General features: G+C 39.2%; 4 protein-coding genes across 4 annotated transcripts; all 4 read right to left on the minus strand.

Annotated features, from left to right (window-relative positions):
* Positions 1-33,812: 33,812 nt before the first annotated feature.
* On the minus strand, positions 33,813-34,739 carry LOC134497319 (olfactory receptor 14A16-like). Its single transcript, XM_063302986.1, has one exon. The coding sequence runs from the start codon at positions 34,737-34,739 to the stop codon at positions 33,813-33,815; it is 927 nt and encodes a 308-aa protein (XP_063159056.1).
* Positions 34,740-40,341: 5,602 nt separating this feature from the next.
* Positions 40,342-41,274, minus strand: LOC134496581 (olfactory receptor 14L1-like). Its single transcript, XM_063302299.1, has one exon. It carries the CDS (start codon positions 41,272-41,274, stop codon positions 40,342-40,344), a length of 933 nt encoding a protein of 310 aa, XP_063158369.1.
* A 5,992-nt stretch (positions 41,275-47,266) lies between these two features.
* LOC134496582 (olfactory receptor 14I1-like) lies at positions 47,267-48,253 on the minus strand. The gene has a single exon (XM_063302301.1). It carries the CDS (start codon positions 48,251-48,253, stop codon positions 47,267-47,269), a length of 987 nt encoding a protein of 328 aa, XP_063158371.1.
* Positions 48,254-57,821: 9,568 nt separating this feature from the next.
* LOC134496583 (olfactory receptor 14I1-like) lies at positions 57,822-58,715 on the minus strand. The gene has a single exon (XM_063302302.1). The coding sequence runs from the start codon at positions 58,713-58,715 to the stop codon at positions 57,822-57,824; it is 894 nt and encodes a 297-aa protein (XP_063158372.1).
* Between the last annotated feature and the right edge of the window lie 13,374 nt (positions 58,716-72,089).

The following is a 72,089-nucleotide window of genomic DNA, read 5'->3' on the forward strand; positions in this document are numbered from 1 at the left end:
CCATCATTTTTATTCAGGGGGAAAAAAAAATGTTATTTGTATTTTTTTTCATGCTTTCTATACAAGAATGGAGCTTGATTCTTTCCCCAGATATTACTCCAGATTACGTCATCAGTTCAGACCTGAGATTTGGTGAGAACTGAACTGGATCAGAACATTCCAAAGATCCAGATTGGGTAATCTCTGCAGATCTTGCTATTTATTAACATGTATTTTTCAAGTAACTAATTCAATATATGGAACATATAGGTAGAACTCAATATGCACAGTAAAGTCTACTTTAGAAGTTGACAAAAATTCCCACCTGTTCTCAGATTAATTGATACAAAATCTTTTTCCCCCAGATACGGAAAAATGCTTCAAATGCCAAGAAGATCAATATCCTGACAAGGATCAAGATCAGTGCATTCCCAAAACTACAATCTTTCTGTCCTGCAATGATCCTTTAGGAATAAGTTCAACTTCAGCTGCAGGTTTTTTTTATCTTGATCACAGTCCTTGTGCTAGGAATTTTTATTAAGAAAAAAGACACTCCCATAGTCAAAGCCAATAACCTGGACATCAGCTACATTCTTCTGATTTCTCTCCTGTTTTGTTTTCTCTGTTCTTTGTTTTTCATTGGACAACCTAAAAAGGTGACCTGCCTTCTCCAGCAACCTGCTTTTGGTATCATCTTCTCAATAGCCATTTCTTCTGTGCTGGCCAAAACCATCACTGTAATTTTAGCTTTCATGGTCACCAAGCCAGGATCCAGAATGAGGAAATGGGTGGGGAAAAAACTGGCTGCCTTTATTGTTCTTTGCTGTCCCCTGATTCAAGCACTGATTTGTGTGGTGTGGCTAGCAAGGTCTCCCCCATTTCCAGACACTGATACTCAATCATTAGCCAAAAATATCATATTAAAATGTAATGAAGGGTCCATCACTATCTTCTACATTGTCATGGGCTATTTGGGCTTTTTGTCCATTATTAGTGTCACTGTAGCTTTTTTAGCCAGAAAGTTGCCAGATTGTTTCAATGAAGCTAAGTTAATTACCTTCAGCATGCTAATCTTTTGCAGTGTCTGGGTTTTATTTGTTCCTACTTACTTAAGCACCAAAGGCAGATATATGGTTGCTGTGGAAATCTTCTCAATTCTAGCTTCAAGTGCTGGCTTACTGGGCTGTATATTTTTCCCTAAATGTTACATTATTTTAATGAAGCCTGAACTGAACATGAGGGAGCAGCTAATAAAGAGAATGGAATGAAGAAATTAAGAAATTAAGAATCTTTTACATGTATCCCTTATTGCAGTCCAGTTCCTTTTATTCATACAACCAAAGCAAATACAACCAACAACATGTACACAGAACAATACATACAACAAAGGATGAAAAATTTGTAATGAATAATAATTATGCTTACTTCCACCAATCTACTATCTTGTGCATGCCTGTGTTGTTATTTTATTACTTTGGGCTGCTTAGATCTTCTCTTATTTTACAAGCTTCAGTTCAGTTAAGTTCAATTCTATTACGGTCACTGACCAGTACAATATACAATTCTATAAAGATATACACATTAGCCTTAGCCTTAAAATATGAGCCATCTGATTTAAAATAATTTTAAATTTGAATTTACAAGTTCCAATTAAATATTAAAATACATTTAGATCACAATGTAAATGAGCCCCTTAATAAAATTTGAAAACAACCTTATTAATTTGCATTATCATGACTAATATTCTATCAAATATAAGTGTCTATAAAAATATGATATGTAAAATATTAGACAGAGGAATAAAAAGAGTAAAATATCATATATAAAATGTGATATATAGACCACAAAGTTATTACAAGGAGTACATTACTACATTTTTCCAATCATAATCTGACTATCTTCATAGCAGCTGCACAGAATCTGGCTACTTGCGCCGTGACAATTGGATGTTCGTCTATAAGTAACATTTGCATATAATCTATATCTTTCCATCTAGGGTATTTATTTGTCAAAGGTAATATTAATTTACTCCTGAGCTTTTTATAAAAAGGACAATGGAGAAGCACATGGTCTGTGGTTTCTATCTCTCCATTGTTACAAGGGCACCACCTTGCAGCTATTGGTATTTTTTTTTTTTTTTTTTTTTTGTATCTGCCTTCCAAGACTGCAGAAGGGAGTACATGGCTTCGAGCTAGGGAGAAGGCTTTCTGCTGGCTAGGAATTTCAAGTTGAGAAAGGTAGTTAGCAGTATTGACAATATATTTATTATGCTCTGAAGATAGGAAATGAGGAGCCTTCTGTTAGTCCATTTGTCTCTCTATGTCCTTTATCCTTTGCTTCAAGGTCAATTTTGCCTGTTCGTAATCCATTCTAAGAATTAAATCTGTGGAAAATCCTAGCTTTGCGAGACTAAATTCAATATCCTTTAACCAAGAGGATTGGGAGTAATCTTGAAAAATGAGTGGCACTAAACCTTGGGGTAATGCTTGAGTTTTAGCCAAAGGTTCAGGGAGGCTAGACACACTCTTGCCTCGATTTTTATCATGCCAACTTCCAACTGAAGATGAGCATTTGACACACATTTGGGCATTTGGTATACTGCTCTAATAAATTTTGACTGCACTCTTTCCAGAGGTGTAATGCTTGAAGTCAGAGCACCAATATAGGACCCATAAAGGAACTGGGCTAATGTCTTTGCCTGGAAGAGCTTAAGAGCTGTTGGAATATAGTGTCCTCCTTTACTCCAAAAAAACTTTAGGGTCCCTGCCTGAATCTGTGCAAAGTGTGTTGGCAGTGAGCATTAAAAGTGAGCAAAAACTTCTTCCAAACTATTTCTATGTGATGATTTGAAATATGTTTATAAACTGGCCACCCCACTTTTTTTTCAACAGAGTCTCTTTCTTTCATCACAATGACCTGTAAATCTATTTAGCACTCATTCCAGTCCAATTCTCTGCTTTTCCAGTTCCACCATGGAAAATATCCTTACAGTTAGCATTCTCTCACACTCTCTTTTACACTGGGCTCTACTTGCATACATTTCCCATAATGTACTTATTTATATAACTAGATCTTACTTAGGTAAGATGTGCAATAAATTCATTCACTTGAAAAGCAGGTGTTGTATGCATAAATTGTTACTTGTTGAAGTCGAGATTCAGGAGATTCATTTTGCTGATACACCCTCCTCTTTCTCTATGTATCTGTTGGACACTGCATTTTACTTTAGTCCATTAAAGGGGTAATGAAAAAAGGTGACTTTCACACTGTTTTGATTCACTGTCTTTTGAAGACTAGATCAATTTATCTACATCAACAGTAGATAGAAGGTAGGTAGAACCCTTTCTCAGACTCCATCTTTTCAACAAAACTTTCCAGAGGCTGCATATCAACTGCATAAATTAAGTAGACCATCAAGAAATACAGAAAACCCAGTTTTCTGCCACCTAGTGGGCTATAAGTCAACTAATGTGTAATGATTGCCCTAGCCCAAATACTCAGACTCACAAGAGGCTGCTTTATGAAATCTGATTTATTAAGGAACTAAAGGCAAATACAGAGAAAGCTGAGAATGAGCAAAAGCGTGCCAAATACAAACTTAAACCCTTGGTGCAAACGTATCCCGCCTCCCTCGTAACAGCCCCGCCCGGCACAGGTACTAGCAATCGTCAGAGTTGCTAGCCTGGGAAAGTAACCTTGAGCGCAGTAAACAATGTAAATACATTCCAAAGCAAAGCCAAAAGATAACTACTCCCATCCTCCCGAGAAAGATGAAACACGCATCCAGCTAATGACATGCGAAATGTTACGATGTATCAAAGACATTGAAACGGCGAACATGACATACCGCCCCCCTAAAAATACCCTTAGGGACCCGGTTTAGTGGGATAAGCTGAGTGGAAATGGGCAACGAGAACAGGAGAAGCCACATCTGGTGCAGCGACCCACTCTGGATGAGGGAAATGTTTCCAGCGAACTAAGTATTGCAGAGTATTGCGAAGGCGTCTAGAGTCCAAAATTTCTTTAACTTCAAAGTGTTGCTGACCGTCAATCATGATGGGGGTTGGAGGTGGAGGTTGGCGGTGCCAGCGGTCAGAAGGAATAGTCGGTTTGAGCAAACTGCAATGAAAAACAGGGTGTAAGCGTTTGAGGTTATGAGGCAAGTCAAGTTTAAAAGTCACAGGGTTAATTTGAGCGGTAATTGGGAAAGGACCCACAAATTTAGGAGCCAGTTTCTTGGAAGGTTGTGAAGACTTTATGAACTTGGTGGAAAGGTAAACCGAGTCCCCTACTTGAAATGCCGGCTGAGGGGCCCGCTTCCGATCAGCGTACTGTTTATAATCCAATTGTGCATCAGCTAGTGCCTTTTGAATCATTGGCCAGGAGTCTGCCAGTTGCGTTGCCCAATTATCCGGAGTGGCCGATCCGCCGGTAGGTTGCGGTAGATCAGGGATAGGGACAAAGTCTCTGCCTTGGGCCACACGAAATGGGGTTTGGCCAGTGCTTTGATGCACTGCATTGTTGTACGCTACTTCAGCAAAAGGGAGGAGGTCTACCCAGTTGTCCTGCTGGTAATTCACAAAAGCTCGGAGGTATTGCTCTAGAGTAGAATTCAAAGCCTCTGTGGCCCCGTCCATTTGGGGATGCCAAGCCGTGGACAGGGCTTGCTTCGTGCCTAACAATTTAAGGAACGCACGCCAAAATTGTGAAGTAAACTGTGTGCCCCTGTCCGAAATCAAACGTGAGGGACATCCGTGTAGCCTGTACACGTGTACAAGAAATAGGCAGGCCAACTGACGTGCCGACGGAATGGACACGCAAGGGATGAAGTGGGCTTGTTTTGAGAAATAGTCTTTGACCACCCAAATGACCGTTTTGCGTTGACTGGGTGGTAGCTCAACAATAAAGTCCATGGAGATTTCATCCCAGGGGCAAGAAGGGGCAGCCACCGGCTGCAGCAGTCCCTGGGGCTTGCCCACCTTGCGTTTAGACATGGCACAAACAGTGCAGGAGGCAATGTAGTCTTTAACATCCTTACGTAATGTGGGCCACCAAAACTGTCTGCGAACCAGGTGCAGGGTTTTTACAAACCCGAAGTGACCTGCCAGTTTGTCATCGTGTGAACGTAGTAACACGTCTTTTCTGAGGCTTTCAGGGACATAGAGGCGATTAGATTTCCAAGCGAAGCCTCGGTCAAAAGTAACATTGTTTTTATTAGCAAGCAACCAAGTATCCGTTTTCAGTTCTTTTAGAAACTTTTGTTGCAACTGGGAGGGAATTGACAAAGCGTTCGGCTGGGCGGCGTCCGCAGTGGGAGGCTGCTGCGCGCGTGTTTGGCTACGCGTCACAGCCTGCATATCCAATTGGGGCACTGTCCACAGGGTGCTGACCACTTCTGGTGCTGCCCCGGAGTCTTGAGGTTGCCTGGACAATGCATCAGCCAAGAAATTCCTTTTCCCCGGAATGAATTTCAACTGAAAATTGAATCGATTGAAAAATTGAGCCCACCGAACCTGTTTGGGGCTCAGTTTTCGAGGGGTACTAAGAGCCTCTAAGTTTTTGTGATCAGTCCATACTTCAAAGGGATGATTCGCCCCCTCCAACAGATGCCGCCAGGCTTCTAACGCGGCTTTTACTGCAAATGCCTCCTTTTCCCATACATGCCAACGTCTCTCAGTCTCGGAGAACTTGCGGGACAAGTAGGCACATGGCTTAAGGCACCCTGTCCCGTCTTGTTGCATCAACAATGCCCCAATGGAATAATCGGAGGCATCCGCCTGCACCACAAAAGGTTTTGAGGGATCAGGATGTTGTAAAATGGGCTCTTTGACAAAAGCTGCTTTTAGCTGCTCAAACGCCGTTTGACAAGCAGGCGTCCAGCACAACAGCACCCCTGGATTCTTTACTCTCCGAGTATCTCCCACACCCTTGGTTCGAAGCAGTTCGGTGAGTGGCAAGGCAATTTCAGCGAACCCCCTTATGAATAATCTGTAGTAGTTGCTGAACCCCAGGAAACTTTGAAGTTGCCTGCGGGTGCGGGGACTTTCCCAGTCCATGATAGCCTGCACCTTGGCAGGGTCCATTTCTATGCCTTTATCTGAAATTCTATACCCCAAGTAGTCAATTTGGGTCTGGTGAAATGCACATTTAGACAGTTTGGCATACAATTCTGCTGATCTGAGTTTACTCAGTACTCTTTTTACCAGAGCCACATGCTCTTCCATGGTTTCAGTATAAATCAATACATCATCCAAATACACCAATACCCCTTTAAACAGATGTTCATGCAGTACTTCATTGATCAATTGCATAAATACCCCAGGGGCCCCAGCCAACCCAAAAGGTAACACTTTATACTGGAAGGCTCCCAACGGGCAATTGAATGCAGTTTTCCACTCATCCCCCTCCTTGATTCGTACACGATAGTATGCTTCTCTTAAATCAAGTTTAGAGAAGATCTTTCCCTTGGCCAGATGTGACAACATGTCTTTGATCAATGGCAAGGGATATTTGTTGGAAATTGAGACGGCATTTAATCCGCGGAAATCGGTACAAAGCCTCAATATCCCATCCTTTTTTGGGCGAAAGAGAACTGGCACCCCCACCGGTGAATTCGCTGGCTCGATGAATCCGCGCGCCAAATTTTTGTCCACAAAGTCTCTCAACAAAGTCAACTCCTTTTGTGTCATGGAATAAATCTTTGGCTTGGGCAATTGGGTGTTGGGAAGCAGTTCGATGGCACAGTCCGTCTTTCTATGGGGAGGCAGCTGGTCGGCTTCCTTTTCGCCGAACACATCAGCAAACATCCTGTAATCCGCTGGCAAGCCTTCCAGAGGAGGGGCCAGGCAATGCGGAGTCGCAGCTGCCGCAACCCCCACCATCTCCTCTGGGGCACCCTTCCCCTCAGTCTCTTGGTAGAACCCATCCCTAAACGTGATAGTCCGGTAAACCCAGTTGATTTGGGGGTTTTGCTGCACCAACCAGGGCACCCCCAACACCACCAAGGGACCCCCTACTGGAGCCACGACGAAGGACAAACCTTCCCGATGGCTGCCCAGCTGCAAGGCTACCCGCCCTGTGAAATGGGTGACCGGTTTGCCCCCTGCCATGGACCCATCCAGCTGTGTAAAGGCGATGGGTCGCTGTAAAGGGAAAGTAGGTAGCTCCAAAGCCGCTACCACATCGGGGTGCATTAGACACCGGGAACACCCCGAATCAATCATGGCCCATACTTCTACAGTCTTGGTTTGGGAGCCCAACTTCAGTTTCACCGTGAGAATGCGGTAACTACCACTCACCGATGAAGGCTCGCGCCCTTCCTCCACCACCTGCCCTGCGGCGCCCTTTAAAGCAGGTGGCTGGCGTTTCCCGCCGGCTGCAGGATTTCGGGCTCACCCTCCTCCTCGTAGAACATCGCATCGTCTCCCTCGGTTTCAGCCACCGCGGCTTTCTGCTTCCTCGGCAAGGCAGGGGACTTCGCCGACGGTTTTCCGAGCCGTTCCTCTCCCTTTGCCTTCGGGCACGCCGCCACGCGATGCCCCTCTTTACCACATCTTAGGCACAGGCCTTTCGCATACCGCTTCTCTCGCTCCTCATCCCAGGGTCGTTGTCCTGGTTTTCCCCCGGTGCTCGATGGGCGGCTGGGCTTCACCTCCCGCCCCGATTTGGCGGTCTTTCGATGGGCGAAGATCTCATGGGCATGTTCAGCCCTCCCCGCCAGCAGGATCCATGCGTACAGCGTATATGGGTCGTCCCTCCCTAAGGACCAGTGCAGCACCTCTGTATTCAGGCCATCCTTGAATAGCTCGATAATGGTGGCTTGGGACCAGTCATCCACCTTCCCAGCCAGCGCTTTAAACTCCAAAGCATAATCCGCCATGGATCTGAACCCCTTCGTAAGTTCCTTCAGGGCTCGCTTTGCCCTCTCTTTCGCCAAAGGATCCTCGAAGTGTTGTTTCAATGCCCAGAGGAACTCATCGAATTTTTCCAGTTCCGGCGCTTCCGACTGGCACATCTGGACATACCAGTCTGCCGCCTTCCCCTTCAGTTTGGTGGCAATGGTAATGATCTTTGCCTTTTCCGACTGGAAAAGCGACCCCCATTCCTCCATGTAGGCTTTAGCATTCGTCAGGAAAAATGAGAGTTTGGTCGGGTCCCCATCAAACTTGACTGGGAAGTCTCTCATCCCACCTCCCGCCGGGCTGCGCCCCGCCGCCGGTGCTGCAGGGGTTTGTGCTTCCCTGGCTCGCGGCAGCATGGGGCCCCGGGGCGGTCGCCCTGGCGATGCCGCGATCTCCATCTGGACCGACTGGTCCCCTTCGCGCCTCCGCACCGGCCGTCGCTGCTCCAGGGACTGCACATGGGACGAAGGGGTTGAATACCGTTGGCTTGATTCTTCCCGGACTTCCTGCAACGAGGTCACATCTAAGCTCAGCTGTTTCAGTATAGCTTCTAACGAGTCCATTTTTGACTCCAGCACTCGGATCCGATCCGGGGTGGGGGAGCCCTCCGTTGGCTGCACCTGCACCACGTTGGGGGATAAGGCGTATCTCTGCTTCCAGGATGGGCCCCCCGCCACCGTGGCATCCCCTTGGGTCTCATCCCAGGTGACCAACTCGCCTGGGGAGTTTACGGTAGTCTCCGGGGCGGTTTTCAGACCCTCGGCTTCACCCTCCGACTCGGAGCTCGCCTCTTCTAGGATGGCGGACAGCTCCCCTCCCTGGGGCGGTCGGTCGGGCCGCCTCACGGTCGAGTCCGGTTCCCCTTCTTCCATCCACACTATGTCGGGTTCGGTCATCGCTGGCGCTCTCCCTCACAGGGTTAGACAACTTGTCTTTTCCTGGACAGGGGCCAGCGGAGTTAGGATCTTAGATTCTCAGCTTTATGTAATGATTGCCCTAGCCCAAATACTCAGACTCACAAGAGGCTGCTTTATGAAATCTGATTTATTAAGGAACTAAAGGCAAATACAGAGAAAGCTGAGAATGAGCAAAAGCGCGCCAAATACAAACTTAAACCCTTGGTGCAAACGTATCCCGCCTCCCTCGTAACAGCCCCGCCCGGCACAGGTCCTAGCAATCGTCAGAGTTGCTAGCCTGGGAAAGTAACCTTGAGCGCAGTAAACAATGTAAATACATTCCAAAGCAAAGCCAAAAGACAACTACTCCCATCCTCCCGAGAAAGATGAAACACGCATCCAGCTAATGACATGCGAAACGTTACGATGTATCAAAGACATTGAAACGGCGAACATGACATAATGTTTAGGAAAACAATCCCTTGGGGTGGGGGAGAAGAAATATGAGAATGTACTTGAGAACACTCTACAGTTTAATCTGCCCACCTCACACACAAACACAAGACCATATCTATGAGTTGCATTTGAATCCATGCAACCTCTGTCTCTCAGTCAAGTGAAACCAGCTGTTTGCTACCATCTAGTGGTAATTAAGTTGATAAGTGAACAGTCCCCTGGGAAGGGATGAAAGGGAAAAAAAAAAGATGACTGAGGCCATACAAGGACCAACTCTGTGTAATGGTTGCCTATTCGAAAACACTATCAGACTCATGAGCAGGAATTCAAAGATATCTGATTTATTAAAGAATAGTATGCAGGATCACAGAGAAAGCTGACAATGATAAAAGCACGCCAAATGCAAACTAAAAACCCTCAGTGCAAATGAGATCCCTCCCCCCATAGAATCTTCCCAAAATCACAATCCCAGGTGCCCCTAACGGTTTCTGATGGTCTGCAGGAAAAGTCCTTCAACAGAGCACATAACCCAAACACATTCCATTGTAATGAACACAGATACAGAGCTTGGTACAAGGTTTCACAGCAGCTACCTCCCAAACAGAAATGCATGTCAGTGCCATGGCATGTTAAACGTTACGATGTATACACTACATTGAAACAGTGAACATGACATACTGCCCCCCCAAAAAGAAAGAAAACACTAAGCAGCAGCCTTCAAAGGGTAAGCAAGGTGGAAACGGCGAACTAAATCAGGAGCATTAACATGGCAGGCAGACACCCATTCAGGATGAGGAAAGTGTTTCCATCGGACCAGTTACTGGAGGGTGCCTCGAAGCTTGCGAGAATCAACAACCTCCTTGACCTCAAAGTGCTGTTGGCCATCAATCATAATTGGAGCAGGAGGAGGAGGTTGAGGGTGCCAATGCGGTGAGTGGTGCACAGGCTTGAGCAAGCTGCAATGGAAAACAGGGTGCAAGCATTTCAAATTGTGAGGCAGGTCCAATTTAACAGTAACTGGATTGATAAGATCAACAATAGGGAAAGGACCAATGAACTTGGGAGCAAGTTTTTTAGAGGGTTGTGGTGACTGGATAAATTTGGTAGATAGATACACCTGATCCCCAATCTTGAAGTTGTGTTGCAAGGAATGATGCTTATCGGCTTGAAACTTGTAAGCAGCCTGGCCATCAGCCAAAGCTTGTTGAATCACCGGCCAGGAATCAGCCAGCTTAACAGCCCAGTCAGAGGCAGAACATGTTTGGGAAGTGGGTTGTGGTAGTTCAGGGATGGGAACAAAGTCGTGACCAGAAACCACACGAAAAGGGGTTTGCCCGATACTTTGATGGACAGCATTGTTGTAAGCCACTTCAGCAAAAGGTATTAACTCCACCCAATCATCCTGATGGTAGTTAATGTATGTTCTAAGAAATTGTTCAAGAGTGGAGTTTAAAATCTCAGTAGAACCGTCAGACTCAGGATGGGAAGATGTGGATAGCGCTTGTTTGGTGCCAATCAATTTTAAAAATGATTTCCAAAACTGGGAAGTAAACTGTGTTCCACGGTCACTGACCAAATGGGAGGGGCTACCGTGGAGGTGGTAGATGTGGATGAGAAATAGGCACACCAATTGCGGGGCTGACGGGATGGATGCACATGGAATGAAATGGGCTTGTTTGGGGAAAAAAAAAATTACAACCCAAATGACAGTTTCCTTCAGACTGGGAGGAAAATCCATAATAAAATCCATAGAAATCTCATCCCAGGAATGGGATGGGCTGGCCACTGGCTATAGAAGCCTGTGTGGTTTCCCCCCGTTACGTTTTGACATGGCACAAACAGGACAGGAAGCCACAGAGTCTTTTACATTGTGTCTCAAGGTAGGCCACCAGAATTGACGACGAACCAAATGTAATGTTTTGACAAAACCAAAGTGGCCAGCAAGTTTATCATCATGGGAACATTGTAAAATCTCAGCTCTTAAAGTTTCGAGTACATAAAGGCAGTGTTCCGCCCATGCCAGGCTGTTTTCAAAAGAAACAGTGTCTTTTTTAGCTAGCAACCAAGTGTCAGATTTCAGTGCCTGGAGAAAGTCCTTCTGTAACTGGCAAGGAACTTGCACTTTCCGCTTCCCAGACTGGGCTGGGGGTGGGGTTGCTTGCACACAGGTCTGGCTCCGAGTGACAGCAACCAAACCCAGTTGTGGTTCAGTGAGAACAGCCCCAACCACATGTGCCCCCTCGTCAAAATCCTGAGGTAAACGCAACAAAGCATCAGCCAGAAACTTTTTCTTTCCTGGGATAAATTTTAACTGGAAGTTGAAACAACTGAAAAACTGAGCCCAGCAAATTTGTTTAGGACTGAGACGCCGGCGGGTGCGGAGGGCTTCCAAATTCCTGTGATTGGTCCAAACCTCAAAAGGGCATTTAGAGCCTTCAAGGAGGTGACACCAGGCTTCCAAAGTGGCTTTTACAGCAAACACCTCCTTTTCCCAAACAAAACTCCCTCTTTGGGGGGAGATGGGCGGTGGCTAAATTTGAGCAATAAATAAATAAATAAAATGTAATGTCTTCCTTGCAGAGCTGTTGGAATAAATAAAATGGGCAACCATTCCATTGTAACAAAATTCCTCCTAATGGGATTTTCAGATGATCATAATATGCAATCTTTACATGTTGTGATGTTTATCTCTGTTTATTTAATGGCTGTAGTGGGAAATGTTTTGATCATCATAGCTGTGGCACTAAACCAGCATCTTCATAGCCCCATGTATTTCTTTTTGGCCAACCTTTCATTTCTAGATGTTTGCTACATCTCTACTACAGTTTCTAAGTCCATATCTGTTTCAGTTACAAAATCCAAAGTGATTTCTTTTGCTGGATGTTTTGCATAGGTCTTCCTAGTTGTCACATTTGTTGGAGGTGAACTTTTTTTGTTCACCACCATGGCTTATGATCTCTGTGTAGCCATCTGCCACCCTCTGCAATACAGATTGATCATGAACCAGAATGCCTGCATTCAGATGCCAGCTGCTGCCTGGATAAGCAGCCTGATCCATGCAGTGTTTGAAACTAGTCTGACCTTCAGGGTGAACTTTTGTGGCTCCAATACGATTGGACAATATTTCTGTGATATGCCTCTATTACAAAAGATTTCTTGCACTGATTCAAATGTTCAAACAATTCTCATTTTCATCCTTGGGGTCATTGTAGTCACATTTTGCACTGGACTCCTGATTGCTTCTTTTGGTTATATATTTTCGACAATGCTGAAGATTCCATCAGTTCAAGCAAGATATAAAGCTTTCTCAACCTGCATTCCTCATCTGACTGATGTTTCCTTGTTTGTTATCACAGCTACATTTTCATATATGATTCCAAAATCACTTTCAACTCGCATTGTGGATATTAATTTGAGAAATTAATATCCCCTTGCTGTCTCAGTAAAGGCAAAGCTATGCCTTTATTTTACTTCAGACTTTGTCCTACTGCCAACGAAACACAGCTACCTTTAGCTTGCCATTCTATGCTGACTATTTTGAGTAACGTGATGCTTCTTGGTCAAGTTTGAAATGATGCAGCTCCCCACCTGTATCTGTATGAAGTGGATTAACTGGGAGCTACAGCCAGTTTGATGTTGTGGTTAAGGCATCAGTTTAGAAACCGGGAGACTGTGAGTTCTAATCCCACCTTAGGCACGAGCACAAGCTGGGTGATCTTGGGCCCATCATTCTCTCTCAGTCCTAGAAAGGAGCCAAGGGCAAATCACTTCTGCCAAACCTTGTCAAGAAAAGTACAGGGACTTCATCAGTCAGCCAAGAATTTGGCAAAACTGAACAGATTAAAAAACAAACAAACTGGGAGCTATAGAAAAGGACAAACACTTTTTACAAAATGCCACTATTTGATTATTTCAAATTCACTTTGAAGCATTGTCCACTTTACTTCCTCAGAACTTTTTAAATATATTTACAGTATCACAGTGAGCTCTGAATCTATTTAGTCTTGATGACAATACAAATCTTTGCTTTTCTGCTACCATAAAGCAAGTAATCCAGAGCCTTATCTCTCGATTTCTTTTCCTACCAATATTTTACTTTTTTTCCCATGAATTTCCCATAAAACACAAATTTCCACAAGTAGATATTTTATTTTATTTTATTTTATTTTATTTTATTTTATTTTATTTTATTTTATTTTATTTTATTTTATTTTATTTTATTTTATTATATATATATATATATATATATATATATATATATATATATATATATATATATATATATATAGCACCTAAATCTCACGAGGTCTGCTAAAGTTGTAGTTGATGCATTATTTAGCCTTTGGAAAAAACGGGATTGGCAGGGGAAAAGTATTAATGACCATATTCAAGGATAACTGCTTAGGGGAGATGAGCCCTTCTTTAGGAAGAATACTTCTATTAAGTAGGGAATAGTTTATACAGTATCTGAGTCTTCCTTTTGAAATGTTTAGCTCCTTATATGGATTTAAACTACACTAACATACATCTTTGCCTCACAATCAGCAAATCCTGTTAAATAAATAAAATTCAACTACAGTAAACTAAACTAAACAAAACAAAATACTTGCTTTAAGTCCTAGGTGGAATTAAGAAAGTGTGTCTGTGTTTATTGTGTATACAGTATATGTATGTATACACACACACTCACATACCCATTCACTCCTCGTTTAGTGGTTACCTTGTTTAGCAACCCTTCACAAATACAACAGTAATAAAAAAATAATTTTACAACCATTTTAAAACTACATTTCATGCATCTGAGAACAAAGGCCTCAATGTGTAACTGATTAAGGTCTGGTCAGTTTCAGACAGCAGCACCAGCTGGCTGGAGGACTCTAATCAACTGATTAAGGTCACAAAGCTGAGCTTTTTAACTTGTGGTTAGTGTGTTTTAGGGAAGCACTGTGCTGTGGTGAAAAGAAGCTCAGGAAGAAATAGCTTATTTAAGCAATCTCTCTACCCTGTGAGGGAGCAAAAAGAAAAATAAAGAAAAATAAAGGAAGAAAAGTGGTCAGACATAGGACACCATACAAGATAATTTTATCTGAATAAGGTGGCAACAACCACTGATCTTTGCAGTCTCTCTCACTCTCTTCCACATGTTCACTTAGTGACCATTTTGCTTAACAACCAAGTCTCTGGAATGACTTGTGTTTGCTAAATGAGGAGAGAGACAAAAAGGCAGTGTGTATGTGTCCATGCACAGTTTAGATTGTGTAATGTACAGTTTAGATTGTGGTTTTTAATAAAATTTCTAATTAAATCAATCAATCATGTATCTTCTAAAGCAGAAGAAAATTCTTTGAGTGGAGTATGAGATCCTCACCAACAGAGACTGAGGAACAGGTACAAGCATGATGTACAACAGATGATTATATTTGCAGCCATAAACAGAATAAATTTGTGTATTTGGTTATTAGAGTAAATGTCACTGATGTTTTTGCCTTCTGTGGTGTGAATCTAGGCATGTTTGTACTGTTTATGTATATTTTGTTTTTAATAGTTTATTAAAATTGAATCCAAATCATTCCATTAAAATCTATAATGCAAATATAAAAGCAAATATTAAAATAGAACAAGAATCAACACAGATGTTTGACATTTTAATCTCAAAATAAAATGTCACTGTAGAAGAAATATCTGCCAGAGCATTGGTTAAGAAGAAATACTTCCTGATATCTGTTGACTGCAAAAAGAAATAAAAAAGGAGATCATAGAATTCTTCCACACAATAACACTGTAAGTTTGGTTGAGCTCAGATGTTATAAATAGTCCACAGTCACCCAGTCAACTTACTTTGTTGAAAATGAGCTTAAACCTGGAATGTCCTATTTGGCATTTTATACGTAATAAGCTTCAAAATCAGTATTGGACTTCCTACAAAGAAATTATCCTTCACCGAATCACATACTTTGTCTTGTGCTGTTTTTGTTTCTGTTTTGTATTGTTCTGTGTTTTTAAATGTTTTAACAATTGTAAACCTGGGAGTTGGGTGGTATTATTGTTATTGTTATTGTTCATTGTTCAGTGAGGCAGGCAATATACGCATAACTTTCAGGACTAGAAATTTTTTTTTTCCTGAAGAAGACGATGTGGAAAGTCCAGTTTATCTGTACATCTGCAAGGCATTTATATATGCATATGAATATAAATGTTTGTGTCTTTATATGTTGTGATTTAGGGAGTGATTTTGCTTATACTTTAGGGGACGCGGTGGCGCTGCGGGTTAAACCGCTGAGCTGTCGATCGGAAGGTCGGCGGTTCGAAACCGGGCGGCGGGGTGAGCTCCCGTTGCTCGTCCCAGTTCCTGCACACCAAGCAGTTCGAAAACATGCAAATGTGAGTAGATTAATTGGTACCGCTTCGGCGGGAAGGTAACGGCGTTCCGTGAGTCATGCTGGCCACATGACCCGGAAGTGTCCTATGGACAACGCCGGCTCCAAGGCTTTGAAACGGAGATGAGCACCGCCCCCTAGAGTCGGACACGACTGGACTTTACGTCAAGGGAAACCTTTACCTTTACCTTTACTTTGCTTATACTTTATGTGCATCACCTCTCTATTCACATTCTCCCTTTCTGTTTTTGATGTCTGTTCACATAGGGACAGATTTACAGATTGTCCAGTTGGGGTATCTATTTGTGTATGCTTCATTCAGTTATTCGGTGACATCTTTGTGTTAAATCTGTTTATTTCTATGTTTACATTGGGTATGACAGAAGTGGGGGTAGTGTACCAGGTGGGGTGTTCTAATTTTTTTTCCACTTATTAGAATAGATCCTGGGAAATGAAATGTATGAATTTATGAATGTATGGCTTAATGAATGTACTGTTACAATTCCTTTGAAGAGCAGTTGGATAATAGATAAATACATCTAGGGAGTAAGGCCACCATATGGCAAACGCTATCTCTAATTGAAAGGAGAGGGGGTGCAACTTGTCCATGCCACCTTAGAAAGTAGGAATGGATTGACTATTTGCATAGCTTATTTGGTTAACTTGAGGCTGTTAATCTCATACATCTGTTAACCTCATAAGAAAGAATATATGTACTGATTCTGCTAGAGAAATTAACGCCAATAAATTATCATGCATTTGGGTATTTTTTTTTTTAATTTCAGTGCTCATCTACATTCAGTTATATGTTTTTTCCAAGTTCTTTTTTTTTTTTTTTGGTGGGGGGAGGAAATGTCCCAATTAATGTTTAGATGCCTGTTTTGATATTCATTTGAGATAGAAGAATATTGATACTGTAGAAATGATAGGCACATTTTAAGCCCCAAAGGGAAACCGTTTAATTTTCCTAATGGGACATAGAAATAACATACATATCTCAAGAGGAATAAAGCAAATAACCTAGCTGTTACTTTGGACCTTTTTTTTTTTCAAAATTTGTTTAATACCCTTGCTCTGGGATTCTGCTGAGACACATATAGTACTCTAGAGAATAGCTACTTAAACTCCAAACTTGTGAACTTACAAGAACAGATCAATCTGTTCTACCAACTCACAGTTCTATTATCTCTCTGCTCTGCAAAGTGAACAGGTGTGTGATAGCACTATGCAACTTTATTTTTTAAACAGTGTATGTTTATTGTACCTTAGTCCTCAGGATTTCTCCACAGCAGCAGGAGAAGCATGCTGGAACATGGTCTTGGTATTCAATTTCCAACCATGAGATTCCTGAGTTCCCTGCATGTGACAATGCTACCTCATATTGTGACTTTGGAAGATTCTCAAGGTTTCATTAGGACTCATTTTCTGAATATGTCTGCAGTTCACCAGCCAGATGCGGAAAATATTGGAAAGGCGAAAGCTAATAATAAACAAATGAATATTGAAATCATATTCTAATATAATTTAGAATGTTTAGAAATTAGAATGTTGGGTTATTTAATTATTTATTTTATTCTATTATGTGCTTGTCCCTCATCAAATGACTTTGGAGGCTAACAAGTTAAAAACATGAGCCAATATTTAATAGGGAAAACATATAAACAGACACGAGTTAATAATCATAATAGATAATATTCTGATAAAGAAATATTGAACATGCACTGTTTTATGCATAGAAGCCAATGAATCCTAGTGGAACAGCTGCTTTGCTTCAATGAAAAGAAGCAGGTCACCATGTCACTTGGTAGCTTTGCTTTGAAGTGGCACTTCAGTGAACCCCTCTACAAAGTGCCCCTTTGATTTCCACAACCCTTTTGCATACAACTTTTGCTGCATTTTAATTTATAAAGAAGCTAGATCTTGATGGATCATCTCAAATGATGTTCAACTCTAAAGCAGGTAGGTTTTCAAAGAATACCTTGCTGGATCACCATGGTGCAGAGGAAAAAATGAATGTTTTGGGACATACGTGGAATGGTAAGTTTTGCACATACCTAGTTTGCTAGGTAACTCAGGAAAATGACAATGTGCAGTTAGAGTGTATTTAGATTTCAATGAATGCAGAGATCTCTTTATGGAGAATGCACCTGAAAACAGCATATTCACAAAATACCACTGCAATGAACTGCAATCTGTAATCTAATCCATAAACCAAAATTTGCTTTTGGTAAGCAAGCAAGATTCTTTGAAGTTATAAATGAAGGTAGTGCTTCATGTCCCACTTAGTTTTCACTTATCATTTAGAAGGGGGTTTTGGTCTGGTTTAGGAAAGGATGCTTCCACAGTGCCAAATGTTTTAGCTACAGTGTTAAAACTCTTCTTCTGTTCAATCTATATCTTTAGGACTTGAGAGTCTATGTACTGGGGTGTGAAAAAGATAAATAAACATCAAATCAAAATTATGTGATATAGTCTATGGATGTTGTATCTATACTGATTCTGATATGTTGACAGATATGAAATACTATAGGTGAAAATTTAGAGACAATGGAAAGAGAGAGTAGTTAAAACTTGGTTGGTCCAGATTAATATGTATGAATCAGTATAAATGAAATCTATTTTACTAAATGCTTTTGGATGGCATGATAAAATAGATTCATGGGATAGCTTTTGTTGTTTATTCGTTTAGTCGCTTCCGACTCTTCGTGACTTCATGGACCAGCCCACGCCAGAGCTTCCTGTCGGTCGTCAACACCCCCAGCTCCCCCAGGGACGAGTCCGTCACCTCTAGAATATCATCCATCCATCTTGCCCTTGGTCGGCCCCTCTTCCTTTTGCCTTCCACTCTCCCTAGCATCAGCATCTTCTCCAGGGTGTCCTGTCTTCTCATTATGTGGCCAAAGTATTTCAGTTTGGCCTTTAATATCATTCCCTCAAGTGAGCAGTCTGGCTTTATTTCCTGGAGGATGGACTGGTTTGATCTTCTTGCAGTCCAAGGCACTCTCAGAATTTTCCTCCAACACCACAGTTCAAAAGCATCGATCTTCCTTCGCTCAGCCTTCCTTATGGTCCAGCTCTCGCAGCCATATGTTACTACGGGGAACACCATTGCTTTAACTATGCGGACATTTGTTGTCAGTGTGATGTCTCTGCTCTTAACTATTTTATCGAGATTTGTCATTGCTCTTCTCCCAAGGATTAAGCGTCTTCTGATTTCCTGACTGCAGTCAGCATCTGCAGTAATCTTTGCACCTAGAAATACAAAGTCTTTCACTGCTTCTACATTTTCTCCCTCTATTTGCCAGTTATCAATCAAGCTGGTTGCCATAATCTTGGTTTTTTTGAGGTTTAGCTGCAAACCAGCTTTTGCACTTTCTTCTTTCACCTTCATCATAAGGCTCCTCAGTTCCTCTTCGCTTTCAGCCATCAAAGTGGTATCATCTGCATATCTGAGATTGTTAATGTTTCTTCCAGAGATTTTAACTCCAACCTTGGATTCCTCAAGCCCAGCTTGTTGCATGATGTGTTCTGAATACAAGTTGAATAGGTAGGGTGAGAGTATACAGCCCTGCCGTACTCCTTTCCCAATCCTAAACCAGTCAGTTGTTCCGTGGTCTGTTCTTACTGTTGCTACTTGGTCGTTATACAGATTCTTCAGGAGGCACACAAGATGACTTGGTATCCCCATACCGCTAAGAACTTGCCACAATTTGTTATGGTCCACACAGTCAAAGGCTTTAGAATAGTCAATAAAACAGAAATAGATGTTTTTCTGAAACTCCCTGGCTTTTTCCATTATCCAGCGGATATTGGCAATTTGGTCTCTAGTTCCTCTGCCTTTTCTAAACCCAGCTTGTACATCTGGCAATTCTCGCTCCATGAACTGCTGAAGTCTACCTTGCAGGATCTTGAGCATTACCTTACTGGCATGCGAAATGAGTGCCACTGTTCGATAGTTTGAACATTCTTTAGTGTTTCCCTTTTTTGGTATGGGGATATAAGTTGATTTTTTCCAATCTGATGGCCATTCTTGTGTTTTCCAAATTTGCTGGCATATAGCATGCATTACCTTGACAGCATCATCTTGCAAGATTTTGAACAGTTCCGCTGGGATGCCGTTGTCTCCTGCTGCCTTGTTATTAGCAATGCTTCTTAAGGCCCACTCAACCTCACTCTTCAGGATGTCTGGCTCTAGCTCACTGACCACACCGTCAAAGCTATCCCCAATATTGTTATCCTTCCTATACAGATCTTCCGTATATTCTTGCCACCTTTTCTTGATCTCTTCTTCTTCTGTTAGGTCCTTGCCATCTTTGTTTTTGATCATACCCATTTTGGCCTGGAATTTACCTCCAATGTTTCTAATTTTCTGGAAGAGGTCTCTTGTCCTTCCTATTCTGTTGTCTTCTTCCACTTCCGCGCATTGCTTGTTTAAAAATAATTCCTTATCTCTTCTGGCTAACCTCTGGAATTTTGCATTTAATTGGGCATATCTCCCCCTATCACTGTTGCCTTTTGCTTTCCTTCTTTCTTGGGCTACTTCTAGTGTCTCAGCAGACAGCCATTTTGCCTTCTTGGTTTTCTCTTTCTTTGGGATGTATTTTGTTGCTGCCTCCTGAACAATGCTGCCAACTTCTGTCCAGAGTTCTTCCGGGACCCTATCTACTAAGTCCAGTCCCTTAAATCTATTCTTCACCTCCACTGCATATTCCTTAGGAATATTAGTGAGCTCATATCTAGCTGATCTGTGGGTCTTCCCTAATCTCTTTAGTCTGATCCTAAATTGTGCAAGAAGAAGTTCGTGATCTGAACTACAGTCAGCTCCAGGCCTTGTTTTTACCGACTGTACAGATGTCCGCCACCTTTGGCTGCAAAGGATGTAGTCAATCTGATTTCGGTGTTGTCCATCTGGTGAAGTCCATGTATAAAGCCGTCTCTTAGGTTGTTGGAAGAGAGTGTTTGTTATGCAGAGTGAATTGTCTTGGCAAAATTCTATCAGCCTATGTCCTGCTTCATTTTGTTCTCCCAGGCCATACTTACCTGTAATTCGAGGTGTCATTTGACTGCCCACCTTAGCATTCCAGTCTCCTGTGATGAAAATAACATCTCTTTTAGGCGTGTTGTCCAGTAGGTGCTGCAGATCCTCATAGAACTGCTCTACTTCAGCTTCTTCAGCATTTGTGGTTGGGGCGTATATTTGGATCACTGTGATGTTAGATGGCTTGCCCTGAATTCGAATTGAGATCATTCTGTCATTTTTTGGGTTGTATCCAAGCACTGCTTTAGCCACTTTACTATTAATTATGAAGGCTACTCCATTTCTTCTGTGGTCCTCTTGTCCACAGTAGTAGATCTGGTGGTCATTTGATGTGAAGTGGCCCATTCCAGTCCATTTCAGTTCACTGACGCCCAGAATGTCTATCTTTAATCTTGACATCTCACCAATAACCACATCCAATTTGCCCTGGCTCATAGATCTTACATTCCAGGTTCCAATGGTGTGTTGATCCTTAGAACATCGGATTCGCCGTTCACCACCAGCACCGTCGGCCGCTAGCCGTCCTTTCGGCTTTGAGCTAGCTGCGTCATCACGTCTGGGGCTAGTTGAGCTCATCCTCTGTTCCTCCCCAGTAGCATTTTGACCATCTTCCGACCTGGGGGTCTCACCTTCCGATGGTATACCGACATATCTCTGGTTGTACTGATCCATTTAGTTTTCACGGCAAGAATACTGGGGTGGGTTGCCATTACCTTCCCCAGGGATCGCATTTAGTCTGACCTCTCTGTCATGACCTTCCCGTCTTGGGTGGCCCTTCACGGTTTAGCTCATGGCATCATTGAGGTGCTCAAGCTCCAGCACCACGACAAGGTAACGATCCTTTGCTGAAGATGGGATAGCTAGAGATGTCTTTTATTTTGGCAGCTTCCCAAAATGAAGCATTATGGGTATGAAACTCACTGGCTACCAAGGCTGCTTATATTTTCAGAGGTTTTATTTTATTTATTTATTTATTAAATTTCTCTGCCACCCATCTCATGTACAATGACTCTGGGTGGCATATAAAGAATAAAAATGACAAATCACTAAAAACAATTCCATGAAACTATAAATATAAAAGGATATAAATACAAATACAGAATATAAAATATAAAGGTTGTTTGTTTGTTTGTTTGTTTGTTTATCAAATTTATATTCCTGCCCATCTCACAAATTTGATTCTGATCATTTTTCCAAAGGATCCATCATCCCTGCTTTTGGCTATTGAAATGAACTTGATTTATACTGTTGCCATGGCAGAACACTTGTCAAAAGTCTAGACAGCATATTTGTAGGGCAGCTTGTTATATGCCAGCTCCCACAGTAGAGAACAACACCTTGATGCTGATGGATGGAAAAGTCCTAAGACTGGATCCAAGCAATGTATCTAAATACTTTGCTTTCTGTCTATGTAGTGTTGAAATAAAGAGAAGATGGATTGTACATCTGTGGAACACTGATGCTGGAAATATTTATTCATTCTTTCCACAGTGCTTTTTTTTTTGCTGAAATCAAATGTTAAACCAAACAGTTGTGACTGAATTCATCCTCCAAGGATTTTCTAGTTCTCGAGAATGGCAGATTTTACACTTTGTGGTGTTTTTCTCCCTTTATTTAGCAACCATGGTGGGGAACACCACCATCATCATAACTGTAGCCCACAGCAATAATCTTCACAACCCCATGTATTTTTTTCTGGCTATTCTGTCCTCCATCGACTTCTGCTTCATTTCAACCACTGTTCCCAAATCTATGGTCTGTTCCTTGATGAATGACAATGTTATCTCATTTGTTGGATGCATCATTCAGGTTTTCCTTGTTGTCTCTTGTTCTACTGCAGAAATTTTCTTACTCACTATCATGGCATATGACCGTTATGTTGCAATATGTCTTCCTCTGCAATACAAACTAATCATGAACTGGAATGTCTGTCTCCACATTACAATAATTGCTTTCATATGTGGTGTAATCAATGGAGCAGGGCATGCTGCAAGCACCTTCCAGTTAGATTTTTGCTCATCCAACATTATTGAGCAATATTTTTGTGATATCCCTCAATTGTTAAGTATATCTTGCACCACAACAGAGGCCAATGAGAATGTTAATTTTAGCTTGGTACTAAGTGTAGGTTCATTTTGCTTTCTGTTTGTATCTATTTCTTATTGGTGTATCTTCTCAACAGTGTTCAAGGTTCAGTCCTCTCAGGGGCAGTATAAAGTTTTCTCCACTTGCATCCCTCATTTGACTGTGTTCTGCTTGTTTGTTTTTACTGTCATGTTTTCATATATGAGACCAAAAGCCTTGTCCTCACCATCTCTGGACTTGCTTGCTGCTGTTTTGTATACAATTTTACCTCCACTAATGAATCCCATCATTTATAGCTTAAGGAACACAGAGATTCAAATGTCTTTACGGAAGATGGGAAAGAAATACTTCAGATTTCATGTGCTGACCTGACTAGATAGATGTTTTATTTTTTCCATAACACAGAAGATTGTGTAGAAGGGAGATTCTTGATGTAGTTTGCCTTGGTAATTAAAGATGAATTTCTTGTTAACATTGTAGTTTCTTTGACTGGAAATATTCCTGCGTGAACCTCTTGAAAATACAATTGTCAAGTAATCTTTACTAACAGATGTTCAGCATGGGAATGTGAAGAGAGAAACAGCAAGGGAAAACATTGTACTACTAGTGCCGGCACTGCCTGAAAGAGCTTCCTGTTCCTTTTGGAGAAGGGCTTATTAAGAGTCAGTACTGATTTTATGGCACTTATTCAGTCAGATTAATTGATCTCCCTCTTTCCTACACAAGGTAAAAAAAATGGATGCCAAACTAATGTTACAAAAATAATTTCTTTCTGGATTTTCCATAAACAAATCTCATATTTCATTGTATATCTTATTTGTTTTTCTGAACATCACCATTATTATCCAGGAACAAGACTTCCCTATTTATCTATGCCCAACCTATCCTTTGTAGATGTCTGCTACATTTTAATCCTACCTTCCGTCAGGCTAATTCTTTGATAATCAATAACCTGTCTGTAATCTCCAGGAGCATAGCCACACCACATCATCTGCAAATCATCTAAACACACTTCAAGATCAACTTGCTGTTTCCACATAATGTCTTCACTCTCTGCAAATATATAATAATGAAATCATGAATGGCATGATATTGTTCATAGTCATATGATTCTGGAACTCCCAGGAGACAATTTCACCCAACCTCTGCTCAGGCTGAGCCAACCCAATCACTCACTCTTTGCTTCAATCTTTTAGGTGCTGATTGTACTATCTGCACCATCAGTAAAATTTGTTAATTCTCCCTCTCCATAAATTAACAAATAGCCTTTGCTATTTGTTAATCCCATTTCTCCTTTTATTTTTATGGGAGAAATTGGAGTGTAGGATACACATTTACAGGGGAAAATGTGAAACAATGCATACTTGATGAATGCCTCAAGCCTAATACCTTTGACAGTGTTAGTATTTTTGTTTCTCATTCTATAGATCAGTGGACTCAGTATGGGAGAATCATGGAACATATTATAGTACATTCCAAGTCTGTATGAATGTGTTAAATTTGTGCATCACTGTAACTTGCAAAGACTACAAAATAACTGTTATGGCTGAAATGAAATGAGGATTTATTTTTAGGATATTTTCCTCTGTCCCTGTGAACAGGACAGGGACCAGGTCCAGCTCTTCATTTACATAATCCCATCATACCTAAAGAAAATGCTCTCTTCACAAGATAAACCCTTTCATCTTTTCTTACTGAAATAGGAAGAAAGGAAGGCCATTTCCCTTGGCCCCAATGAATGGGGTAGAGTTTTTGACATACATTTTTAACTAGGTATAGAACATGGGAAAAGTTGCCTCCCATATAAGAAATATGTCAGCTTCCTTATGGGAATTGTTGGAGGAGGGAAAAGGGGAATACAGTATTTCTTGGGAGGAATAAGGCCACTAATTTCCCTAATCCTGTGGATACTTTTTTTTAGTGCTTCCCCTGGGACTTGACTGCTACACATAATGCCGGTCTAGGGAGTAGCTTCTTGAAAGCCAAATAAATGAAGCTTATCTGTACTACCTATTCCCAGTTCCAATACCACCTTGCTCTGCAAAGTGGTAAGTGACAACAGCTATACTATATTATTTTCGAAAGGGTGAATATTTTATGGAATTTTATTATGGCATTTATTATGATGATATTTTATTTCTAGTGAATGCAGAACATTTGTCTTCAGAAGGAGATTAGCATCTGCTAATTAAGATAAAAAGCATATTTGCCAGGTGTTCCAGTTTCCTGGAGCAGCCCTGCTGAATTGGGTTCGGAATCCGGAAAGAACCAGGCAACTACTCCTGATCACCTGGTTTCAGTTCAGGCAGAGGAATCATGTGCCAGTACCAATGCACTCAATCGCACTCAATCCCCAACCTCAGGAGAAAAGTGGGTTCAGAGGCAAGCATTAATTCTGTTGAACTGACCCAATCAATGAGCACCGTAAATAGCTATTGATGGAAATCCCATTCCTTCCTTCTCCTCCTTCCATGAACTTTTGGAAAAAACCTCTACCACTAATTCTCAAGAACCAGGAGTCTGAACTGAAAAGATATGCCAGCCTTCCTTCCTCTTCCCTCTTCCTGCATTTAATCTAGTATCTCTTTATATTTAGGGTGGTTTTTACAGTCCCCCTTTTGCTTTTTCTCATTCTTGTTCTGAACATCTTACTCCAAAAGCTAAGACATGTAGACCAGTACTCTTCTTCTCAAAAACTCACTCCCTCCTCTATAAAACCTGCAATGTGCATGTCGTCTCACTACTAGGACAAGGGTTGCAGCTGGTGAGGCAAGGGCCCACATTTTAACATCAGAGAAATCTATTTGATAAATATGGTTCTGATGGAGGGAGATGAAGGCTAAGAAAATAGCAGCCCCAAATTCATTTCTGAGGTCCATATTTGGTCTGGGATCATAGTTTTAAAGACTCTTTCATTAAAAGATCTTGTTTGCAATCTAGTGTCTGCTTAACAGTCTCCTGCATACCAAGATCGCATGTTCTAACCTCTCTTTGCAAAACGTTTTACATAAATGGGTCAGACATGAAACATATCATGGAATAGAAATAATCTTACAAGTAGATGTTGCCCAAATGTTATGACACACAGTACCAGTGACTAATAACAGTTGGTGGGACATGTTTCAGGAAACAGATTTAGTAAGGAGAATTATGGCAGGAGAAGAATGAGGAAAATAAATGAAGAGAAATGGGAACATGAAGAAAGGGGGACTAATAATCAGACAAGGTAATACTATGAAAAGGAGAAGAGAAGAAATGCAAAAGAATGGAGAAAAGGATTGAAGCAAGAAATCTAAAGTACTGTAGAAAAGTTCCAAGCAATGCAGAGCAAAGGAGGGGAGTGAATATCAAAGTAGTAATAGATCATTGGAAGATTACAAAAGGAATGGTGAGAGAAACATTTTTTGGTCAGCTCAGATATCTAGCCCATGGAATGATGTTGCTGGCAAGACTGAGAAATATCTTTCTCACCCAAGTACATCATATTATATGTGGCATTAAGCTTCATTTTATGAAGTCAGGGGCACAAGGCATGCAATATCCCTTCTGTTCATGGATCCCCTCAAAATATGGTTTCTAAGAGATAGTAATACGAAGAAGCCACAAAGAAGAAGGTAGGACATTATGTCTTAGCAAAAATGCTGACTCACACACCTGTAAATGTTAAATGTTTGAACCTTACTAGCTTCATATATACTTCTCTGAATGTTACTTAAATGAGATTATTGCCATTTAAAGACTATGATAGTTATGGGAGGGAGGGGTGCATGATCAGTGAAGCAGTGATATCATCATGGTGCAGGGTGAAAAGGGTTCAAACCCACCACCCCTTCCCAGTAAGTCTGTGTGCTCAGTATAGTAAGGTGAAACACATATATAATAATCCTCCTGGGCATTTAATGTGAAAATTTTGATTCATATTTTCCTAAAAACCTGAAAAATAAATAGCTAAAGATAACTACTTTCACTTCAAAATGTGGTACTGTGAGTTTTGGGTGCTCTGGGGCCACAATATCAAGCTATGGCATGCAGATGGTACAAAACTCAAAGAATATCTACTTCAAAGTATAGCAAAATCTGCCAGACTGAAATGGCATGGATGACAGATTGAATCTGGGGGAAGAAAAAAATCTCCGAAGTACACACTTTTCGGGGGAGATAATAAATTCGATAAATACATAAACAAACAAATAAATAAATACTACAGATGCATTCCATGCCCTTTCTGTTTGAAAGGTTTTGCAAACTTACTCCAATTATTAATCTCATTTTTAGAGATAAGCCAATTTATATCAATGAACCATAAATTCATTGTGGTTTTATTCTTAGGCATTACTAAACTGGATTTCATGAAATGTACATATATACAGTATATAACTTGCTGTCTGTTTGTATAATTGTGAAATAAGAAGACAATTTCTAAAAAAAACCCAAACAATTTCTTGATTTGCTTCTTCATTCTTTCCACAGTAATTTTTGCAGAAACCAAATGTTAAATCATACAGCTGTAACTGAATTCTTCCTTCAAGGGTTTTCTGATGATCAAGAATTACAGATTTTACACTTTGTGGTGTTTTTCTCCCTTTATTTAGCAACTATGATGGGGAACACCATCATCATCATAATTGTAGCCCAGAGCAGTAATCTTCACAACCCCATGTATTTTTTTCTAGCTATTCTCTCCTCCATTGATTTCTGCTTCATATCAACTACTGTTCCCAAATCTATGGTCACTTCCTTGATGAATGATAGTATGATCTCATTTGCTGGATGTATCACCCAGGTATTCCTTGTTGTCTCCTGTGCTACTGCAGAGATATTCTTGCTCACCATCATGGCATATGACCGCTATGTCGCAATATGTCATCCTCTGCAATACAAACTAATCATGAACTGGAAACTATGTCTCCAAATTACAACATTTTCATTGACTTGTGGTGTAATCAATGGAGCAGGACACACTGCAAACACATTCAAGTTAGATTTTTGCTCATCCAATATTATTGAGCAGTATTTTTGTGATATTCCTCAGCTGTTAAAGATATCTTGCACTAGTACAGAAACTAATGAGAAAATCTCTTTTGGCTTTGCACTGAGTATAGGTTCATTTTGCTTTTTATTTGTATCTATGTCTTATTAGATAGGGACGTGGTGGCGCTGCAGGTTAAACCGCTGAGCTGTCGATCGGAAGGTCGGCGGTTCGAAACCGCGCGGCGGGGTGAGCTCCCATTGTTAATCCCAGCTCCTGCACACCAAGCAGTTCGAAAACATTCAAATGTGAGTAGATTAATAGGTACCGCTTCGGCGGGAAGGTAACGGCGTTCCGTGAGTCATGCTGGCCACATGACCCGGAAGTGTCCTATGGACAACACCGGCTCCAAGGCTTTGAAATGGAGATGAGCACCGCCCCCTAGAGTCGGACACGACTGGACTTTACGTCAAGGGAAACCTTTACCTTTACCTATGTCTTATTGGTATATCTTCTCAACAGTGTTCAAGATTCAGTCCACCCAGGGGCAGTATAAAGTTTTCTCCACTTGCATCCCACATTTAACTGTGTTTTGCTTGTTTCTTTTTACTGTCATGTTTTCATACATGAGACCAAAAGCCTTGTCCTCACCATCTATGGACTTGCTTGCTGCTGTTTTGTATACAGTTTTGCCTCCACTAATGAACCCCATCATTTACAGCTTGAGGAACAAAGAGATCCAAATGGCTATGTTAAAAATAGGGAAGAGATATTTCAGATTCCATAAGCTGACCTGACTAGATAGACTTTTTTTTCCAGGACCCAGAAGGTTGTATAGAAGATATATTTTTGATGATCAGTATAATGTGTTGTGCCTCAAAAATTTAAAAGGAACTTCTTGTTATCATCACTCTTGTTTCTATAACTGGGACTATACCTAATCAAACATCTTGAACATCCAACTTCCAAGTAATCTTTACTAATAAATTCAGCATGGGAATGTGAAGGGTGAAACAGCAGGTCGAAGCACTATGGTCTTGTTGGTATCACTGTCCAAAGAAAAAAGTCCTTCATTACCTTTAGAGAAAGAAATGTGCTTTCAGGCATGAAGAATTTCCAGGACAGAAGGACAGAAATTGTGAAATTTGCTACCAAAAGCTCTTGGCTGATTGATTGATTGATTATGGATCATCAAATCCATGTTGACAGCTGTTGACCACTTTGATAGACTTTGTCCAAGGCAATCTGTCCCTATCCTGGGCTTCCATTGGTGCAACCATCACTGCTGTACCTGAATCCATCTACTCTGCTGCTGCTTATCCTCTCCTTCTCTTTCTTTCCACCTTTTGTAGCATTATAGACTTCTCCAAAGAGTGAGGTTTTTGTATAACATGTCCAAGGTATGACAATTTGAGCCTGGTTAGTTGTGCCTCAAGTGAGGACTCTGCATTAATTTGTTTGATGATCCATTTGTTTGTTTTCTTGGACATCCATAGTATTCTCAGAATTGTTTTCCAACACCAAAGTTAAAAATCATCAATACTCTTTCTATCACATTTCTTCAAAGTTCATCTTTTGCTTTCATAGATGTCACAGGAAAAACCATTGCCTCCATGATTCTGTAATGGTATGTGAGAAAGATCTTGAAAGATCGAGCAAAGAGATGCTGCCTAGGGAACAGCTAGATAAGAGAGGGTGTAGCCTGCAATAGCATAATGGGCATAGAAAGAGCCTCAGAAGGGATCCTCCCAAGCTTTCCAGGCTGTAAAGAAGATGGAGAGAGATTTGTACCTTCAGATTTCTACAAGTAGAATTAGCTCATATGGTCACATTTCCTGTCTGGTCTACCTGGGAAGGCTAACAGATTCCCATCAATACTTATGTAGGTATAGACACATCCCCATCCTGGCATCTGAATATATTTTTTTCCAAGGTCTTCAGGGCTGCTCTACCAAGTGCTAGCCTGCGGCATATTTTTTGACTGCTTGCCCCTTTATTGTTGACAATTGATCCTAAAAGGTAGAAGCTATCTACCATGTCCATATCTTTGTTGTCATTTCTAAGGCTGGTTGTTGTATCTGTTGTCATTCATTTGCATTTTGAAGCATCCAGGTGTGCAGCCAGCCTTGCTTCCAGCTCTCAGCCTTGCCTAAGATCTCCAGTCCAGTCCAGTCATGCTTCAAGCCTACAGCCTTGCCTAGAGTCTCCAGTCCAGCCTGGCTTCAAGCCTGCAGCCTTGCCTAGAGTCTCCAGTCCAGTGTAGCCTTGACTCCAGTTCTCAGCCTTGCCTAGAATACCCAGTCAAACTCAGCTTAGTCTCCAGAGCCAAGACTTGCCCAGGGGTTCCAGTTCAGTCTTCTCTAGCCTCCACTTGCCAGCCTGGCTCTACCTGCATGCCAGCTCACAGAGCCTTGCCTCGAGCTTCCTCCTTGCCACACACTCTAGCTTCACCAAGCCTGACAGCTTCAATCAGAAAGTTAGCTGAATTCTGCCTTGCTGTTCTTCCATGGTCTAATTCTGCAGCCTTGCCTGTTCATCCTTCATTGCCTGGGTGGTCTTGATTGCTTTGCTTTTATTCACCACAACTTTAATTACTGTAAATAGTTGTTTTAATAAAGAGTTTTGATAATAATTCTGTCTGGCTGCCTCATAATCCAAACAGGACAGTTTTAAGGGGAAAAAAATCAAGATGTTTCCTCCTAAAAATCTGTTTTTATGACTGCTCACTGGATAGCTCATGATGGAAGTTATGTATTCTTATGATATCTACATGTCTGCTATGAATGATATATGTGCAATGTAGTTCATTATTTATTATTTATTTATGTTGTACCTGCTACAATCAAATGGCTTTTGGTGTCTGTGCGTGTGTGTGTACACACGCTGTATATACTATGTGTGTGTGTGTACATATACAGTATAATGCAACAACAGTTAAAGCAACCACAGTAAACTCTAATCCTAATACCCAATGAAAACAAGGAAAAGACAATAAAATAAAAATGGTCCAAGGTTTAAAAATCAGGAAAATCCCCTCTGAAATTATCTCGTTTTCAATAACTTCCTAAAACTCAGCAGTTTTAGTGTATTTTATTAATTAATTGATTGTTATTGTTTTTTGGGTTGGCTTTTTTTGTTAACCATCCTAGGCTGGTTTGACTGGGAGCAAGCACAATGAAAATACAATTGACCAAATGCATGCATGCATGCACAAATATGTACATATGTACATGCATATATACTGAATTAAAGAGATTTATATTTCCCCCCTTGTCTTTACTTGCTATGAGGGAAAAAAATGATCATTTTTATACTCATCAACAGAAAAAATTATCCTATATTAAGTATATCTGCTGGTATGTGACCATATTTCCTTCCTTTCTGCTTTTCTTGAGTCAGAAATGGACACCCAAACAATGGCAACGAGAATAATTTCTTGCTTGGTATTTTGATCTTTATGAATTACAGGCTTTATTATTATATATCATCCCTAATGATATATAATTCCTAATTAGGAATTCCCTAATTCTTCTCTTTCTTTATGTCCAATTTATCCTTTGTAAATGTTTACTCTACTTCAACCAATGTGTCATATCTAATGCTAATTGTTTGATCAATTTGATAAACCTGATTTCAGTCTCCAGCAACACTGCCATGCCACATCATCTGCAAATCAACTCCAAACTTATTTAAAACAACCTTCATTTTCCCAACAATGTAACAATGTCCTTACCATCTTCATATAATAATAATAATAATAATAATAATAATAATAATAATAATAATAATAATAATGTTATTTATATGTCTGTGGCTCTGGACTTCCCTGGGAACACTGTCAACCAATCACTGTTCATCCTGAACCAACAAACAGCAATTGCAGAGAAATGCCACTCTATCAGCACTCACTCTTAGATTGAAACATGTCATTCACAGAGTTTATTATCTGCCACACCAGTATTCTACCATTCCATAAATTAATGAACAGCATTTACACCCTCCTTCATAGAAACTAAATAAATAATACCTTTGATAACAGCCACTTTGGTGTAGTGGTTAGACACTGAGCTACAAACCTGGAGACCATGAGTGTAATGTTTGCCTATTCTAACATACTCAGCCTCACAAGCAGGTTCTTAATGAAAACTGATTTATTGAAAGAATAGTGTGCAAATACAAAGAAAGCTGAGAATGAGCAAAAGCGCGCCAAATACAAACTAAAAACCCTAGCTTCAAACCCGATCCCGCCCCTCGCCCCACCATTGCAACCACCCCCTCCCAGGTGCTGGTAACCGTTCCACATCGGCCTGGGAAAGTAACCTTGAACACATGCAATAACCCAAACATACATTCCTCAGTAACAATACGGAGATTACAGCCCGGCATGGCTGAAATTCCCCTCCCTGCAAATGACAGACACGGATCAGGAAATTGACATGCAAAACGTTACGATGTATCCAGACCATTGGAACGATGAACATGACAATGAGATTGAGTCCTCACTTAAGCATAACAGCCAGCTTATGGACTTTGGATTTGTCCCTCTCTCTCAGCCCTAGGAATAAGGCAATGCAAACCACTTCTGAAAATATTGTCAGGAAAACTGCAGAAACTTCACCAGGCAGTCATCAGGAGTCAAGACAGTCTGAAAGACACACACACACACACACACACAGACAGACAGACAAAACATTTTAAAACGTTGATATGGAAAATTTAATCTCTTTGTTCCTCAGAATATTTGCTTTATCTGCTTGTCCCCAAATCTCAAGCTATTAAATTAATGACACCATTACAATACTGTATATGACACAATAACACTTGTAATACTTAAACTTAATTTATTTGTTATTTATTAGGAACAGAGTCTATCTGGTGCCACAAAAAAACATCTTCAAATTCTGTTGATCCAAGAGGCATTATTGAAATGTTTATATATTAATGAAACAGATGAATCTGTAGCTACAATTCATAGAAAATAAAGTAGGGATAACGAACAGTAAATAAATTAGCTTACTTTAATATGTAATGGAATTCCAATTACATTACAGCTACAATTTAATTTGATAGACATTGATACTCAAGTTGATAAAATTTTATACTAATGTTCTCAATGTTTACAGAATAAAAGGAACACTTGATGAATAATAGTGATGATTCATGGTGATTTCGGGAGGAAAAAAAAAATCAGAAAATTTGATCCTGATCTTTTTAAGCATGGATTTCAAACACTTGAGGATTAGTAGAAGTATTTATAATCAATGAATAATTGAACTGTCTCCCAGTCACAAAATATCATCACACGTACGTATAGCAATAGATGCAAAGATTGCCATTTTGTGATGGTTAATCTGGATTAAATTCAGTGTATTTCATTCAAAATGCATTTTGCAGCGGAATACCAATTTATCAGTGTCAATATGGAACTATTTCCATACCCTTTTCCTTTCAATTAATTTCTATTCCTTTAGGTAATTAAGAGGTTTGGAAGGACGATATACAAACTATACAGGAAATTATTTATACATTTAGCATATGTGTAGTTGGTCTTTCTAAAACCCCAAAAGCTGATGCTGGATAGAAAATGAAAGTGTAGTGGAACAACTTCAATTGGAAGAGAAAATCACCGCACAGGGCTGTGGTTGTGGTGGAAATAGGAGGTAAGACTATTAAGTAAGTTTGGCATCTTGAGTTAAAAAAGATGGGAATGATTATGATAATGATAATAAATTAGACCTTGTCACCACACATGGAGGAGAATTTTCAGCTGATTTGTCTATTGTTCTGCTTCTACCAGTTTTATTGTGACTTTTATTTTCCAGCATGTTATATTGAATTGTTAGGGTGCTGCAATTCAATTTTAAGGAGTGGCATGCAAAATTGTAAAGTAAGTAAATAAATGCAGGGTGCCTCATTGGGGAGGGAGATCAGACCGTTAGGAAAAACTTCCATTTCAGCAGCTGCCCTGCTAGATTTGTGGAAAGCAGCAGGGAAATGCAGCACTTAAAACGCTTGCTGATGAAATGCAGAACAATATCTAACTAGATACAGGGTCTTTGCTACACATTGAAAGATAGATTTAAAGAAGAAGAACAAATCGGTTTTAGAAACTTATTGCAAACCTAAAAGCTTGGATACAGCAACCTTTATTTCCTTATTCCTCATGCTGTAGATCACTGGGTTCATCATGGGTGGAACCACTGAGTATATGACAGCAAACACCATATTGGTTTGTGAGGAGACATGAGGTATTGGTCTCAAGTACACAAGCATTCCAGTGAACAGGAACATTGAGAAAACAATGAGATGAGGAATGCATGTGGAAAAAGCCTTTTGTCTTCCTTTGGATGAGGGCATTCGAAGCACTGTTATGAAGATCTGCACATAAGTCACAACTACAAACAGAAAGCAGCCAAATGCTATAGTAACACTTAAAATAAGAAGTACACGTTCAACTTGATATAAATTAGAACATGAAATTTTTAGCAGCTGTGGAAGCTCACAGAAAAACTGGTCAACTACATTGGAACAGAAAGTCATGGCAAAGGTTGTGCCAGTGTGCAAGATGGCATAAAGAAGTCCACTGAGCCATGCACTTCCTGCCATCTGGATGCAGGCTGCTTTGTTCATAATTACCTCATATCTGAGGGGATTACAGATGGCAATGTATCGGTCATGAGCCATGACCGTGAGAAGAGCATAATCAGAAGATGCAAAGAGGAGGAAGAGAGAAACTTGAAAGACACAACCAACATATGAAATCAACCTGGTGTTCCTGAGGGAATTTGACATGGATTTGGGTATGGTGACAGAAACAGATCCAAGATCAGTAATGGCTAAGTTCATGAGGAAAAAGTACATGGGGGTATGAAGTCGGTGATCAAGAATGACTGCAGAAATAATGATGAAGTTTCCTGAAATGGCAGCTAAGTAGAAAAACAGAAATACAACAAATTGTGAAATCTGCATTTCACGGACATCCGAGAACTCCAACAGCAGAAATTCTGTCATAGAAGTTTGGTTGGACATGTCTTTCATTACTCAGTTTTAAATTATAGTATAGTCTCTGAAGGGTAAAAAGAAGAAGAAAAAAACAGGAAAAATATAAAAGTTTTTTTCATCATAACTATTTTAGATATTTGAACTTGTTTCACATGCACTAGAAAAGTATCTGAACACTTATAGTTCAAAAATAAAATAAATGTTCCTCATCCTCATTGATGCCCTCTATTAGAATTTACTGAACCTGGCACTTACTGATCCCTGATGGAGCCAGTGGAGCTTGGAAGAATTGCAAGACTGTAATCCAGTGTCTGGTTTCTCTCTGAATTGGGAGTTCTGTCTTTGACTTATATATTGCAGAAACCAAGGAATTGCAGCTATAATAAACATTTTATGGGAACATCATTTCCAACCCATCCTTTCTGATTATGTATTTGGATTTATGCCACTGCATCCCATTAACAATTGTTACAGAATGGTGAACAACAACAAAATTAGAAAATGATGATCATGATCATTGAAACAGTAAACCAATCATGATGTTTAAGATAAAGATAAAATATTCTCAATTTGTGTTTTGTTAATTATGCTGATCATCATAAAAATTTATTACACCTTCCAAATATGGAGGTCATAATAGAGTCCTTACAACTCTGTGCAATAAGTCAGTGTTGATAAAACTTTATAACATTTGGAAAAAGACTGAGAGGGAAGGATTGTTACTCCTCTAATATTTCTGATGAGTCTAGGGCTTATGTCTGTAACTACTAGGATACCCCATAACTATCTTTCTAGCAGCTGACAGGAAAAGGAGTAAAGAAATAATAAATTATGAATGAAAGTGCATATTAGGAAAATGATAAGCCACATTAAAAATACTTACTTTTTTTTTCTGTATATCTGTCTAAAATCTTCTCTGTCCAAATAATGTGCACAAATATATTACAACTCTAATTTCATCTCCTACTTCTGAGCCAGGCAGGCAATATATCACTGGAAAAAGAAAGGGTATTTATTAATGTCTCTTTAGAGTTTAGTGCTCTCAAGAGTCAAACACAGTTGATCAGAAGAACTGGAAATGTAGCTTCACACCAAACTTTTAATTGGTGGTAAATAAGCTATGCTTCGATACAATACAACATACGTTTACTCAGGCTGGCAAACAATATCTCACTCATTATCTTACCTCTGATTATTTTTTGAATGGACATTACTGCCTACTGATAATATAAGCAAAGTATCTAGTCCTACTCTCAAGGTGCCTAAAATTCATTTCAGTTATTTGGCTTGCTGATTAATAGTTTAACAATACCAATATAGTATTAATTAAAGGATATACAATGTGTAATAATAATCAGAAAATTCAGCATGTGCTACATTGATACAATATGCTTAATACGTATGTGTGTAGCAGCATCAATACATATTCCACTATGTTTCTGTGTGTTTGTGTGTGTAATTGAATGGACCCTTTAGGATATAAAGATTAGAGCACTGAGAAATGGCTCACCAAAGTCTAATAAACCTTGCCTAAGGCACCATCAGGTAATGAAAATCAGCCAAACTTATGGTTATATTGGTATAGGAGTAGATCAGTTGGGTATTAGGGTTCAAGCAATTTCAGGATTTAAAGATCATTGCTAGTCTTATTCCAGCAAATGATTTAAGTAGTGGTGTGTTGTAGAATAAGATTTGAATCAGCTCTTATGTTACAGCAATCATTCTCTCACTTGCTATTACATCTGTAGATCAACTCAGGATTTTAGAGATTCCTAAAATTAGTCATATACCGAGCATATTGCAATAATCCAGACTGGGAGAAACTAAGCCAGAATGGAGAAACCTTTCTGCAGTTAGGTTCCACCTTTTTAAATTGGAGTGAGAACTGCAGTAGGTACAGTGATATCAGACAACTAGATGGGGATGGGATTTCTACTTGTGCTACTAATGTTCTTTTTCCTTTTATTTTTCACATTTTCCCTGAAAAGAAATTGGTAGGAAATATTGCCTCTACTCCTCCCTGCTTTGCCACTGAAATTTAGCAGTGTGATTTCTGCAGTTCTTGAGACTGACAAAAAGAAAAAAAAAAAGTGGCTTCAGGGTGGCAATTTGCCCACTCCTGAACTAAGGCATGTGTTATCGAGGCAAGGACTGACCTTCCCCAAAACAGGCAAAATATGAGTATCAACAAACTGGAATAAGCACTCTTGAAAACAGCCAGTAACCATGGTGTCTTGATAAAAAACTAATTGTCTGAGGACGTGTAATATATGAGTTTTCAGAACAATCTGAAGACAGGATGGGTGTCTTTGATGCCTGAAAGCATCATTGACTTACCTAGATTATTTCTAGGTGTGTTTCATTGGTTCTCACTTGGCCTATTATTTTCTAATGGTAAAATCTGTATCAGGGGGAGAGTCTAAAAACAGTTGTGTGTTGTCTTTCTCTAGAGGTTTTTTAAGAAGAGGATGGGCAGCTACTTCTCAGGAATTGTTTAATTGATTTTCCTCCATATTGTGTATAGATGTTCCTTGTGCTCCCTCCCATTTCATAATTCTAGGATTTTCCAACATGATATTGGATCAACAGAAATAAAAAAAAATAGTAACTAGTAAAAACTATTTTACTCTTATGAGTATCTCATTCATTCATTCATTCGTTCATTCAGTAGCTCATTCATCTCATCATTTCCAGTGATACTGTTAATATGTTTTCTACTACAGATTAAAATTAATGGTAACTAATCATTTTGGCTGGGTGGAGAGGTTGAATTTAATTGTCCCCTTTTCACGTGTTAATGGTTGCATTGCCTAAGGGGAGGAACTTGCCTGGACTTGTTTTAGTTTCAGTTTCTGGGTAGGCTTGCAGAGAATATGCAGCTGAGAGAAATCTCTCCTCTCAGCAAACAGCCTTTAAATATGTTTGTTTTCTGTAAATAAAATTATTTTTATAGAAATGCCTGGTGTGTGACTTTTCTGATCTCTCCTGGGCCAAAGGCTTTCTAGCACTCTGCCAACAGATACATTGTTATCAACTAGTTTTAAGTGAACCAAAGAGTCTTCTATTAACTAACAACAAAAACAACCAGTACTTTAATCATGCATGTCACTAGGGAAGAAAGACCAAATTCCTAACAAAGAAAAGCATTTGATGCACAGTGAAGATGTGTAGCATAGCTCTTAAGAATTTGGATTGAATAATCACTAAGATTACTGTAAGTGCCATTGTCATTGTGGATGTAGACTGGTACCCCATAGAATCTGAGGTAAAATTATTTTCATTGCAGCTAGCAAACCAAAGTATGGACTTAGAGGCAATTGGGGGTTCATTCTTGGTTAGTTTCTTCTAACCTGTTGATGACTGGCATAAAAACCTTGACTTGTTCCTTAATTATACCTTTATATGTGAATTGTAAGAGCAGTTAGCATGCCTCTTCATAAATAATATATCCTTCATCTAGTAATGGTTGAGGATAAAAAATTCTTAACTACAAAAAATGATTAAAGTATGAAATATTTTGGGGGAGATGGACGGTGGCTAAATTGGATCCATCAATCAATCAATCAATCAATCTCTGCCCTAGATCCATTTGGGTCAAAATCAAGATGATTATGTCATCAACACAAAGGAATATTCAAGGAGCTACTGTAATAGATCAAATCTCTTGAATTTATTCGGAGTTGAACTCAAGCTGGGCAGTTTAGTTTTACCACCAGAATATTAGATCCTTGCTCAAGAGATCCTTGGAAGTGATAAATAACAGGGTACTAGCAGTAACTACTTCATCCTTGGGTGAGGGGACTGTCCCAGTTGCCTTGAAAAAAGTGGTGGTATATCACTTTTTCAGAAGCATTGCTAGGCCCAGCAGCATTGAATAATTTTTACCTGTCTCCAACCTCCCCTTTTTGTAGAAATGGTAGTAGTGAGGGTTAGGATTAGGGTTAAAGTTTTGCCCTCTTTGGGTAAGCACATTATCAGGACCCATTTCAATCAGGCTTTAGGTCCAGCTATAGAACTGGGATGTCACTGATCACATTTGTGAATGACCCGGCCAGGAAGGAGGATAGGGGATGTATGACATATATCTCCCCCTTTGGTAGAGATGGGCAATGATAGAAATTTGAAGAATAAATAAATATGATCCAGCAGGGTTTCCCAGCAACATTTGATCCATTAATCATAGTATACATCTTGAGTGGGGGGCACTTTATTGTGATGGTTGTCCTAGGTCTTGTGGGGCCTGTTACAATCTGGTTTGGTAAGATAGAGAGGTCTGTATTGGTAGAATAGAGAAGTCTGAGGTCCCTACTATATGAACCTTGGCACACTACCACTCCTATTTAGCATTTCTATGAGGCAGCTGGGTGAAGTAATCTGTTGAAACTTATTAGTATATAGATTATATAAATTATAGCCAGCCCTATATCTCAACCTTGGGTTAGCAAGCTTCCAGTAACTGGAGGCTGTAAGTTTTTGGATTGGGAAAAACAGACCGAGGCTCACCTCTTGCAAGACTGAGTAGCCCTGCTTTCAAGGACCTCCTGATCACAAGGATTTACCATGATTAGTTTTCAACAGGGCTGTATTCTCCCAGTAGCATGCACAGTAATTTATGATTCTCCTGAGCTCCTACTCAGCTATGGCCAGGAAGACCTTTGCACAAATCTACCTTATGTACCAATTAATCCTTTCTTGGATCAGAGATTCTTGGATTAAAACTACAACCAGGGCAAAATTCCAATTCATGAACATATTTCTCTACAGATTCAACACATTTATTATTAATAACAAACATATTGAGCAATAATAATAATAAAATGTCAAATATTAAAACACTAGCAAAAAGTAATGGTGAGCAGTTAATTTTTAATAAGTTTCTTATTTGTCCAGCCAAGCATTTCTGATTTATTAGGAAATCCACAAAAGTAATCATACAATGTTGTAAATATTTCTCAAATGGAAACTGTAAATATAAATTGCAGCATTCAGCTTTAAAAAAAAAAAAAAAAAAAAAACTTAATTTGGATTACTTTCAAAATCATTCCACTAATTCTTTCTCTTAATATTTAGAGTTTACATATTTCTTCCTACATTCGTGTTTGAAATACAATGTGACATTCAGTCCAATATTAAGTATCACTTAGTTCTAATTTCGTATCTTTCAGTTAACTCTTATTATCAGAGTGGTTGTTCTGAAGATTATCTCTGAAGCTGAAACATCAAGAAAAGACAGACATTTCAGTAAAAGTATCTTAACAGAGAGAACAGATTGGTCTACTGGTTAAGGTGTTAGATCAGATGCTGGGAGTCCATGAGTCATAGACCTCCCTTATCGCAGGAGGCCAGCTGGTTGATTGTGGGCCAGACACTCTCACTTAGCCCTAGAAAAAATGGTAGTGACAAACCACTTTTGAAAACGTTGCCACAAATATTGTGCAGATTTGTTCCTCTGGTCACCTGGAGTCTGGGTTGCAACATTTTTTTTTAATAGAGATGGTCTCAGTCACATTAATTAACAAATAACCTTTCTAATGTAAGGTAATATCCATGAAAGTGGAGAGTGGTTACATAGGTTTTGTACCCTATGTCTGCTTTTTCTCTTTTCCATTGATTTTTTTTTTAAAGGTAAATGAACAGTTCATACTTCTTTAAAATGAAATAATCTCAGACCAACAAATCTTGAAATAGCAGCTTTGATCTTCTTGTTTCTGATGCTATAGATTAATGGATTCAACATGGATGGAATAATGGAATACATAATTGTAATTATGAAGTCAGGATGTGATGGACTGTCAGATATGGGCCTTAAGTAAGCAAAGCAACCAGTAAACATGAATAGGGAGAAGACGATAAGGTGTGGTAGACAAGTGGAAAAGGCCTTTTTCCTTCCTTGAACAGAAGGAATTCTCAGTACAGCAGAGAAGATCTGCACGTAGGTAACAATAACAAAGACAAAACAACCAATTCCTAAAGTAGAACTGAACATTACAATACCAATTTCAGCTCCATATAAGCCAGGGCAGGCAATCTTGAGTAAATATGGGACTTCACAGTAGAACTGATTGATAATATTGGAGCAGAAAGGAATAGTGAATGTTGCAGTAGTGTGTAATATAGCATTGACAAAGCTGGCAGTCCATGCACTGCCAACCATTTTGGTGCAGGCCTTCCTGTTCATTATCATTTCATATCGTAATGGATTACAAATGGCAATATATCGATCATACGCCATGACAGTAAGGAGGGAAACATCACAGGTCAGGAAGAAGAAAAAGAATAGAACCTGAGCAATACATCCAGAATAAGAAATATACCTAATATTTGTAAGAAAATTTAAAACAGCTTTAGGGATAATGACTGAAACTGAACCAATGTCCTGCATGGCTAAATTCATCATGAAGAAGTACATGGGAGTGTGAAGGTGGTGGTCAAAGACAACAGCAGTGATGATGAGGAGGTTCCCAGATACTGTCATTAAATAAAGTATCAGGAATAAAGGTAAGTAAATGATTTGTACCTCCCAGAGTTTTGAGAAATCCAAGAGAAGAAACACAGTTGTGTCATTATCCATTCTTAATTGTGCGGACCTTAAAGGAAAAAGGAACAGTTAATCTATTTGCTGTTAAGGACAGTTTGGGGTGTTTTGAACAATAACTGATCAACCTTCACTGACCATTACATTAAATCTTGATCTTCCAACGTTCGGAGTAAACAAACCGCATCTTGAGCTGTCAATTATCTTACTTATTTTGATTTCAGTGTGGTAAGTCTCAGGCTTCAAGGCATTATTTTGTATCTTGGACTTGGAAATATTTGAGAATGCATTTTAGAATTTAAGGTATTTCTTTGGTACTCATGCGTAAAGTCTGACCAGATTCAAATGTTTTGGTTTAATTGTTGAGTTGATGAGAGTCAAAATGATTCAGATGAAAGGATCCAAATTCAATGAAGTCCCTTTAGTTTGAAGTCATGGAGATAATAGAGCCACTTGGAAAAGTCAAAGCTTTTTATCATTTAAATTGAATAAATGACTCAATTCAATCTAGATAGTGACTTTGGCTTAGAAAGGGAATGAAGATGCCTTTGAAGAAAAAGTTCATACTGAATATTTACAATAAGGTTTTAAGGACATATTAAAAATGAAAATGAGGACATAAAAAGAAATAACTGGACATAGATTACATGAAGATAAGGTAACCCTCGAAAACCTAGCTGATCCTTAGACTTAAACTTCAGTGGATTTCTCTCAGTCAAGACAGGGAAAGCTTCGGCTGAGCAAGTAAAGACTATTTGTACAGAAATGGGGTGGGGGCCTGTGGAGGGAAAATGATAGCGAAAGGTATTGTTGGTTGCTCGATCAATATAGGACATATTAATTCTAGGGCTGTTTACATTCACCTCTCCTCTTAAATAAAACCGCTTGAAGAATAATTCTTCTATAAGCACCTGCCACTTATATTATAGTGTGCATAATCTTATAGGATGATCTGTGTTGTGTTGGGTCTGTAATGGCAAGGGAAAGAGAATAAAAGACTGTTGCAAACATTTAAAGAGAAAAAGGGAGCAGTAATGGGAAAATTCAAAATAAAGTAAGTGAATCACTCACCATCTTTATCCATCTTCTTCCATTTTTCTGCAGACATCAGCGAGCTTTTAAGTTCTGCAGCCAGCACTGATATTTCATCCAAGTACACAAGCTATTTCCCCAGAGATTTTTTAAAAATAAATGTCTCCATTGGAAGGATAAAAAAGTCACTGTGGAGTGAAGTTGTTTGTTTGTTTTAAACTCCTTAAATTATTAGAGTTTCTAAAGTCCTAGATTATTAATTGGGCTGGGGGTGGGGGGAAGTAATTTGCAGGCTGGATAATGGAAAAGGTTTATCAAAATTGATGAACACTAAATATGACACTGTCAGTTTTCATATTATGGAAATCTAAAATGACTCAACTCAAAGGAACTGTGTTGTTATTTGTGCAGGATATTGTACAGTTGTGTTTAGAAATAAGGTGCTATGAATTCTTCCTTAACTAATGACAGAGGATGAGGACATAAGGATTGTTCTGAGTTCATTGCTGTAAATGTAATCCCGAAGAATATTTCTCAGTCCTCTTCAAACAAATTTCTTGTATTATCCTGAAAATCTGGGGTTAGCAAACTTTCTTTTTACGGAATAGAAGCTGTTTTTGAAAGGTGGGAGTCAGAATGGAAAAATTAATCATGCAAATTCAATTGAAGTATGCTTTGTTTATAAGTGATTTGACACACACACACACACATATATAAATATACATATATATTTTCCATCTTTTGCAAGAGGTTTGCAGTGTTGGTACTCCCTACTAGAAAATATCAGGAAATTGTGTTGCTGTTCCACCATTCTTGTGTAAAAGTTGATTTTAGAGTATGGTTTATAGATTCAATGGAAGAAGAAACATATACCTAGTTCTCCAATCATGTTTGGAGATTGTGTGATTGATTATGTTTCATCAAGTCCGTTCGTATTCGCTCTTAGTAAAAATGCAGATAGATGTTTTCTAGGGTGATCTATCCCTAACCTGCTCCTTCAGGTGTCAGATGTAATTGAGTCCATCCATCCTCTTGCTGGTCATCCTCTTCTTCTGTTTCCTTCCAATTTCTCCAGCACTATAGAATTATTCAGAAAGTCATGTCCTTGCCTAATGTGTCCAAAATAGGATAATCTGAGCCCAGTCATTTGTGTCTAAACTAAGAACTCTCAGCTGATTTTTTTCAGTGATGCAATGTTTGTTTTTCTCCAGACTATGAGTTGGCCAGGCAGAGCTATAATCAAAAACCACTCTTTATTAATACAACTATTTACAATAATAAGTCCATGTGATTAATGAAGTGGGCTGATTTCGATTAAGACCATTTGGGCAACAGCAGGAGAATCAGCAAGCTTGCAGGTGAAGGCTGTGGCAGGACTGCTAGGCAGGATTCACTGACAGGAACTGTAGAGCCAGATGAATCTCGGACATGTGGCAAGGCTGGAACTGGGGATGAGTGTCTGTGGTCTGAAACACCGCTCGAACTGAGCTGACACATGGAGGCTAGGCAAGACCAAGCTGTGCTAGGCTTGGCACTGGAGGCAAGGCTGAACTGAACTGGATATTCCAGGCTAGACTGGTCACTGGAAGCAACACTGTACTGGGCTGGAGACTCATGACAAGGCTGAGAACTCAAAACAACACTGGAATGGACTGGAGACCTGGGACTAGGCTGGGAACTTGGTGAATGACTGGGCTGTAGACTCTGGACTAGATTGAGAGCTGGGAACACAACTGGACTGGATTGCTGATCCTGGGCAAGATTGGGCTGAAAATCCTGGACAAGACTGGGCACATAAAGCATGACTAGATTGGACTGGAGTTCCTGGGCAAGGCTGGAAGCTAGAAGCATGATGAAACTGGACCAGAGATCCTGGGCAAGGCTGAGAGCTTGGAGCATGGCCAGGAACACACTTAGAATGTGTGGAATGGTGGCAGCAAGGTCTGGAACTAGACATGAGGCTGAGGTTACTAGAATCGGCTGGGAAAGGATCCTCTGTGACACCGTGTGCAGGATTCAGGTCCTCCATGATTGGAAAAGCAGGCACTGATTCCCATCCAGCTACAGATGAGGTTCCCGGAATGGGTAAGGACTCTTCTGCTGAGGCTGTGAGCTGAAAGGATTGGTTGTCTCTGGCAGCTTGCTCTTCACACATCTGCCTTTTATGCTGATCCCTTCTGTGCCTTTTATCTCCAGCAGCCAATTGACCTGCTTTCTGATTTGTGCACTTTTCTGCACACTTTTCCTGTGCGCTGATTGGAGGATTCAAATCCTCCTCCAAAGCCTGGCCAATCAGCATCTGTAAATGCTCCTGTGCTGCTGAGTCACTTCTGGGTTTTGCTTTCCCAGGGTGTGCCTGTTAAGTTTCTATTTCTCGCTCTGATTTCAGAAAGAGTTTCATTTTCTGAGTCAGAGGCCAGCTGAAACCTCACTGTTTTCTTGGCTATCCATGGTATTCTCAGATTTCTTCTCCAACATTAAAGTGGGAAAAAAAATGTCAGTACTCCTTCTATCGTGCTCTTCCAAGTCCATACTTGTTACATGAAGTTCACAGGGAAAACCATTGCCTGCGCATTTCTGGTCTTTGCAGGCGTAGACACATCCCAGCTTCTGAATAACTTTTTCAAGCCCTTCATTGCTACTTTACCAAGTACTAGTTTATGGTATATTTCTTGATTGCTGCTTCCTGCACTGTTGATAGCTTCTCCTTTTTAGGATCAACTATTTACCACTTCAGCATTTTCACGGTCAGTTCTAAACCTGCTTGCTGTTCATGTTGCCATTGATTTGGTGCTATTTATATTTAAACATCATCTTTTCTCTTCTTTTTTGCTATACTCATTGACCTGCATTATTAAAGGTTGAGATCATCTGCATTTGTGGCTACCAGGGTAGTGACCTCAGCATAGTGCTGGTTATTGAAGATTCTTCCTACAGTTTTAAAGCCATACTTCTTTTCCATTTTCCCCAACATATATTACAAAAAGAAATCTGTTACCTATCAATTTTGAAAATGGATTTTTTTAATTTATAAAAATTGACAGCATATATTTTACTTTTGCATAGATTTCATAATAGTTTTAACAAAAGTGTGTTTAAAATATGAGTAATTTGTTATATCATTAAATGAATATGTGGCATATTTATGTGATTTACATCAATTTGGTATGTTAATTCTTGGGGGTTGTTTGCTTCTTCATTTTCTGTTCATTTTTATTTTGCCTCTTAATAAGTAATTAATTTGTTGGATGTATGTATATAATCGCCTATTTGAAATTCTCTTTTTGTATATGGATTTCTCTATATTTCTTTTTTCTTTGTTAAATGAATAAAATGAGAGAGACAGAGAGAGCGAGAGTGGGAGAGAGAAGCAGGCAAGTAAAAGGCAATAAGTTCCTCTAACCAACTTGATCTCATCGTTATGCATTTAACAAAGCCATACGTATTTGATCCTGACCTTGGCTTCATCTCACTAGAATTGCATTTGTAAGACAAAGGTAAGGAACTTGTTAGATATTATTGTACCAGGTTTTCTCTATTTCCCTTTAAAAATCTTTCAAAAATGACCCATTTGGTGATGTTTGAATGAGGCCTGAGATCACGTTTACTTAAAAATGTGATGCACTAATATTACTGGGAAGACAAACTACCATTCATGCATCACAATTGTAGGGAAAGATGGCCTGATACTACATTCACACAACACAAAATAAGTTGAATGATAGATTAAACCACCCCAGTAAGTTGTCTACAAAGGTCTGTATGATCCCTTTACCCTAGTCTTTACCACACTTGGTGTTTCTCTGAATGTAAAATGTCATCGTTCCATTACTGCTAACACTAAGATTTGAAATCTTAGTTACAAGTTGTTTCCAAATTCTCATTTTAGTACCTGTACAAAATTTACTCAGAATATGAAATGGATGAGCAATCACCAAACATGATTACAAATCTAATGGAGAATAGCAGAAGATCAACTGGAGGGGTTTAATGTGTCATTCCTATTAAAGACTTCGAAGAAGTTGAGATGTCATCGAAAAACTCCATATATATATTAACTGTATTTTTTTGAAGAAGCCAGAAATATGCCAAGGTAAATACTGCAGATAAGTAAACTACTTAAATGCTCTTCAAGCCAAATTTGATTTTTTTCTTCTTTTTTTTAAAGAGACTGTTTTAAAAGAAGAAGACAAACTTTTCTCATAAAGGGTGGGTTGGAAAGGTTTATTTGATGCTTCAAAAAGTCGTAATTATGTTGATTCATAAACTTACGAATTAACACCTCAATAACGAGGGATGGTGAACAGTTCATGTTTAATTAGTTTCTCATTTGTCCAGCCATAGGTTTAAGGTTTATTAGGAACTCCACATCAATATTCAGATCCTTTTTTAAACATTTCTCATATGGAATTCTCAAATAAAATTTATAACATATTTTCGCCTAAGCCAAACAAAGAGGATTATTTACTGTCAAATACATTTAATCAATGCTTTCTCATAATAAATACATTGTTTACAGATTTTCGATACTACATCTGTATTGTAAATGCAAAAGTTCCATTCAATTCAGTAGTCCATATCCATTAATTCTAATGATATATTTGTTAGCTAGCTCTTTTTCACAGAGCTTCTGTTGTGATAATTATCTCTGAAGCTGAAACATCAGGCAAAATATATACATTTCTTCAAGATATTCTAACAGAGAGAATCAGTGTGGTCTAGTGGTTAAGTCAAAGGAATTTGAGAAAAAGTGTCTTGGTCTTGCCCTACCCAGCTGGGTGTCTTTGCAGCAAACTTTTTCTCTCAGCCATTTCTAAAATGTTGGCAAGAAAATTGCACAGACATGTCCCTATAGTCTTCAAGAATCAGAGCTGGCTCAATACACCATAACAACCTCCATCTTAACACAGATGAGCCCAATCTCATAAAGGAATAAAATGAAATTTCCAAATTAATGTAATGGAAAGTTTGATATGATTACATAAGTATTGATACCCTATGTCTGCTTTTTTACTTTCCTGTTGAAATACAAAAATAGGAGGACACAGAGCTTATTCTCCTTCAAAAGCAATAACTTCTGACCAAAAAGTCGTGAAAGAGAAGTTTTGATGTCTTTGTTTCTCATGCCGTAGATTAATGGATTCAACACAGGCGGAATAATGGAATACATTACTGTTATAATGAAGTCAAAATATGATGGACTGTCAGCTACAGGTTTTAGGTAACCAAAGCAACCAGTAAACGTGAATATGGAGAAGACAATGAGGTGTGGCAGGCAAGTAGAGAAGGCCTTTTCCCTTCCTTGGACCGAAGGGATTCTCAGTACAGCAGAGAAGACGTGCACGTAAGTGAGAATGACAAAGGAAAAACAACCAAATGCTAATACAGCACTGAAGATTAGAACTCCAATTTCAGTTACATATAAATCAGAACAGGCCATCTTAAGTAGATATGGGATTTCACAGAAGAATTGGTTGATAATATTAGAGCAGAAAGGAGTAATAAAAGTGACAATAGTGTGTAATGAAGCATTGAGAAGGCTGGCAGTCCATACACTACCCATCATTTTTATGCAAGCCTTCCTGTTCATTATCATCTCATACTGTAAAGGACTACAAATGGCAATATACCGATCATAAGCCATGACTGTAAGGAGGGAAATATCACAGCCTGTGAAAAAGAGGAAGAAGAGGACTTGGGCAACACATCCAGAATGAGAAATAGTCCTTATATTCATAAGAGAATTAAAAACAGTTTTGGGAATAAAGACTGAAACTGAACCAATGTCTTGCATGGCTAAATTCATCATGAAGAAGTACATGGGGGTGTGAAGGTGGTGGTGAGAAACAACAGCAGCGATGATTACAAGGTTCCCTGTTACCGTCATTAAAAACAGTGTCAGTAGTAAAGCCATGTGCCTGACCTGTATCTCCCTAATCTTTGAGAATTCCCAGAGAAGAAACTCAGATGTGTCATTATCCATTCTTAATAATGACACCCCTAGAAGAAAAAGGAAAAATAAGTGTTATTTTTTTTTTCTATCCAATACTGTTTGGAGTGATTTGGAGAGTACTGGATAAGCATTTAGTGAGCATTATATGAAAATTGGTTCTCCACATTTGTTAAAACGTTCTGAACTCTTAGATGACTCACCCCAATTTATGCAAACCCAGCTCTGGAACCTCATTTCTCTCTATTAGGCAGTCAAAGTCCAGTACGTGTTATCAGAAATAACAACATAAATGTTACAAATTATAGCTGTTGCACCCAATCTGAATCCCTCCTGTCCATTTAAATGAATCCCCCTATATCCTTTCTTCAAATAATCAAAGTTCATCCCCATGTTAAAAATAATTAAATATTAACAGAAATAAACATCAACATCCAGTACCAAATCAAGACGTTGTTAAATATCACCCCCCAAAAAACAACCTTATTTTAACATTATTTTAAACCTGATCAAATAAACCCATGTTGCATTATTTTTTTTTCTGCAAGCTGTCTTTAAATTCATCAAAGAAAATTGTAGCATCTGCTTTCTTGCACTCTTTTTGTCTCTTCTCTCAAAGTTCTTGTCATCAATTTTGTCAAGCCCCCTTTGTACTTCCATCATGGCAACTCCAGCAAATCACTCTTGTAAATCCAGTTTACGGAAGTAACCCAGATCACTCATCTGATCTGTTGTTTTAATATATATATTTTTTTCAATTTTAAGTCATCATGTTTCATTTGGAAGCCCATCATTTCAATCTCTTTCTAATAAACTGCATTTTTTAATTCCACCTATAAGTCAGTTTCAGTTTTATTCTGTGGGGCTTGTTCAATAACACCTTCTGATTCTACCATTAAATAGATAGTAGACATCTAGTTAAATAGATCGAATGTTTCTTTTAAGGCAGCCATCTAGTGCCCTCTATTGTCCAATCTTCAAAGTCATGTAACTGGTTTCAGAGTGTAACAAAAAGAATTTTCCCATGGGAAAGGATCCTTTCAATCAAATTCAAAGTCTTAAATCAAGTCCATCTGAGCCCTTAATCCATTTAAAACTTTCTAAAACAAACAATAATTGTCCTTTTGCTGTATATTCCAAAAAATACAAAATTTTGCATTTAGTTAAACTTTTTTTTTTTAAAGGATTGAAGGAATCTTACCTGGTGATTTCACCAACATTTGCCAGTCTAAAGGTTCTCAATCTTAAAAGAAAGAGAAAAGGGGGAAAAAAAGGGTGATGAGATGAGTTGAACTGAGACTCCATACAGGCAACATTAGTGGCTGTAAGCACAATGGAATACCGCAGCACCCAGCTGAGTACAAGCCAAATGTAAAAACACAGTTCCTGCCTTCTGCTCACAAAAAGAACAGCAGTTTCAGAGTACATGTTGGTAATCTGACAATCTCTCTTGAGCTCCAGAGAGATTTCAGTAGCCCAAATCCTGCTTTCAGGCACCATTTTGGCCACAATGTATTATTGCTTTTAGAAGATCAGTTTGCCATTATGGGTCACACACCCTCCCTTCCTTCTTCCATCTCTCTCTTTTTTTTTTTTTTTTTTCTAATTGTTTCTTTATCTTTAACTGCCACAATTCAGGCAGGTATAATATGCTATCGTTATTTGTTGAAATGAATTCAATGTACCGTAATGCACAAATTGTTATAGTCATAGAACAGGCTTTGAATTTTCACAGGAATAACTCTAGAGTTTTTTTAGCTCAACTCAGAATGACCAACTCTGTTCAACTCCTTTATTTGTCACAGAAACCTTGTATTTGTGTCAGGATTAGCCACATATAATTATTTTGGCAAGCGTAGATGGAGATAATTGTTTTTGTTTTTTTTTTCTCATTATTTTTTCAAGCCATTATTTTAAAGTTTCTTGATAAATGGCCCACAATGAACTGCAAAAAATTGAATTATAGCTTTTTTTTTATCCTTTGAATGATTTTTGCATTTCTAGCTTGTTCTACCTGAAATGAGGATTGTGAAGAATGTTTTCAAATACGATCATTAAACTGTATTTGACAACTTAATTTGAATTAAGAACTCTATCAGTAAGGTCACCTTGTTTAGAAAGTGAACAAAAATATATTCAAAGAGTCAATTTTAAATACTGGCATAGCCCTAAGTTTCAAAGATATAGTAAAAGTGAAACTGAGGGCATATGTATGATGATTAAAGGAAAATAACTTGAAATTAAATTACATCAAGCCATAGTAAACCTTCATACTGAGTGAAATTTGTCTTTAACCTGAAGAAGTCAAGTTTCTCTATAGGCAGCTAATGCTTAGCATCTATATTTTGTTGGAATTGTAGTTGAAAAGGACAGGTAAGACTTATCACTGTTTATAGGAAGCAAGAGAGAGTTAATGGAGAGATAATTCAAAATACAAAATCTGAATGACTCACCACGTTTATCCATGTTTATTCATGCCGATTTCTCTATATTTTTCTTACTGTCCTTCTGTAACCATCAGTCAGTTATTATGCTGTGCTGCATTTCCAAGATACTTTATCTATTTTATTCTTGCCATTTCCCCAAAGATCTTTTTTTATAAAACCTGTCTCCTTTGATAGTATAAAAAAGCTACTGTGGAATGGATTAAAAAAAAAAATAGCAACAAAAAGTCTTTACCCAAGTGTCTTTATTATTATAATGAGGGGAAGAGAGAGAGAGAGGGAGAGAGGGAGAGAGAATTTGCAGGCTCAATAATGAATAAAACATGATGAGCAGTAAATCTTACTTTATTTCTTTTTTAGGTAATGAAAATCTAAGCTGTCTCACTTTTATAAGCTTTTATTTTTAGATTAAGGATACTGTGTTATCAACTCCTTCTATTATTTATTTAGGATTTATGGGGTAGGAGGCACAACTTAGAAACTCAGATGTATCATTATCCATTCTTAATAAGAAGAAAAAGGAAAAAGCATTGTTAAAACATTTCTTATTCAATACTGTTTGGAGTGATTTGGAGAGTACCAGATAAGCATTTAGTGAACATTATATTAAAACTTGGTCTCCACATTTATTAAAACATTCTGAACAATACCATTCTGTAATTGTGTTTTCTTAAAGTTCAATATGATGACTCTTAGATGACTCACCCCAATTCTGCAAACCCACCTCTAGAACTCATCTCTCTCTATTAAACAGCCAAGATGCAGTAAGGCTTATCAGCAATAACAATATAAGGCAGCCATCTTGTGCCCTCTAGTTTCCAAACTTCAGAGTTGTGTAACTGGTTTCAGAGTGTAACAAAAAGAATTTTCCCCTGGGAAGGGATCCTTTAATCAAATTCAAAGTCTTAAATCAAGTCCATCTGAGCCCTTAATCCATTTAAAACTTTCTAAAACCAACAGGAATCATCCTTTTGCTGTATATTCAAAAAATAAATAAATAAAAACTTTTGAATTTAATTAAACTTAAAAAAAAAAAAGGATTGAAGGAATCTTACCCAGTGATTTCACCAAAATTTGCCAGTCTGAATGTTCTTGATCTTTAAAGAAAGACAAAGGGGAAAATATTAAGTTTAAGTGATTAAGAGATGAGCCCAGTTGAACTCAGAGTCCATATAGGCAAGATTAGTGGCTGTAAGGACAATGGAATCCCGCAACACCCAGCTAATCTGAAGCCAAATGCAAAAACACAGTTCCTGCCATCCGCTTGCAAAATGAACAGCAGTTTCAGAGTACATGTGGGTAATCTGACAATCTCTCTAGAGAGATTTCAGTAGCCCAAATCCTGTCTTCAGGCACTATTACGGCCACAATGTGTTCCTCTCTTTTAGAAAATCAGTTCACCATTATGGCTCACCCACCCTCCCTCCCTTCTTCCATCTCTGTTTGCCTTTTTTTTTGAACTGTTTCTTCATCTTTAACTGGCACAGTTCAGGCAGGTATAAGATGCTATCGTTATTTGTTGAAACGAATTCAATGTACCGTAATGCACAATTTTTTATATTCATAGACAAGGCTTTGAAATTTTAAAGGAATAACTCTAGAGTTATGTATTTGAGTTTTGTTAGCCCAATTCAGACTTGCCAACTCTGCTCAACTCATTTCTTTAATTGTTATAGAGACATTGTCACGAGTGCACTGCCATGGGGCAAAGCATGGCAGCGCCCACATGACAAAAGGAAGCCTCAGTGATAAAGAAAAAAAAGGAGAATTAGTTAGCAGGACAAAAAGGAAGCAATAGCCTGGAAATACCTTAGCTGGGCTGAGCTGGCACTCGACCATCAACACCATTGTCCTGACAACGAGAAGGGCAGGAACAAGTAGGACGAGGTCGAGACATGTGCAGTCACGGCTCGACCATACCCAAATAAGGAAATCCGGGAAGGAAGGCGGAGCAATGGTGGGGGGGAGGAACATTGGCGGGAACAAGGTAATATATTCGAATCTGTGACAATGCTATGCTACTCTCAGCTTTTTCCTGGATGGTAGCTATCTAAATAAACCCAGAACCTGTTTTCCTAATTCAGCGTCTGTGTGCTGTTTATGATAAGACGATCCTTACAGAGATCTTATTTGTGTCAGGATTAGCCACATTTAATTATTTCGGCAAGTGTAGATTGAGATAATAGTTTTTGTTTCATTATTTTAAGTCATCATTTACTTGATAAATGGCCCACAATGCACTGCAGTATTGGAATTATAGCATTCTTTTTTAATCCTTTGAATGACCTTCTCATCTCGATCATGTTCTACCCAAACTGAGGACTGTGAAGAATGTTTTCAAATAAGAGCATTCAATTCTTTTTGACAACTCAGTTTGAACTAAGAACTCTGTCAGTATGATAATGTTGTTTAGAAAGTGAACAAAAATATATTCAAAGAGTCCATTTTAAATACTGACATAGCCCTAGGTTTTAACAGTATATTAAAAATGAACCTGTGGGCATATTTATGGTGATTAAAGGAAAATAATTTGAAATTAAATTATTTGAAGCCATGAGATACCTTCACACTCAGCCAAATCTCAGTCTTTAACCTGAAGAAGTGAAGTTTCTCTATAGGCAGCTAACACTTATGTTATATTCTGTATTTTGTTGGAATTGTAATTAGAAAGGAAAGGTGTCAGGGCAGCCATGCTCCAAATAAATCACAGACTCACTTAGATAGTCTAAGGATTTCAGGATTTATTAGAACGGATTGCATGCAAGAAAAAAGACAGGAATACTTGTGCGTTGACAGGTTGCCCTGTTTATACTTTGTTGGCAGACGTGCTTCTTCACCCTTGAGCTAGGACTCGATGGGTGCTTGAGGCTGTAATGAGTTGGTTGATGGGCGATGGCGGCACTTTCCTTTGTTTTTCTGCCTTCGTCCGGATCGGATGTGTTCAGTGAGGAAAGGGGGAGATGTTTCCCTAATCTTTTGTTAAGTGTTTAAGTCCTGTCTAATGGGTGCCCCCATTATGTGAGATGTGTGACTGTGTTCCCTGTGAAATGATGTGTTGGTTCCCTTGTCCCTTTTTAAAGGTTGTTTATATGATCTGAGGGTCTTCCTTTTGTGTCGTGATTTTCTTCCAGACATGGGTGCTTCAGGGATTATGCTGTTCTCTTCCTATTATGCATGTTTCCCGTTGTGATGCCCATAGGCCTTGCAACGGGGAGCATGACAAAAGGGAAGACTTCTGACTGTTTATAGGAAGCAAGGGAGAGTTAATGGATGGATAATTCAAAATAAAAATCAGTGAATGACTCACCATCTTTATCCATGTTTATTCATGCAGATTCTTTTATTTTTTTCTAACTGTCCTATAGCCATCAGTAAGAGATTATGCTGTGCTGCATTTCCAAGATACTTTATCTATTTTTTCTTGCCATTCCCTCGAAGACTTTTTTTAAAAAAAAAACCCTGTCTCCATTGATAGTATAAAAAAGTTACTGTGGAGTGGATTAAAAACAAAACAAAACTGTAGCAATAAAAAGTCCTTAAATCATTGCCCAAGTATCTTTATTATTATAATGAGGGAGAGAAAGAGAGAGAGAGAAACAGAATTTGCAGGCTCAATAATGAAAAAAAATTGATGAGCAGTAAATCTGACTATATCAGTGTTTAAATAATGAAAATCTAGGCTGTCTCAAATTTATAATCTTTTATTTTTAGATTAAGGATAGTGTGTTATCAACTCCTTCTATCATTTATTTAGGTTTTATGGGCTATGAGGTTCAACTTTAGCATAATTACTGTTACTGAATATTCAGAAAATGTTGTTGCTATTCATGCAGCATATTGTACAGTTGTCCTTAGAAAATAATATGCTTTAGATTCTTCTTTAAATATTGAGATGATGGTGACAGGCATGTCTTTATTATTATAATGTGGGGAGGTGGAGGAGACAGAGAGGGAGAGAGGACTAATAGTGATATGAAGCTGTATTCTGAGTTCTTTGTGATATAAGTAATCCCTAAAAAGACTTCTCAGCTCCTTACAAACGTGTTTGCTGTGTATTATCTTGAAAATCAAAGACTGGCAAACATTTGATGGGTAGCAGCTGTTACCAGCCATCTTTTGGAGAGATGGCAATCACAATGGGAGGACTGAGCATGAAAATATAATGGAATCCTATTATGCTTGCAGGAAATATAATAGCTTGATCCGACTATCAGTCTGTCTACCTGTCTATCTCTTATGGTTCAAGAAATGCTTTGCGGAGTCTGTCTTCACAATACAAAATGTCTGGAAATTGTGCTGCAAACTGAACATTTGTATGAAATTGTTATTTTATGTTAGGCCTAATTGACTTCAGCAGAATAATAAACATAGGTTTAGTTTTCCCACATTTATATAGTATTAACATCAGTAAACAATATTTTCTTGGTGATGCTGTGAGAATAATGGTTCATTAAAATACTTTGGCCCCATAATGAGAAGACAGGACACCCTGAAGAACAGGATGATGCTAGGGAAAGTGGAGGGCAGAAGGAAGAGGGTCCGATCAAGGGAAAGAAGGATAGATGAAATTCTAGAGGTGATGGACCCGTCCTTGGGGGAGCTGGGGGTGGTGACAACTGACAGGAAGCTCTGGTGTGGGCTGGTCCATGAAGTCACGAAGAGTCGGAAGTAACTTAATCAATAAACAACAAAAAAACATACATGGTTTTGCAATGTCCTCAAGTTGTTATGTTCTGGGAAGAAGTACTTGAATATCTTACTAGATTTGAGATTTTTTCTTTAATCTTTACAGACAGCCATATTATTTTGAACTATGTGTTTATTACAGGGAAACTGACAGCTGCCTAGAAGAAATAGATGCTCTGAGCTCTGCTTACCCTTAAGAAACTAGGACTTCAACCTAGGAAATATATATTTATGATCCCAGTTACCTATGAACTGATGACCTGATGTTACTTGAGAGTTGGCCACAGATGTAGTTTATGGATGGACAGTTTCAATGAAATATGGTAATCCTTTATTGAAACTGAAGTTTAAAACATTATATAAATATATAAAGTACATGTTCACACACACACACAGACACACACAGACCTCTTTGCCTTTCTAATCATTCTCTATTTGATTCTACTTATTTAATTAATTAAAGAAAGGCATTTTAAAAAGTATTCAAGACTTTTTGGGCTAGTCTGCTTTCCTTCTTATTTCGATGCTATTATCCTGCACTGTCTTCTGACTTCAAAAGAGAAATACGTAATCTTCTCTACGTGTCTTTGATCTTAAGAAGAAGATCTAACCAGGGAAAAGGGTACATATATAAGGAAGTAGTACTGATTGTTGCTTTAATTAACTTCTTTTTAAAAGCAAAGTGTTAATAGATGGTTATTAAAATCTATTTTTTATGGCTGACAATGAAGAAAGAGGTATATTTAAACCTCTAAACTTGGAGAGTTAAAGCCCCTAAAATGGCAGGTTGAAAACGGGTTGATTATTCCCACTGGAGCCAAAATACAAATCATGATAAATTGATAAATATTAAAATGTTTACAGTGGTGTGTGTGGGGTGTGTGTGTGTGTATGCAGTATATACATACAAATATACATACATACATACATGCAAATCCTTTTACCTTTGAAGCAACATTGAATAGGCAGCATTTTACTGGCTGGATTTCTTCTTTTGGAATATGCAAAGCATTGGGAATCACATATTCAAATAAATCCATATTTTTGCCCCATTTTTTTTTCCAGAAATGTGTGAAAATGACAGTATTATTTTTTTCCCTTCATCTCTGATAGAGTTTTCTATATATTTAAAAATCATTACTTGACTGCTGTCTTTCCATCCTCTCCAAAAATCGTCATACGTGTACATGTACAGTATGTGTATACAAATAAACAAACAAGGAGATGGAATCTTAGGATTGTCTTTAAAAAGTTCTAAAGGCTCCCAGTGTAGAAATCTGTACAGAAATCTGAGAGTCTTCATTTGTATATTGAAGGGAAACTGAATCCAGTTCCACTGACATTTATTTTAAACTGTTGCATCTATCAGTTTCCCCATGCAAATCAATGAGAAAAACTTTCAGATTTAACCAAAGCCATATTTCCAAGATGAAACACTTCATGCCTAATGTGAATTGAATCAAATGATTCTATTTTTTAAGTCCTAAAATGTTAATAGAACCAAACTTCTCCCTATTCTCTGTATATATAAATATAATTACAGGCTAATTAGCAACCCCTAATGTTTAGTTTTTGAAATTCATTAACTGACACTATCTGTCTATATTTTCCATTCCTGTTCAGCATCTTTTCACATATCCTGTATATATATATATATATATATATATATATATATATATATACATACATACATACATACATACATACATACACTGTATATTTTCTGAAGATAGGCTTTCCAATGTTTAAGCAAGTAAAAAACTGGTCTACCTGGGAAGCAGCATCTAGCCAATCTGGGGTTATACAAAAAACTAACATGACCATTTGACCGTTTATACTTAGACAGTAGACCAAATATAAGCTCCTACAGAGCCTGTAACATCTTTTAAGTTAAATAAAAATATCAAAAATAACAGTAAAATCAAAATTTGAATATCTTGACATCAATTATATGGATAAAAATATCACTTTTGGTTCATTATACTTCTATTTACTGCATTTTGAAAATAAAAAGTTGGCAAAAAAATGAAGATAAATCTATTATTTATTATGGGGCCGTATGGAGCGCCAATAAAGATATATGTGCCCAGGGAATACATACGTCATAACACAGCCCTGCATGAATTTACCTAGAATTACATGACTTACACGATACTTCCCATGTCAGATGGGGAAATGAAAGAAGCCACCTCTGAAAATGTTGCCAAGAAAACTGGGGGGACTTGTCCCATACTCACCAGGAGACAGTGTTGGCTCAATGAACCATAGCACCCTCAGTCTTAGCAGAGAGGAAATCAATCTCATCAATGAATAAAATAAACTTTTTAACCTAAGGTATGGTTCCTGCAAATGGGGGATGGTTAAATAAGATATGCATCATATGTCTGTTTTCCTGTTCCCTGTTCAAATTCAAAAATAGATTGCTACACAATTCATAATTCTTTAAAACGAAATGAACTCTGACCAAAAATTCATGAAATAGAAGTTTTGATGTCTTTGTTTCTCATGCTGTAGATTAATGGATTCAACATAGGTGGAAGAATGGAATACAATATTGTTATCATGAAGTCAAGGTGTGATGGACCGTCAGATATGGGCTTTAGGTAAGCAAAGCAACCAGTAAACATGAATAGGGAGAAGACAATGAGGTGTGGTAGACAAGTAGAGGAGGCCATTTTCCTTCCTTGGACCGAAGGGATTTTCAGTACAGCAGAGAAGACGTGCACATAAGTGACAATGACAAAGGCAAAGCAACCAAACCCTAATATAGCACTGATGATCAGAACTCCCATCTCAGTTAGATATGAACCAGAACAGGCAATCTTAAGTAAATGTGGGATTTCACAGAAGAACTGGTTGATAATATAGGAGCAGAAAGGAGTAATAAAAGTGACAATAGTGTGTAAGGAAGCATTGAGGAAACAAGCAATCCACAGACTGCCAACCATTTTGGTACAGGACTTTCTGTTCATTATCACTTCATATTGTAAAGGATTACAAATGGCAACATACCGATCATAGGGCATGACAGTCAGGAGAGGAATATCAGAATCCAGGAAAAGGACAAACAGCAGGACTTGAGCAATACAACCAGAATAAGAAATTGTCCTCATATTCATAAGAGAATTAAAAACAGCTTTGGGGAGAATGATGGAAACAGAACCAATGTCTTGCATTGCTAAGTTCATCAGGAAGAAGTACATGGGGGTGTGAAGATGGTGGTCAGAAATAATAGCAGAGATGATGAGAAGGTTCCCTGTTACTGTCATTAAATACATTATAAGTAATAAAGCTGCGTGCCTAATCTGTAGCTCCCAACCCTTTGAGAAATCCAAGAGAAGAAAGTCAGATGTTTCATTATGCATTGTTAATAATGACACCCCTAGAAGAAAAAAGGATAATGGTTAAAATATTTCCTATTCAGTACAGTTTGGAGGGATTTATAAAGTGATAGATGAACCTTTAGCAAAGATTAAGCTAAAACTGAGTTCGCCAAAATTATGTAAAACAATCTGAACAGCATTATATCCTTCTATTTGTTTAAAGTTCAGTGTGGTGACTCTTGGAGATTTGAAACCACTATCAAATGAATATTGAATATTGGCACAGCCAGTTTTAAGGATATATTAAAAGTAAAAATGATGCCATATTATAAGGAATTAAAGGAACAAACTTGAATTACACGAAGGCCTTTTAAAACAAATCTCAGCCAAACCTTAGCCTTTAACCTGAAGCAGTGAAGAAAGTCTGTACAATAAGTGAAGGTGGGTGTGGGAGCTTTGGGAAAAGATATTGCTTTGTCCTCAAATAAAGGTTTTGATGTTCAGCACTTCTCATTCTTCCTTTATGATACACAAATCTGAGCTCATTTGAACTTTATACAATTAAAAGTATTTGATAGACTCAAATGAATATTTCTCACATGATTCAAATTATTGATTGCATTTCCTACAGAGCAATCAAGCTAAACCATGCAAATCTAGTCCAAACAAGTCACTTTGAACCTTTTCACATATCGAAGGTGTATACGAGCAGAAGGATTTGGAATTACAACTTCTGTTTAACAAGTCACATTGCACTAGTAAATCAAACTGGATAGCTAATATGATTCTCAGTTTAAATGAAAATGCATTTGGAGAGAATCTCCAACGTAAATATTTTTTATGCATACTTAAGAAGCAATAGGAAAATGTCCTGTAATTATTTTAAAAGAGGAAATGCTAAATCAACCTAAATGATAGAGAATAACCTCAGCCTTTAACTTCACAGAATTACATTTACCCCAGTTAGTGAAATTTTGATCTAAATCAAGCAGCAATCTCTTCTTAAGTACCTGGGAATTACCTTTGTGGAGATCCCTTTGTTTTATGTTTGGTGGTAGATCATCTTAATGTATTAACAGGTTTTAGTGCTATCTCTTTTCATCTCTTCCGAAATAACATTTTCCGCACAAAAATGATTACATGAATAATTCCTGACAGTATAATCTGTTTGTTTTAACTGGAAGTGTAATTGCTAGCAAAGGGAAGGAAAGAAAAAATTAAAAGGAGAAATAACCCATTCAAGATAACATGCTCACCAACGTTATTTTTGCAGATTTCTTTATAATTTTCCATTCTCTGTGCCTCTGAGAGTGAGATTATATCCCCTGCATTCATTAGTGACTTTTTATTTAATTTCTCTTATCATTTTCCTCAAAGTTGTTACCAAGTCAGTCTCCCCTGGCAGCAGAGAACAGCCACTGTGAATTGGAGGTTTTCCCTTACTCCCTAGGACCACGTTGTTTTAGATGAAGAATAATTTAGAGAAAAAAGGCTGATGTTATGATCTGGATATTCAGAAGTAGGAGAGAATATATTTTGTGGGGCACTAAATTTGGCTGTTCTTTTTAACCTAATGAGGATCTCAAATCTTTCCATGGTATTGTGTTTTCTTAGAAATTTGAAGATGCCTGACTTGAATACAGTGCTGGAATGTTCAACATCATTATTGGTGTTTTAAAATCAGGAGGGTGCTGTTGCTCTTTGTGCAGAATGATGTACCCATCAGCAACTAAAAGCCTAAGGTGGACGGAGGATAACTATATTTTAAATATGGCAGAGGACAACTATATTCCATAGTGATTGTACATACAGATAACTGTAAGGAACACACATACAAATATTTGTCCGATTTCTGAGTGGCCTTGTAATTTGGGGATTTGTAAACTCTTGCTTATTTGGAGCTGCACTAACCATTTTTTGGGGGAGTGAGAGTAGCACAAGTTGACAATGAGCATTCAGTGGCATCATCATCATTATAACAATATAAGAGATGATGATGATGATGATTAGGATGATGACAACAACTTTGTAAAGCTAAGTGGGATTGTTCCTCAGCCTTCTTTTGTCTGTTTTTTTTCATCAAGTCGATTCTGACTCTTCATGACTTCATGGACCAGCCCACACCAGAGCTTCCTGTCAGACATCAACATCCCCAGCTCCACCAGGGACGAGTCCGTCACCTCTAGAATATCATCCATCCACCTTGCCCTTGGTCGGCCCCTCTTCCTTTTGCCCTCCACTCTCTCTAGCATCAGCATCTCCTCCAGGGTGTCCTGTCCTCTCATTCTTTGACCGAAGTATTTTGGTGTTGCCTTTAATATCATTACCTCAAGTGAGCAGTCTGGCTTGATTTCCTGGAGGATGGACTGGTTTGACCTTCTTGCAGTCCAAGGCAGTCTCAGAATTTTCCTAAAATACCACAGTTCAAAAGCATCGATCTTCCTTCTCTCAGCCTTCCTTTTGGTCCAGCTCTCGCAGCCATATGTTACTACGGGGAACACCATTGCTTTAACTATGCGGACCTTTGTTGTCAGTGTGACGACTCTGCTCTTAACTATTTATATCGACATTTGTCATTGCTCTTCTCCCAAGGATTAAGTGTCTTCTGATTTCCTGACTGCAGTCAGGATCTGCAGTAATCTTCGAACCTAGAAATACAAAATCTTTCACTGCCTCTAGGTTTTCTCCCTCTATTTTCCAGTTATCAATCAAGCTGGTTGCCATAATCTTGGTTTTTTTGAGGTTTAGCTGCAAGCCAGCTTTTGCACTTTCTTCTTTCACCTTCATCATAAGGCTCCTCAGTTCCTCTTCACTTTCAGCCATCAGAGTGGTATCATCTGCATATCTGAGATTGTTAATGTTTCTTCCAGTGATTTTAACTCCAGCCTTGGTTTCCTCAAGCCCAGCCTGTCGCATGATGTGTTCTGCGTACAAGTTGAATAGGTAGGGTGAGAGTATACAGCCCTGCCGTACTCCTTTCCTAATCTTAAACCAGTCTATTGTTCCGTGATCAGTTCTTACTGTTGCTACTTGGTCGTTATAGAGATTCTTCAGGAGGCAGACAAGATGCCTTGGTATCCCCATACCACTAAGCACTTGCCACAATTTGTTATGGTCCACACAGTCAAAGGCTTTAGAATAGTCAATGAAACAGAAATAGATGTTTTTCTGAAACTCTTTGGCTTTTTCCATTATCCATCGGATATTGGCAATTTGGTCCCTAGTTCCTCTGCCTTTTCTAAACCCAGCTTGTACATCTGGTGAATTCTCGCTCCATGAATTGCCTAAGTCTACCTTGCAGGATCTTGAGCATTACCTTACTGGCATGTGAAATGAGTGCCACTGTTTGATAGTCTGAACATTCTTTAGTGTTTCCCTTTTTTGGTATGGGGATATAAGTTGATTTTTTCCAGTCTGATGGCCATTCTTGTCTTTTCCAAATTTGCTGGCATATAGCATGCATTACCTTGACAGCATCATCTTGCAAGATTTTGAACAGTTCAGCTGGGATGCCGTCATCTCCTGCTGCCTTCTTATTAGCAAAGTTTCTTAAGGCCCATTCAACCTCACTCTTCAGGATGTCTGGCTCTAGCTCACTGACCACACCGTCAAAGCTATCCCCAATATCGTTATCCTACCTATACAGGTCTTCCGTATATTCTTGCCACCTCTTCTTGATCTCTTCTTCTTCTGTTAGGTCCTTGCCATCTTTGTTTTTGATCATACCCATTTTTGCCTTGAATTTACCACCGATGTTTCTAATTTTCTGGAAGAGGTCTCTTGTCCTTCCTATTCTATTGTATTCTTCCACTTCCACGCATTGCTTGTTTGAAAATAATTCCTTATCTCTTCTGGCTAACTTCTGGAATTTTGCATTTAATTGGGCATATCTCCCCCTATGACTGTTGCCTTTTGCTTTCCTTCTTTCTTGGGCTACTTCTAGTGTCTCAGCAGACAGCCATTTTGCCTTCTTGGTTTTCTCTTTCTTTGGGATGTATTTTTTTGCCGCCTCTTGGACAATGTTGCGGTCTTCTGTCCATAGATCTTCTGGGACCCTATCTACTAACTCCAGTCCCTTAAATCTATTCTTCACCTCCACTGCATATTCCTTAGGAATATTAGTGAGCTCATATCTAGGTGATCTGTGGGTCTGTGTCATGTTCAGTGTTCCAATGCTTTGTATACATCATAACATTTCTCATGTCATGTTTCTGATCCGTGTCTATCATACGCGGGGTGGGGAATTTCAGCCCTGCTGGGCTGTTATCTCTGTGCTGCTGCTCTAAAAGAATGTACGTTTGGGTTATGACATGTATTCAAGGTTGCTTTCCCTTCACATTGTGTAGGGTGTGTGTGTGTGTATACAGTATATACATACAAACATACCTACATACAGGTGAATCCTTTTACCTTTGAAGCAACCTTGAAGAGGCAGCATTTTACTGGCTGAATTTCTTCTTTTGGAATATGCAAAGCATTGGGAATCACATATTGAAATAAATCCATATTTTTGCCCCACTTTTTTTCCAGAAATGTGTGAAAATGACAATATTCTTTTTTTCCCTTTAAGGATGTATTAAAAGTAAAAATGATGCCATATTAGAAGGAATCAAAGGAACAAACTTGAATTACATGAAGGCCTTTTAAAACAAATCTCAGCCAAACCTCAGCCTTTAACCTGAAGCAGTGAAGAAAGTCTGTACAATAAGTGAAGGTGGGTGTGGGAGCTTTGGGAAAAGATATTGCTTTGTCCTCAAATAAATGTTTTGATGTTCAGCACTGAGAGGGCAGCGCTCTGAGAACAGCTGGCTCTACAACCTGGTGAGCAGCTGGTAATGTCAGAGATGACGGGCACGTCAGGGGCCGACTATAGAACTGGGGACGAGGACTCTGCTGTAGGGGAGGCACAAGAGGTCCGGAAACCAGGACCTCCATTGTCGCTCACAGTGGTAGTGGTAACCAGCGCGCCCGAAGTAGCGGTCACCCCCGCACGTATGAAGGCTTTAGAGGAGAAACTGGAATCCTTTGCTGTTATCCTAAAGGAAAGTTGTAGAAAGTCGGGGTCTGCTGAGGGGAGATGAAAAGACGCTAGGGACCAGAGGGCCAACCCTGAGTCACCACCCCTATCCCCGCGGGGAAGAAGCAGAACCCGGTTCCAACAGTCAGTGAAAGGGAGGAGAACCCTAGACTTCACTGGAAAATCTGAGTCTCTGGAGGTGGTGAGACCCCCCCCCCCCTTTTCAGGTGAAGTTTGATGGCAACCCTACAAAGCTGTCTTTCTTCCTTACCAATGCTAATAGCTATATGGAGGACTGGGAGCAGAGCTTTCACCCTGAAAGGGGAAAAATCAATGCCATTGCCAATAAGCTAAAGGGGAGGGTGGTGGATTGGTACGTCCAGCTGTGCCAAGCAGAGGCCCCAGAGTTAGAAGACTTCGAGGAGTTCCAGTGGGCGCTAAAACAACACTTTGAAGACCCTTTGGCACAGGAGAGAGCGAAACGGGCTCTGAAGAACCTTGCCCAAGGGTCACTGTCAGTGTTGGATTACGCATTAGAATTCAAAGCACTGGCTGGAAAAGTTGAGGATTGGTCCCAGTCCACCCTAGTGGAGATGTTTAAAGATGGGTTGGAAACTGAGGTCCTTCGGTGGGCTCTGGGGCGTGATGACCCAAAAACTTTGTATGGGTGGATCCATCTAGCAGGCAGTGCTGAAAATGCTCTGGAAACCTTTGCGCATCGCAAGGCAGTGAAACAAGGTAAAACAATCAGAAGCACCCACGCCCCAACCTCTTCAGGATGACCCAGCCAGCGTTCGTGGGAGGAGGAGACAGAACGTCGCTTTGCCAAGGGGCAATGTCTGCACTGTGGGAAGGAAGGACACCGAGCGGTGGCATGCCCAAAAAGAAGAACCAAGGATTGCCTAGCTAAACCAGCCGGGAAATTGCCATCCCTACCAAGGAAGATGAAAGCCGCACTGGCCAAGGTGGAGCTTGAGGACATCCCCTGCTTCAGGGAAGAGAGGGGACCGGAGATCGAGGAGCCAGTGGGAAATGCCAGCCACCTGCTTTAAAGGGCGCTGTGGGGCAGGTGGAAGAAGAAGAAGATGGGCGCAACCATGTTTCGGTGAGTGGGAATTTTCATACCCTGACCGTTAAAGTAAAGTTGGGGTCCAGCACCAGAACTATAGAATTATGGGCCATGATCGATTCGGGGTGTTCCCGGTCCCTGATGCACCCCGATGTGGTAACTGCGTTGGAGTTACCCACGTTTCCTTTAAAGCGGCCGATGATCTTTACCCAGTTGGATGGGACCATGGCAGGGGGGAAGCCAGTCACCCACTCTACAGGGATGGTTGCATTGCAAATGGGCAGCCATTGGGAAAAAATACCGTTTATTGTGGCACCGGTAGGGGGGCCTTTGGTCATCTTAGGGATGCCCTGGTTTGTATGACAAAATCCCCTTATAAACTGGGTGCATAGAACAGTGACGTTCGCAGATGGATATTATAAAGCCCCTGATAAAGACCAACTGGACGACAGCGAAGTCAGACGGACAGCATCAACTTCTCTGCAGGTCCTCGAGCCGCTGGAAGGGCTGCCGGAGCAATACCAGGACTTTGCAGATGTGTTTGGAGAAAAGGAGGCAGACCGGTTGCCGCCTCATTGCAAAACTGACTGTGCCATAGAATTTGTTCCTAATGTGAAATTGCCCAGCCCCAAAATTTATTCTATGACTCAGAAGGAGCTGGCAACACTATGAGAGTTCATTGACAAAAACCTAGCTAGAGGTTTCATTGAATCAGCCAGCTCTCCGGTGGGCGCACCGGTACTGTTTCTACCAAAGAAAGATGGCACTTTGAGACTGTGTACAGATTTCCGTGGGCTCAATGCAGTATCAATATTAAATAAATATCCTTTGCCCGTAATAAAAGACATGTTATCACATCTGTCAAAGGGAAAAATATTCTCTATGTTGGACTTGAGGGAGGCGTATTTCCGTATTCGCATACGGGAGGGGGATGAATGGAAAACTGCTTTTAATTGTCCTTTGGGTGCTTTTCAATACAAAGTGTTACCATTTGGATTGGTGGGAGTGCCAGGAGTTTTTATCCAACTGATCAATGAGGTCTTGCATGACCACCTGTTTAAAGGGGTGTTGGTGTATTTGGATGATATTTTAATATATACAGAAACTATGGAAGAACATGTTAACCTAGTCAGACAGGTACTGAGCAAACTGAGAAATGCTGAATTGTATGCTAAACTGTCTAAATGTGCATTTCATAAATCACAAATTGATTATTTGGGCTATAGAATTTCCGATAGAGGAATTGAAATGGATCCCGCTAAAATTGAAGCCATCTTGGCATGGGAGCTGCCACGCATGCATAGGCAGCTACAAAGTCTCCTTGGATTCGCGAATTTTTACAGGCTGTTCATCCAGAGGTTCGCAGAAATAGCCTTCCCCCTCACTGAGCTACTAAAAGCCAAGGGTTTGGGGGATACACGGAGGGCAAAAAATCCGGGAGCGCTACTAAAATGGACACCCACATGCCAAGTGGCTTTTGAAACCCTTAAACAACTGTTTACGTCCGAACCTATTCTACAGCATCCTGATCCTGACAAACCATTTGTGGTGCAGGTGGATGCTTCAGATTTCTCTATTGGAGCTCTGTTATTACAAACGGACAAGTTCGGACAGTTAAAGCCCTGTGCCTACCTCTCCTGTAAATTTTCAGAGGCAGAAAGGAGGTGGCACGTTTGGGAAAAGAAGGCTTTTGCAGTTAAAACTGTGTTGGAAAATTGGCGTCACTTATTGGAGGGGGCTGCCCACCCTTTCGAGGTTTGGACTGACCATAAAAACCTTGAAGCACTGACTGCGTCTCATAAACTCAACCCAAAGCAAATTAGATGGGCTCAATTCTATAGTTGTTTTGACTTTAAACTACACATGTACAAAATTCATGGATGCCCCTCCCGTTTGGTGACTGACAGGGGCACACAATTCACGTCCTGATTTTGGCGGGAATTTATGAAATTACTGGGCACTAAACAGGCATTGTCTATGGCGTCGCATCCAGAGACTGACGGAAATACGGAATCAGTTAATTCTACACTTGAACAGTATTTGCGTGCTTTTGTTAATTATCAAAAAGATAATTGGGTTGATCTTCTACCTTTTGCTGAGGTGGCGTACAACAATGCCGTTCATCAAAGCACTGGCCAAGTGCCTTTCCATACAGTTTTTGGTCGTGACTTTGTTCCTATTCTGGAGCTACCTCACCCAACATCCCCTCCCTCTTCACCTGCTGATTGGGCTGCACACCTCGGAGACTCCTGGCCTAAAATACAACTAGCACTTACGGATGCCCAAGCCGCTTATAAACGTCATGCTGATACTAAACGTTCACCCCCACCACCTTTTCAAGTCGGTGATAAGGTCTAACTTTCCACCAAATTCATTAAATCCACACAACCTTCCAAAAAGTTGGCACCTAAGTTTATTGGTCCTTTTCCTATCGTTGCTCAAATTAATCCTGTTACTTTTAAATTAGATTTGCCTCAGAATCTTAAATGTTTGCACCCTGTGTTTCATTGCAGCCTGCTCAAGCCTTTCAACGAATCAACCCGCTGGCATCCACAACCTTCCCCTCCTGCACCTATCATGATTGATGGTCAACAACACTTTGAAGTCAAAGAAATCCTTGATTCCCGACGATGTCGTTCTGTTTTACAATACCTTGTTCGCTGGAAGCATTTCCCTCATCCTGAGTGGATTGCTGCCCACGACGTTAACTCCCCTATTTTAGTTACCCATTTCCATACTACTTATTCTGATAAGCCTGCTCCTTAATTTTGCTTACTTTCTTTAAGGGGGGCGGTAAGTCATGTTCAGCGTTGCAATGCTTTGTATACATTGTAACATTTCTCATGTCATGTTTCTGATCTGTGTCTATCATACGCGGGGTGGGGAATTTCAGCCCTGCTGGGCTGTTATCTCTGTGCTGCTGCTCTGAAAGAATGTATGTTTGGGTTATGACATGTATCCAAGGTTGCTTTCCCAGGCCGATCTGTGATGCTTGCCAGCACCTGGGGGTGGTGGTTACGCTGCTGGGGTGAGGGGCAGGATCGGGTTAGAGGCGAGGGTTTTTAGTTTGTATTTGGCGCGCTTTTGCCTATTCTCAGCTTCCTTCGTATATGCATACTATTCTTTCAATAAACCAGTTTTATTCAGAAACTGCTGGTAAGACTGAGTCTGTTGGGATAGGCAATTGTTACAGTCTGTATAGATGTCCACCACCTTTGGCTGCAAAGGATGTAGTCAATCTGATTTGGGTGTTGTCCATCTGGTGAAGTCCATGTATAATTCTGTCTCTCAGGTAGTTGGAAGAGAGTGTTTGTTATGCACATTGTGTTCTCTTGGCAAAATTCTATCAGCCTATGTCCTGCTTCGTTTTGTTCTCCCAGGCCATGCTTACCTATAATTCCAGGTGTCATTTCACTGCCCACCTTAGCATTCCAGTCTCCAGTGATGAAAATAACATCTCTTTTAGGTGTGTTGTCCAGTAGGTGCTGCAGATCCTCATAGAATTGCTCTACTTCAGCTTCTTCAGCATCTGTGGTTGGGGCGTATATTTGGATCACTGTAATGTTAGATGGCTTGCCCTGAATTCAAATTGAGATCATTCTATCATTTTTTGGATTGTATCCAAGCACTGCTTTAGCCACTTTACTATTAATTATGAAGGCTACTCCATTTCTTCTGTGGTCCTCTTGTCCATAGTAGTAGATCTGGTGGTCATTTGATGTGAAGTGGCCCATTCCTGTCCATTTCAGTTCACTGATGCCCAGAATGTCTATCTTGAATCTTGACATCTCACCAATAACCACATCCAATTTGCCCTGGCTCATAGATCTTACATTCCAGGTTCCAATGATGTGTTGATCCATAGAACATCGGATTCACTGTTCACCACCAGCACCGTTGGCCGATAGCCATCCTTTCACTTTGAGCTAGCAGTGTCATCACATCTGGGGCTCGTTGAACTCATCCTCTGTTCCTCCCCAGTAGCCTTTTGACCATGGGGGTCTCATCTTCCAATGGTATAGTGACATATCTGTGGTTGTACTGATCAATTTAATTTTCACGGCCAGAATACTGTGGTGGGAAGCCATTTCCTTCCCAAAGGATCACATTTAGTCTGACCTCTCTGTCATGACCTTCCCATCTTGGGTAGCCCTTCACAGTTGAGCTCATGGCATGATTAAGGTGCTCATTCTCCAGCACCACAACACGGTAACAATCCTTTGCTGAAGGAGCCTTCTTGTAGATTCAATTTGGTTGTCTTTCCTACCACAGAATAATGGGAAATTCTGCTGCCATGATTATTCACATCCCAGTTGCAGAGCTGAACATGAGATTGGGAATGATTATATCCCACAGATCCTTGTAAACCGTTAAATATTTCTTGATTCAATACTATGAAAAACTTTTGCTTTCTGATATACTTCTTAGAATACTTTTAGCCCTACTTATTCTTCAAGTACAATAGGAAAATTTGGATTTTGTGGTTGCATAAAATTATATTTTAGGAACCCCGTGATAAATGTTAAGGCCAACAATGACTTCCAGGCATATGTATAAATGAAGACAGGAAGATCCCATGAAAATATGAAAGAGTCTTGTGAATTGGGGTGGAGATGCAATGTAGAAACACAGAGCTCACTACGTGAAAAAAATATTATGGCAGCCAATCGTTATTCTTTCCTATCAAAGCAGGGATTAGTAGGAGAGGAAGTGGAACAAAGTCCCTATTTCCCCCCTTGGATTGCAGGCTATATGATTTCTGAAGGGGTTAAAATATTCTTATTGCATTCCTGTGGGCAAGCTGCCTCATGCAGAGGCAATAGATGCATGTATCCAAATTTTTTTTTAAAAAAAAATCTTAAATATAAATACTAATATAAATATAAATATAAAATCCAAGATGGAGATGTGAAGATTTCTGAAGTTAGTTTCATTTCATTCATGGGAGTCTCTTCAGGGTGCTAACCAAAGCTGAGATTGATTATCCCTCCTCATACCCCAAGCGAGATGGCAGAGCCAGGTCTTCACCTCTTTTCAGGGTGAAGAGTATATATGAGTAGGTATGCTGGGAGAAAGGGGGAAGGGCACTTTAGGGGAAGGCACCCTCACACTTTTTCATCAATTTCTTGTTTTAGCCCCCAGTGTTCAGCCATGAGTTCTGGTTTCCAAAGCTACAATGGCTCTAGACTCTGGCTGCTGCTGCCTTATGCTACTCTAGGTCAGCTTTAAACGTCCCCTTCATCCATGATCTGATCATGGTTGAGAGAGCCAACATGGCCTGCATCACCGAAACTTGGTTGGGCACTGAGGAAGGGTTCCCCACTTGGACATGTGCCCTCCCAGGTTTCATGTGTGGCACCATCCTACAAAACTCAATAATTATTGGGCACTGTGAAGAATTTAGTAATGATTGGGAAATAAGGCCACCATATTTTTAGCTGTCTCTTATTACTCATATTCTTTCTAACTCATCCTGGAGACTTTGGCAATGTTTAACATCACATACTCTGAAGAGGAATTTGAGATGGCAAATTCTACATTTCATCTCAGTTCTTATATGCCCAGTCAAAATTATGTGATGATGAGTCCATAAAACAGTGGGCTTGTATGGAAAACAATCCACACAAATATCAATATTTATTTTTCCTGTATATATCTCATATACATCTTGCATTATATAGATTTTGCAATACAGCTGCCTTAAAAACAAACAAAAATGTAACATTTGCATAATTTAATAAACATTAATCCACAATTCTGTCCATATGTATACATTTTAACAAATTTCTTCACATGCCAGGATAATAGGAAAAAAAAATCATGGTTTCATTCAATCACATTTTAATTCTGTTTATCAAATTTTTATTTTAGTTTAGAAATGTTACAGCTCATGTCTTGACGATTACCTCTGAAGTTGAAAAGTCACACATACAAGAGATGCAAACTTTTGTCCTAAATATCTTTAAGGAGAGGTGTGCAGGAACCTAGACAAAATAAGCTTGCAATGTTAAAGCAATAAGTGGATGAAAGTGCACTTCACCTAATTTTACTCCCTAAGACAGATTTTCTTTTACTTTTTCAGTAAAATACATAAAAAGTGACCAATCAAACTCTGCATAGACATCATACTTTAAAAATGTAGAGAAAATAGTTGTAATTTGTTATATCATTAATAGATTATTTCATATATTTAGGTGACTTACATTAACTTGGTAGTTAATTCTTGAGGAGTTATTTGCATCTGTGTTTTGTCATTTTTTATTTTTAATATTTTCTGTTTGGGTATGATATCTTTATAAGTAATTAAACTGTTAGAATGTATGCATATTATTGCCTTTTTAAATTCACTTTTTGTACATTGATATTTCTGTATTTCTTTTTAAAAAATTGAATGGAATTAGAAAGAGGAACACACCTGGAGACAGACGCAATGTCTTTAACCAATGTGATCTTCTTGTCATGCTTTCACTGAAATGCATGCGGAGAACTCAGTAGATCTGCACATTGGTTTCCTCTCATGTCTTATCTACTAGAAATAAGTTTTGATGCTAAGGGGAAATGAATAAAAAATAGTGATGATTCATGGTGATGATTCATGGTGATTTTGATTTTTTTTTTTTTTTCCAGAAAATTTGATCCCTTCTTTTTAAGCATGGATTTCAAACACATTTCAAAAAGATATTTATAATGAATGCATACTTGTACTGTGTCCCAGTCACAAAAGATCACCACATGTAGGTATAGCGATATATGCAAAGATTGCAGGTTTGTGATGGTTAATTTGGATTAAATTCAGTGTAATTCATTTAATATATAATTTTACAGCAGAATACCAACATGTCATAAGTAACTATTTGCCTACCCTTTTCCCTTGAATTAATTTCTATTCCTTTAAAATATCCCTATTCCTAGATGATTAAGAGGTTTGAGTGGAAGATATACAAACTATACAGGACATTATTTATACCTTTAGCATATCTGTAGTTGGTCTTTCTAAAACCCCTGAAGCTAATGCTGGGAGAAAATGAAAGTGTAGTGGAACAACTTCAGTTGGAAGAGAAAATCCCTGCACAGGGCTGTTGCTGTTGTGGAAATAGGAGGCAAGAGTATTAACTTTGCCACATTGAGTTTAAAAAGTTGGGAATAATAATAATAATAATAATAATGATGATGATGATGATAATAATAATAATAATAATAATAATAATAAAAATAAAAAACCTCGTCACGACACATGGAGAAGAATTTTTAGCTTTTTTGTCTACTGTTCTACCAGTTTTATTGCGACTCTTTTATTTTCCAACATTTTATATTGAATTGTTAGGGTGCT

Source organism: Candoia aspera, chromosome 4 (assembly GCF_035149785.1).
Source record: "Candoia aspera isolate rCanAsp1 chromosome 4, rCanAsp1.hap2, whole genome shotgun sequence".
Classification (NCBI taxonomy): Eukaryota; Metazoa; Chordata; class Lepidosauria; order Squamata; family Boidae; genus Candoia; species Candoia aspera.

Excerpts from the sequence above, each read along its gene's own strand:
- LOC134497319 (XM_063302986.1), bottom strand. The coding sequence starts at position 34,739 with ATGAAAGACATGTCCAACCAAACTTCTATGACAGAATTTCTGCTGTTG.
- LOC134496581 (XM_063302299.1), bottom strand. The coding sequence starts at position 41,274 with ATGGATAATGACACAACTGTGTTTCTTCTCTTGGATTTCTCAAAACTC.
- LOC134496582 (XM_063302301.1), bottom strand. The coding sequence starts at position 48,253 with ATGGATAATGACACATCTGAGTTTCTTCTCTGGGAATTCTCAAAGATT.
- LOC134496583 (XM_063302302.1), bottom strand. The coding sequence starts at position 58,715 with ATGCATAATGAAACATCTGACTTTCTTCTCTTGGATTTCTCAAAGGGT.